Here is a 72,089-nt window from a genome sequence, read left to right as displayed (position 1 = left end):
GACTATAAGGAACTAGATCCCTTGCACCATCTAAAAGGAGTCAAAGTCAATTTAAAGAGAACTAGAAAAAAACGTTTAAAAGACCAGATCCTGCCTACAAGGATATCACATTTGCAAATGAATATTTATGTGAAATATATGCAAGACTAAGCCTTACTAATATATGCTAAATATTGATGTGCTTCTATAATGCATGTGCTTAGTTGCCCAGGAAACAATGTTTGAGCTGATGTTACATTTACAGTGTCTACATCCAAATTAACGCTGGGTAAAAAAGAGTACTCTCCGAGGCCTGAGCTGAATTTCTACTCTGGTTTCCTCTAGTCAAGCAAACAAGCTGACAGCTTTTATTTTGCTGGGGAACTGTTGTCTACATCTGGAGTCTGCTGTGTTCTCAATGGATGGGTCTCTTCATCCATGCAATGAACTCCTATGCTTCCAAAGTAGGTGGATTCTCAGGGTTCTTAAAGGACAAAAATTGAGGGCTCAGAAATGCTGCTGGAATGAAGGAGAGAAGAGCTTGTTTTTCTTGCTTCAGAGAGTATTCAGGGTGCTTAGTCACTAGGGTAAAGATATAGATTTTCAGAAACATAAATTGGAAAAACAGTGTCATTGCTCCAGGCTCTTTTGAATTCTAGATAAAAAATGGCCTCCAACTGGGTTAAGTTACAGGGCTGGGAAGCACCATCTCCCAACCTTACAGTGGTAGAATCAGACAGTTGTATCAGAAACAAGAAGCCATATAGCCCATGAGAGTATTTTCCATTTAGACCACTTTGTCTGTGTCCTGAAAGGGACTGGCCAAGCAAGGCTGGTGCATATGCCTAAAATCCCAGCACTCTAGGAGTCTGACAAAAGAGAACTGCAATTCTGAGTACAGACTGGGAAACTTAGTGATTTAGCAAAAGCCTGTCTCAAAATTTTTAAAAAGTGGGGAGGGCTGGGTATACAGCATAATGTGAAGGCCCTGAGTTCAATCCCCAGTACCACAAATCAAGCAAGCAAGCAAACAAACAAAATAAACAAACCAAATTAGCAAGAGTCCTTAGAAATAGAAAAAATAAAAGCAAAATTTTGAAAAGCCCCAAATTTTGCAAAATATTTTAGAAAAGAAAAATCTATATCCTGAATTTTCCTGATGTCCATGTAAAAAATTAAATTAAAAAGTGGACAAATTAACAAGAATTCTTGGAAATAGAAAAAAAAAATCCCCAAACTTTGGAAAATATTTTTAGGAAAAAAGTCCCTAAACTTTTCTGATTTTCATGTTGTCCTCCTTATCCTTCTAGTTCATTCAAGGAACTCGACTGTAAATCAGAGAAAATTAGCGAAAGAGCAGGCAGGCCACACTCAGCTACAGCTTGTCTGCTCCAGTTGGGGATGAACTGAAGTTGCTGCTTTTCCCCCCGTGGTTGTGTAGCTCTGCTTGCTGGCCTCCAAAGACTTTAAAGATACCAAAGACTAAAAAAATACTGTATAGTAGAACAATCTCCTTATGTTTTCTGTTAAAGAAGTTAAAAAAAAGGAGAGAGCATCAGCATATGCAAAGCATAATAAAAATAACATCCGATGTGACCACTTCTGAGCATTTAATAGAATAATGAACACACGTTTATTCTATAAGCACAACCAATTCAGATGACATAGCATCTACTTATGGCTCTTAGACTTTGAAAGACTAGTTACTATTATGGCGGGGGGGAGCACCTGAAGACAACTCATTAAGGCAGATATTATCTTCATGATGGTAGTGAAGAAACTGAGATATAGAGATGGAATAAGTTATTCAGTCAAAATAGCTAGCAAGAGCCCAAACTGGTAACTAAACCCGATGCTTTCAACTTTCCACTTGGAGATTCCTTAGCCTCACATGTGTGAGGGAAGTGTTTTTATCCCCTCAAGAGGCCCAGACATGCTCCACTGTGCACAAACAGGAAGCACTGATCTTAGCAGTTACTATCACTTGACCTCACTGAGTTTGCACACAAGGTTTCCTGAGTTTCCCTTTGAGAAACAAACAACTGTTACATACAAATAAAGCTCGTGAAAATCTCCAAATCAGATCACCCCTCCCCATATCTAGTCTCTGTGTTCTTTCAGTAAAGTAACTGATGATTGGTATTTACGCAAGTGGAGATTTTTCTGGCTTTAGAAAGGGCAAGAGAAAGAAAAGGGTGCAGATAAAAGGGTGCAGATATACTTGTGAGCACGTTCATTGTGGCTGTATATCAGCATGGCTGTCCTTGAGGGACAGTGACGAAGGGTTTGCCTAAGTACTTGGGGATAATAAGTGTTGGTGACTGGCAATATGTGGAGTGGCTGTGTTCTGGTGACAGGATTTCCGCGGGGCAGAAGAGTACAGGACTCAGGTAGGATTGTCCAGCTTTACACAGTCAGCTCTTTCTTACCCAGATCTTGACCATGACAGTGAGAGCTATGCTGTCAATTCTGGTTTAATTTCTCACCTCTTCTCTTAACTTATTCTCATGTGGCCAAGGTAACACACTGGACATTCTCTTTTGTCCTCTCTCTGTGGCCCAGCCTATCTGACCTCTTCTGTTCAGAGTCTCCCAGAATTCCCCCACGGCACTGACACTTTAAATTACCATCTAACCGACCCTGAAAAGTTGGGGATGCTAAAACAGTCCAAAAAGTGCAACTCTTTTTCATCAACATGATTAATCAATTAGGAGAAGCTATTAATTTCAAGATTTCAATGGGAGGGAAAAATACTGCAAAACAGGTGGTTAGATTCAGGGTTAAAATACACACTGAAATAAAATTTCAGGAAAATTGAGCACAGCTTTTGTCTCAGAGGATAAACGAAACAAGGGTTACTTGCCTCTCCCCATATAATTTTAATTGATAGAGCTTATAAAAATACTAAAAGGAAAATGTGTATTTAAATGTTTCTAAATTGAAGATGTAAATACACATTAATATTATAATATATGATTTAAAGTTTAACCATGGCCTCTTCCTGTAGCAGTCACCTGCCAACCCTTTCAGTTCACTTCTAAATCCTCAAGGCTCCTGGTTATTCTCTTAAACCCTGTCCCTGTCATAACCACTGTAGTCTCCATAGCCACACTGGAGACCCTTCTTAGGCCCTAGACTCTTGGTTCCTTGGCTTCCTTTCTCTAACAGTCTTGCGCTTCACCCTTCCTCAGCCACTTACTTCACAGTCTCAGTTGTAAGGCTTCTGCTCCCTGCTAGCATCTCCTCTCTTTACAGTTTGGTTCCTTAAGTGTCCCCAGTCCACAGTTTTTGACTCAGTAGTACCCAGCATCCTTCATACCTTATGTCTTCATTCAAACCACTATGGGGTAGAAGGAAGAGAAAGGGACAGTGATGTGGGTGTGAACCACCTGTTTGGGGATCATGATAAGGAGCTGAGAACTCTGTGACAGCTTGTGTGAAGGAAAAATGAGGGAAAGGAAGGATCCAAGGATAATTTTCAGGATGTTTTGTTTGTGCGTCTGGGTGGTGTCATTTACATAGTTATGACAACTGAGAGACGAACCAATAATAGGGAGTTGGGCACTGGATCAAGAGTAAGTTTTAGGCATGTTAAGTTAGACATCCAAGAGGTAATATTAGCTAGCAGTTAGGCTGATGACACGGGAATTCAAAGAGGGAGTTTAGGCAGAAAACAGAAAGTTTGGCATTGTTAGGAATTTAGGAAGAGCTTTAAGAAAGGGAATGAAAAAGGAATTAAACTGTTTTATGTACCAACTCCACACAAGGAATGTATACATTATATACTGCAAACATGTACTAATAAAAAACAGAAAAGAAAAGATGAGCTCAGAGATTAGGACAAACACTAACACTGAAATCTTAAATGCGGGAAGAGAAAACAATCATGGACACAGAAAGAACGACAAAGAACACTGCAGGATTTGCTTGAGTTACTGGAAACAGCGCGTGATGTTCAGGCTTCTGTTTGTGAAGAACAATAAGACAGTTTTTGCCTACTCAAGCCCTGGCCTTCTCATTTTATATCCTCTCATTTTTCTGCACCCCTTAGGCCTGACTCCAAAGTAAACTGAGAGATAAGCTTTTAGGTGTCTAGGGTAGGAAAGAAAGGGCTGAGTTGGTGGGTCATAGGGGTGGGGAACAACAATTTAAAATGATCCAAAAGATCATAAGGATTATGGATACCTTCTGTTATTTCTCTGTGCCCTAATTCCCTATTTCATCTTTCAGAAAAAGATAACTTCTAAGTCTCTTTTTAATCTTGATTCATAAAGGGGAGAGAAAGAGAGAGAGAGAGAGGGCAAAAATTAAGATAAATGATGTTGCTTTCCTGATTGGATGAACTATACTTTAAATATAATTCATAATCAAATTGAAGCAATTGTCTTTACTACTCTCATTATTTCATTGATTGTTATTAGTACATGGTATATGAGAATCATTCTGGGACCTATGGAATTCTTAGATAAAATTACAAAAACCAGCCTCTGGGGAACTCATGAAAGTGTGGGAAGAACATGTATACCTCAGCCACATAAACCCAACTCAGTATAATGAGGAATACTGATGAGCTCAACAAATAGGCAAGTAGCCTCTGTTTTTTAATGACCTTTTCCCTCTATTTCCCCTACATCTTCCTAGAATGATATATGATAAAATGATGAGTAACTAGAGATTTCTTAGGGCCTGGGAATCCAGCCAGTAGTTTCCTATCCAAGATTGTCATTAAGATAGTCTGGGATCTAAGAATTAAGAAGAGAGGAGTAAGTGAAAGAACAGAGAATCAATGGCCTGGTGTCTATTGGGAATTTCCTAAGTGCTCTTGTTCTCATTTTGTTTATGTGCTGGATTTTTGTGTAGTTTCAGCACAGGAATCTAATATAAAGGAATCAGGAATAGCTTGAAGAGAAATATGTGTGTCTGTGTGTGTTGCTTTTTCATTGTTGTTGTTTGTTACAGAACACTTACTTCCATTTCAGACTTGTAGTGGGGCATAACAATCCTCACCTGATATTCATTCCCTTGAACGTTCCCCTCCCTGACCCCACAGGCTTGGTCTGTGTGACCACTGGAATGCAGCAGGATTGTAGGTATATGATTTCCAAAGTTAGGGCCATAAAAACTATTGGACTCCTACGTTGGTCTCTTTTGGACTGCTTACTCTGATGGGAACTAGCAGCCATGTTGTGGAGATTCTCAGACAGCTCTGTGAAGAGATCTCTGTGGAGGGGACTGAGATCTCTAGAGAGGGACTGTGTGGATGAGGCCTCTGGGAAGTAGATCCTCCAGCCCTTGCAGTCTCAGCCACCAAATTGACTGTAATCACATGAAAAGACTCTGAGTCCAACCAGCTTGATAAGCTGTTCCTAGAGTCCTGATTCTTAGAAAATATGTGAGATAATAAATGTGTGCTGTTTTAAGCCATTAAGTTTTGGGGTACCTTGTAAGCACCAACAGATAACTTGCAATAGGTGTGTGTGTGTGTATGTGATAGCTGAAAATAAGATTTGGCATCTTCTGGCCTCTATACGCTTGGCCCTGAGGAAACATGTAGCAAATGATGAAAATGTAAGTTGACAATTTCTGGAGTTAGTTAGTGTGTTAGTTACTTTTCTTCCATTGCTAAGACAAAACACCTGACCCTCAAAGTTAGAGGGGAAGGCGTTTATTTGGCTTACAGTTCATAGAGGTTTCAGTCCATAGTCGTCTGGTTCCAAGATAGGGATGGCAAACAGACATCACAGAGGAGAAACAACAGGGAGCGCACAAGGCAGCAAAGGTAACACAAGAGTTTAACAGCATCTTTCTGCCCCTCTTGTCTTATTCAGACTACTAGGAATAAGGTGGTGCCAAACTAATCACTCCTGTGTAGTGGATTAGTAATCACATACCCTTAACCCCAGCATCATAATTCCAGATTCAAGTACCTCTTAAAAAGAAAGTAGCACCTCATCAGCATGAGGCTTTGGGGGGGACATTGAAACACAAACCATAAAACATAGACACTTAGTGATAAATCAACTGTAGTTAATAAGAAAAGCTTATTTAATCAAACAGAGTTTCAAGAACAGAAAATTTGAATAGGTAGCTGGTGGCATCCATGCAGCAGGCTGCACTGGGCTAGACCGTCAGGAGCAGCACTCTCAGATCCAGGCAGGCAGCACCTGGGAAGACTTTCAGCTGGGAAAGACTCAGGCTTTGGAGCTCCTTGAGACAAAATGGGCACAAGGGAAAGGATTGAGTATAGAGTCGTCAAGATGAGACTGGGGTGCAGGGAAGAATAGAAGGACTAAGGGATCATAACTGATCTACAAAGTAGGGTCTGAATTTGGGAACAAATGCAGCTGTTAGAAAAGGCCTATGAGCTCAGAGTTAAATTAACGGAGAAACTGACTTGCTGAAATTGTTGGCCGTTAACTGGCACTCCCATGAAAGTGATTAGTCCATCTGCCTAATGCCATTAGTGGTCACTGTGTCTAAGCTGGAGAGAGAGGTGGAGTCCAGGCTGTAAAGGGAGTCAAGGTTGGAGGAACAGAACTTTAGGCAGACCTGGATTTGCGGGGGGGTGGGGGGTGGGGGGGTGTCATTCGTGTTGTTGACAACAGCTGGACCTTCCATTATTATTTCATCCATAGGATCTAAGAATAGAACCTTAAATTTATTGCTTTACTCCAAAGTAGAATTGCTTCCATTTCAATATTTGCTGGAAATTTTTATATGTTATTATCCTATCTATATGGGGGAAATGAAATGGGTTAGTAAGACCTATAACAAATGCTGGTGGGGGTGTGGGGAGAAAGGAATCCTTCTCCATTGTTGGTGGGAGTGCAGATTGATGCAACCACTGTGGAAATCAGAATGGAGATACCTCAAAGAACTAGGGCTAGAGGTCCCATTTGACCCAGCTATTCCCCTGCTGGGTGTCTTCACAAAAAAATTAAAAGAATCATACCATTATTATATATGTGCACCCATATTTATAGCGGCACAATTTGTAATAGCTAAAGCTTGGAAACGGCCCAAATGCCCATCAACTGGAAACTGGATAAAAAAGATGTGGGTTTTTTTTTTTTTATAAAATGAAGTACTACTCAGCCATAAAGAACGAGAAACTAGAGACATTTATAGCTAAATGGATGCATATTGAGGCCACACTCTTAAGTGAAATAAATAGGACACACATGTAAATACCAAATAGTTTCTCTAGTGTGAGAAACTGAAAGTGTAAATAAGGATTAAAATGATTAAAATGAATAATTGATAATTTGAAATAGGAAAAGGTCCACAGGTGTAGGGGTGGTGGGAGGGGAAGGGGAAAGGAAAGAAGGGAAAGGAAAAATTATGAGAAAAGAAAAAAAATGGAAATGAAATCTATGTAAATAGGGAAGGGTGGAGGGGCTGAAGGGTGCACAGGTAATGGGGAAAAAAATAAGAACCAAGATACATCATGTACAGGTACAAGCATCCAATGATAAATGTAAACATATTGTACACCTAAAATGTACCAATAAAAGAATTTTTAAAAAAGACCTATGGAAATAGAAATATCCTCAAAGAATATGAATCTAACCAATGTGAAATATGTAGATCCATGCTGACTGCAATGCTGAGTAATATTCATAACACTCCCATGTAATACCAGGAATCATTTCTAATGAACATCTAATCTAACACTCCTGTGTAATACCAGCATCTAATTATGCACTGATAATAAGCATCTAATTATGCACTGATACATTTGATGATTTCCCAGAGGAAACTGAGAGACTCAATAACTTGCTCATAGCAATACTTGAAGTAATACCTGTTCCAGTTTCCATAGCACAATTTATTGTATATTTAGTAATCATACTATAGTTGTTTGGAGAAATTAGAAGTTCTTTCCAGGCTCTATCTATTGATTTCTTGAAATTTTAAAATTTTGTTTAAAATATATGTAGCAGAAAATTTACCATTTTATCCAGTTTTAAGTGTACAATTTATTGGCGTTAGTATATTCACATTGTTGTCCTTCCATTACCCAATAGCTATCTCCATTACTCTTTTATGATTTCATACCAAAATTCTTTGCCAATTAAACTTATCACTCTTTCCTTCCTGCAGCCCCTAGTAACCAGTAATGTCTTTTTGCTTTTATAAATTTGACTACTCTAGGTACCTTGTATACATGGAATTGTAGTGTATTTACCTTTTGTCTCTGGCTTATCTCATTTAACATGTTTCTAAGATTTATTCATGTTGTAGCTTGCGTTAGGATTTTACTTAGGATTGAATAGTAGTATATTGTATGCACATATCCATTTGTTTACATTGAAATGCTGATGTACAATTTGTGTTATTTGCACCTTTTAGACATTGTGAATAAAGCTCTTACCTCCTACATACACTGGAATACAAATATCTGTTCTACTCTCTGCTTGAAATTCTTTTGTATATATACAGACAATTGGGATTACTGGATCAAATGATAACTCTATGTTTATTTTTTGAGGAACCACTTATCTGTTTTCTGTAGTGATTGCACCATTCTGCATTCCTTGGTAGGCTACATGGGGATTCCAGTCTCCTCACATCCTTGCCAAAGCTTGTTATTTTGTATTTTTTGATAATAGCTGTCCTAATGCATGTAAAGTTGTATCTCATTGTTGTTTTGATTTGCATTTCCCTAATGATTAGTGATGTTGATCATCATTTCATGTATGTATTGGCCATTTGTATACTTTCTATGGAGAAATGCCATTCAAGTCCTTTCCCATTTCTGAACTAGGTTGTTTTTTGTCATTGCTGAGTTTTAGGAATTCTCTCTGAAGTCTGGATATTAATCTCTTATCAGATATGTTATTTGCAAATATTCTATGGCTTGCCTTTTTACCCTGTTGATAGTGTCCTTTTATACACAAAACGTTTTAATTTTCATGAAGAATAGTTTATCTATTTTTTGTTTTTATAGCCTGTGACTTTAGTTTCATATCCAAGAAATCATTGCTAAATCCAACATAATGAAGGTTTCTACTTATTTCTGCCTAAGAGTTTCATAGTTTTAGCTCTTATCTTTAAGCATTTTGATCCACTTTGAATTACTTTTCATATGTGGTGTCAGTGGTGGGTTCAACTTTATTCTTTTACATGTGATATCCAATTTTCTCAACACCATTTATTTAAAAGACTATACTTTCCTTGTTGAATGGCCTTGACATCCTTGTTGAAAATCATTTCACTTTTCATTTGAAGGTTTCCTTCTGGGCTCTATATTCTGTTGTACTGATTTACATGTTTGTCTTTATTCTAGACCATGCTGTTTTGATTACTGTTGCTTTATAGTAAATTTTTAAATCCACATGTATACAACTTCCAATTATGTTCCTTTTCAAGATTGCTTTGGCTATAGGGGTCCCTTGAAATTCCATGCAAATTTTAGAATGGATTTTTTTTTCCTGCAAGAACATGATTGGGATTTTGATAGGGATTGCTTTGAATCTGTAGATCACTTTAGGCAGTATTGATGTACAATTAATGATTGTGTAATAGCCACCACAAAAATATTTACTAAATGTGCACTATGTGTTGGAAACTCATTATTTTACATAGATTGTCTAATATAATTTTTGTAAACCTTTTTTTTTTTGGTACCAGGGATCGAACTCAGGACCTCGTGCTTGCCAGGCAGGCACCGTCCCCTCTAATATAATTTTTGTGACACCATGAGGTAGGACCAAAGCTTAGTGAGATACAGATTCCCATGCCTGTGTGGTAAGCAGTTGTATAGCATCTCTGCAGGGTGGGGGTGTCTTAGCTGTTCCTAAATGATTTACCACAGATCCTGCAGCTTGTTCAGGGGCACAGGGACTAGAGTCCAGGGCAGCTGTACAGATCCAGGTATGAATTCTTGCAAAATTATTACCTGTATCTCATTAGTGTGGGGCTCTTCTCCTAGCCAGGGGCACTTGCTCCCTGTCAGTAGGCACAGCATTACCCCAGGAGGAGACAGTGGTAGCTGTACACACATGTCTCACTTCTAGGAGTAGTTGCTTTTATGGTCAAGGAAAAATTTAGATGAACCTTCCTTTTAGCTCTCACACCACCTCCTCCACCTCTAGTAGAGACTTGTCCTATCCTAATTTTTTTGCCTTATGTGTCTTTGCCCTAACAGGTGTTGAGTACATTGAATGTAAGGATCTTTTCTTTAGCATTTTTCAACCTCCTCTATTGAGCATAGTACCTGATGGGATTATGATAAAATTTCAGTGAGTATTTGCTGCTTTTCACATATGCACACCCTCGCATAAACATAAACACATATATACGTATATACATATATATCACATAATTTATATTGAATACATGCACACATATGCACTCAACTATAGTTCTATTACTCTAGAGGAAGAAGAAAATCATTCTTGTGGTCAGCAATCTGTCTCTGCTATACTTTGTGTAGTTATAATTGCAGTTATAATCTCCATCTGTACTCTAATTCTGATCACTAGAACCCAGCTTTGATTCCTGTACCTGACAACTATTTTGTCATGTAAACTCCACTGTCTTCTGCTCAGTCCTGAGTCCCAGTGTCCTTCTTGTAATCACCTCATGGGGCTTAGAGTTCAGTGCCCAGGCTCTGCTGTCAGCTGTGAGGTGAACAGACTTCGCTGATGCTGTTCTCCTGTCAGGTCTTTAACATAACTCCTGGTCCTGGTTTCTTTCTCACTGTGTCCTCTGGGCTTCTAGGCAATTCCATAGCTTTCAGTGAACTTTCTAAATATTTCTTGTAGCTATGAACTATCGCCACATACCACACCAGCTTCCAGACCTATCACCTCTCTGTTCTACCTGGAACTGTCCTTCTAGTGCCCATATAGACACATCCTGAGGCCCAGATGGTCTCATGCCCTAGCAAGTATGGTAGCTTTTAAATATTTGAGGGAGTCATAAATTCACTTAAGCAGCTGATGAGAACTGTTTGAAGGCCTCACTGAAGAAAATCAAAGTGTATGCAAGTCTAAATAAAAGTTAGCATATAATTTGAAGCATTTAAAGGACTTCTAAACAAGATGTAGTTACCTGGCAGAATTTAGGGATGAGAGGTCAGGCACAAGAGAGGAGGGCAGTCATTAAAGCTGCCACCATGGTGGGCACCGACTGCAGTCTCAGTCATTGTTCCTACCAGACAGGAAAGGGACAAAGACCACTTAGTGAGAAAGGACTGCTAATTCTGGGTGGCAATTTAGAGTATGCCAGGGCTCCTTTTACAGGTGATTTAAAAAAATATGTATAAAACACATTTTCAAAAATCACAGGCTCTTAAAGTCATTTTATGAATAGGCTGCCATGTTGTGATTACTGAACAAGAAAAAGGAGTACATTCTATCTGTCAGCAGGGGAAAATTGCCACCTTCTGCGTAATGACTTCAGTTTGAAAAGAAGCGTGGGCAACTTGAAAAAACCCAGTCTGAGACTGTAAGTGTGTATCAATAATCATGAGTTAATGGGGAGGGGAAAGAGGAGAATTTGAGTTATCTTGAGCAGAAACTGCTTCATATTTTTTTTAATGTCAGTTTTGCAAGTGACTCTGAAAGTTGAACCAGAAGGAAAAGCAAAATCAGGGAGAATATTTGAATTTCACTGTTGTTAAAAGGAAAAGAAGAATCTTGTGGAAGTTTGAGGTGAACTTTTCAAGTGATTCTTTCACAAGGCGGTAAGTCAGTCCTGAATGAGCAATTTTGAGTTGAAATTCATGAAGGCTTTTGATATTTTGTGGATAAGTATTGAAGATTAAGTTCATAGAGGATATGTAATTTGCATATATTATTACCATACATTTACATTTTTCAAACTATTGTCTTTATAGTCAGGTGATACTAGTTAGATCCCAGGACTAGATGACCTATTCTGTGAAACAAAGTATTGCCAGTGGTTAAGACAGCACTGAAAATTGAATTTCCCTAGTAAATTCAAATAAAGAAGCTGGACATAGTAGTGCATGCCTTTAATTCCAGAACTCTGGGAGGCTGAAGCAGGGAGGTCATTGGGAGTTTGAGCCCAGCCCAGGAAACTTAGCAATTTAGTAAAACCCTGTCTCAAAAACTAAAAGAATAAAAAAGGACTGAGGATGTAGCTCAGTGCAAAGGGCCTGGATTCAATTTCTACTATTGACAAAAAAACCCCACAAAAACATTTTATTTCAAATAATGAAGAAAAATCTGATTAGTTTCATAAGATATTTAATCTTGAAGAAAAATATGTGTAATATAAAGTGAGAATTAATAGATCATTTATATTTTCTGTTGATAAGCAGGGAAAAATCTATTTCTTGTGTGGTTTTTGAAATATTCCTATTTTGATTTACATAAAATCATTATCTTAAAGTAATTCCTCTCCCAAACTTTTCATGAATAACAAAAATCTAGAGCTCAGTTACAATTAAGTCTTTCTTTAATGATATGGCAATAAGGAAATAAATAAATGCCCTCTCCTTCCACATTTCAGCCTTCTTTAAGAATGCCCATCTTTCATTTTTGAGAAAGAAATAATCCTCTTCCCTTCACCTCCTCGCCAAGATTTCTTTCTGTTTTTCTTGATATTGTTGTTGTTGTTGTTGTTGTTTATTCCAGAAGAAGTTCTTAAAGTAGGTAGTTGGAGAATGTAGTTGACCCCTTGTAAGGATTCTGCAGTAGTACATGCTCCCCTTCCACACCAGGCTGTGCAGGGCCTTCCACTTCCCAGTCCTTCTCTGTTTTGGGGTGAGACTCTGTCACTGGCTCCAGCCAGTGGGTCAGTTCCAGACCTCAGAATTTAATTTCCAATGCAGACCCTTTGGAGAATTCTTCTGCACGCAAAGGAATGGATTCACCTTCACTGTGGGGCGTGCAGAGACCGTGGTGAGTAAAGACATGAGTAGACCTCCTGATAATCCTCATTGATCATCTGGCCTAAACTAAGAAGTCGTTGTTGTTTTAAACTATTGAAAATTTGGAATTGTTATCAAAGTGTAACCCAAGCTATCCTAAGAATACAGAAAGAACCATTAACACTAGTTCTTGTAAAACTACCGATAGTAATTCTAACACAAGCTGATACAGAGTGGAGGCATATTACAAACATAACATAACTACTATATAAGTTAGTTATTAGTATTATTCCTATTTTAAAGGTGATAAAACTGAGGCACTGAGAGATTAAAATAAAAACACTAGTCAAGAAAGAGTTGTTAGAATAGAAATTTGAATATTAATAGATTTATTCTCCAGTTTAACTGTCAACCAGAGTGACCTGCTAACAACTCTCCAAATGTACCTTTCAAGAGTTATCAATGTGTCCTAGGGAAACTGTTCTCAGCAATGACTTCAGTTCCATATTGCAGTCAATAATTATTGATGAGAAACAGAGAACTGTAATTTGGTTTTCTATTTCCTAATGAAACCATACACAAAGCTTTCAAAATTGAATAGACATTTAGGGAATGTCTGCTATGAACCCAGCTTCTACCAGCTACATTCTGCCTATGCTTTTCACTCTTTGCAGTCCTTTCCTTTATGACATTGTCTTTCTCACTTTGTAAATAAAATCATTAAGGCCCAGAGTAGATACAGAAGTTCAAGTCTGGTTCTTCTTGACTCAAAACCCCATGTTTTTTTTTTATTAAGAAAGAACTTATGCAAATAAACATAGCAAATGAAGCAAAATTCTGTGAATTGAACTTTTTTAGATGGCATGGGCCTTGAACAAAGTTGGCAGAGGGGACTGCGAGAATTTCTGCCAGCTCTGGGCTGCTGGCAGTCGCAGCAAATCTCATCATCTTGTTCAAAGCCTACACCATGTGCAAGCCAGCAACCCAGATTCTGAACTGTGAAATGACTCTCCTGCTAACCCTGGAGTGAAGCTTCAGAATGGTTTCCCAGCTATGTTCAAGAAGACACTGCAAAAGCAACACATGCACACCAACCGTCACAGCTTTGGGTTACTCGAAAGGCTTTATCTTGAAGAACCTACAAGAGAACTCAGAAGCTCTCTGGAAATTTGAAAGAGAACTCAGAATAATGACAGAGATTTGGTCAGCTACAATTTCCTGGGTTTCATGTTTCAGTCACAATCCGATGTTAGTCTTTCGTTGAGTTTTTTACTATAGGCCTTCCCCTGCCTTTGCATTTCCAAACCCTAATTTTACAAAAGCATAAAGTTAACATTCTCATATGTTGCCATTTAATAGTATTACTGACTTGTCTGTAAAGCTGGTATCATACCAACTATCCCCTACAATTCAAATAATTCAAATTCAATGTGAACACAAGATAGCCACGAGAGCAGTAGTAAAACAGGGAGGACTTGTTTCCTGTTATATCCAGTCTTAAACATATTTTATTTGTCTGTATAATTCCTCAGCAAGCTGGAAGTGCCTTGCCCAGATTTGATAAGACTGCATTTTATCATAATTCAAATAAGCAAAAAGCCCTGCCCTGTGCTCCACTTTCAGCTTCTTTATGGAAGGTTCTGAGTTCCTGACACCTCTCTGTGTGTGTAAAAGCTTACCCCAGCTTCTCACATAGTTCTTGTCAAAGATCAAGACTAATTATAACCTTGGTTCTACTTTTGAAAGTAAATCAAATTTTAAAATGTCAGTGTGTTTAAGATTCTTGCCATAAGTGGCCTTTGGAGTCTTCTTGAGTATTCAGAAGAGCTGAAATGTCCTGGTGGCAGAGTTGGAGCAATTTTGACAAAAAAGATAAATGTCCAGGATCCTTCTCTGATTCCTTCCTTCAGGTGAAGGATCACTGGAAGGCATATTTTCTTGTCAGACTTGCCACTAGGAAGGTGCTTAGACCACTTAGTCATTTTCATTTCAAAGCAGTCTGTAATACAGGACTCAATGATATCTTTTAGAAATGATCAGATGCAGTGTAGAATATCATAAAGGAAACAAGAAAAGAAAAGGCTTTAGAATTTTACCACCTTGGCCACAGAGAATGAACTGTACCTGGGAGACATAACTGAATTTTGGGAGGCTATAATTTCTTCAACTTACACACCTCATGCTTGAGCCTATTTTAATTTTTTTATTCTTATATTGCTTCTTTCTTCCTTTCTCCCTTCCCTACCCACTGCTCCTTGGGCAATAAAGTAAGGAAAGAATTTAGTTATAAAATGGAAAAACTTTTCACAATAATAAAAACTTTACTGTCTTCAGTATTTCATTTAAAATTCAACTGGCTGTTTTCACAGTGAAAAAATGTGAATGCTGAAAAGATGACAAAAACAAAGTCTTATACACAGAAACTTTGTCTCAAATTAAAATACAAATGTTATATTTGATTTTCTTGTTCAGCATTTTACATTTTTTTCGTAGAGCATTTTAGTATGTCCTGAAATTGTAGCAAATAACTCTCTCCCTCCCTCCAGACATACACACACACACTTGGAGAGTTTCGTGGTAAATGAATTCAGGAAACTGTCAGCTATCTGCTCCACTTGGTGTTTCATGATGTGTTAAGTACATTAAAGCCTCTATAAAATTCTGAGTTAAGAGGACTCTGACATTGTTTAACAGAGCATCAGTCCCCCACTTTCGGTAATCACAGTTTCAGAAATGCTGGACTGGAGCTATAAAATTAAGGTCCAAATTTGCAACACCTTAAGTGTGTGCCAATTGGAGCCTTGTGTGGGCGGTCCAGAATTGTTGCAAAGGTGGACCTGTGCTACTTGCTCAAGACATAGGCCTGGTTATCAGAAAGACTTCAGCTTGGATCCAGCTCAGTCACCTCGTATGATCATGAGCAGATTATATCTGCAGCTCTGACTCCTCACTTATAAAACTACACATGTTACTAGATACTTCATGGTGCTATTAGAAAGGGCTGACATATTTTGAGGGCCAGAAAGAACATCAAAACAGCACTTCTCCAGAAATAATCATTGAAAATGTGGATGTCTCATCAAATAATATTTTTCTTTAAAGAATCCGTGAATGGTCATACAAATGTCAGCCAAATCAATTTCCTCCTTATTTATTGGTAGTCATAGGTTTGGGAGGGTCTCCTTTCTTTTAGATTAAAGCAGGCAACTCCCCCACACTTAGTACTGGGATGATTTCATGGCTCAATGCAAATGTAAAGAAGGAATGAGTCATCTTTTCTCCTTCCCTCAGTCTGTGGGAATTAGTGACACAACTACAATTCTGAAGGCATCAAAAAAAAGTATTTTTGTCATGTCTTTCTTTATCCCTTGACTTTTGTATTAATGTTGCCTGTGATATTTACTATCTTTCTTTCTTCATTGCCAACACCTCCCAAATTCATATCACATACTAATCAGGAAATAAAAATGTGCTATTTGTCCTTTTCATGTATCTTTTTGCTATTTACAGATACTTTTCAAATGTGCTCTTTTCCATTTTGTATATTACCATGCTGATGCATAGAAATACACCATAAAGTATGGTTTAGAAAGGAGGAAGATTGGTGGAAAAAAGATAAAAAGTCTGTAAAGTGACAGATATCTTGGAGGGATAGAGAATAGAATGCTGGTGACTGCCACTGAGGGACTTTGGTAACTTTGTCCCTGCATGGAACTGTCAGATATTTGATGACAGGAGCCACAAGGGAGACAGAGGCTTGATGCAGATGACAATGCAAACACCCTGCCTGATATTTGATATGAATTTCACATAGCGTTTTTGTCCCTGAGATTTCTTCAGGTAGCTTTTTCACGAGTGCTTGTTTAGCATTTCAGATACTTTAAAAAGTGGTGGGCCGAGACAGGATATAAGTTTGAGTGACGCCATTGGTTGGCGTTAAATAAAAATAATCTGGGAAAATTAATGTATAGTTTTGCTGATCTGTCTCTCACATGTTTTTACACTAAAAGCCCTTTCATAGCAGTATACCCTTTTTGCAAGTAGGAATAGTCTTAAAACCATAAATTGTTGGGTTTTCCCAAAGTTATAAAGATAAGAACAATTTATTTTACTCAGTTATTAAAATACCATCCCTGCCCCCCCCCCCAGATCAGATATTTATTGCAGTCCTTCTACATACCAAGTATTGTGCTGGGCTGAAGTGTTGCATTGGGCAAATTGAGCATGTACACATCATTAATTCAATAAATATTAATTTATTGAGTGTCAACTATCTGCCAGTCCCTGTAGGAGGTTATGAGATACTGCACATTCTGAACAAAAAGACAAAACAAAAACAAACAAATCCATACTACTATGGAGCTTGTATTTCAGTAGGTTAAATGGGGAAGACCATGAGCAAAAGAAGTCTGTTGTAGGTAAATCAGAGAGTAATAAAGAATACATGCTAAGGACAAAAAATAAAGCAGGATAATAAAGGAGGAAGGAGATGAAATTGTAGACAGGATGACCAGGAAAGGCCTTTTTAGAAAGTGACTTTTTAAAGAAGATTTTTATTGGTATATGTTTGTAGTACATAATGATCACATTCATTGTGGGGAGTTGGTCCATGTGAATGACATTTCTTAATTCCTTTTTGAGCCCCTCCCCCTCCCTCCCCTCCTGACATCTCTTGGACTTCTTCTTTTATATGTATAAGATATTATGTATAATATATATTATATATAATATTTTATACATGTTTGTAGTACTTGATGATCACATTCCTCATAAGGACTTGCTGCATGTACAAGGCACTTCATAAAAATTAAGTAATAACAAATGATGAAGAGGCTGAATGAAAAAAGAAACCTTTCTTCATTGATGGTGAGAGTGTAAACTGGTATAAAAACTATGAATATCAGAATGGACATTCCCCAAAAAACAAAATAGAAATTCCATTAGACCCAACTATTTCCCTTCTACGTATCTTCCTCAAAGAATTAAAGACAACATATTACAGTGACATGTGCATACTCATGCTTATAGTGACATAATTCACAATGGCTAAATCTTGGAAGCAACCTATATATCTGTCAATAGATGAATTGATAAAGAAAATGTATTTGTGCACAGTGGAGTACTACTGTGCCATAAAGAAGGATAAACTTGAGTCATTTGTAGGAAAATGGATGAGCCTTGAGACCATAGTGCTAAGTGAAGTAAATCAGACACACAAGCTTAAATACTCCATGGTTTCTCAAATAAGAGAAACCACGTAATAATAAATATTGTGCAAAATAAAATATAGGCAATAGGAAATAGTGAGATGAATCTTTGACATATAGCAGGAGAAAAAACAGAAGGATGGAGGAGGAAGAGGGAAGGGAGGAAAAGGAGATTTTTTTAAAAGGAAGTGACTTTTGATAAAGACCTGAGGAATTGAGGAAATGAACCGTGTGGATATGGGCCAGGCACTGACCACCACAGGCAGAAGAAACCACCAGTGCAAAGGCCCTAAGCAGAAAGTGTGCCTGGCACAGAGGAGACAATCGGGGAGACTGAATGGCTTGGGACAGATGGGGTGCATGAGGGGAGAAGAGCAGGAGGTGAGATCCCTGAGACAATGAAGAGCCAGTTTATGTGGGGTCTCGTGAGTCTTAGAGAGACTCCACCTTTCATTCTGAGACAGAAGGTTTTTAAAGGGACGTTGGTTTGCTTGGTTTTTCTTATTTATTGATTGGTTTTTGTGGATGAAAAGCATGTGATTTCCACCTTAGCACCCCCACTTTGGCTACTGTATGGTAACTGAAGAAGAGAAGGAGGAGGAAGTTCAGAGCGGGAGGACTGGTTTAGAAGGCTACTGCAATAATCCAGCTGAAGTACGAAGGTGGCTTAGAGGAGAGTCAAGGTGCTTAAGAAGTCATCAGTCCTGGCTACGCTTCACAAGTATGTCTAGAACAATATCCCAATAGAGTAAATGTGGACAAGAGAAATGTCAAAGGCTCTGATGTTTGCAGTCTGAGCAAAGGAGCAGCTGAGGGAGACAGGTGGGTTTAGTTTATTCTTTGTCATAGCAGCAGAGCCAGTTAGGGAGGTGAGTGGCTGTGGGCAGTGGAGATTAGAGGATCCCGGCATTGAGGGGAAGGGTTGGAGGTACAAATTTGGAAGGTGTCAGCACAGACATATTGTTTAAAGCAGTGAAATTGAATAGAATCGTCTAGGGAGTAAGTTTTGATACAAAATGGAAGAGATATCAGGAATGAGCCCTGGCTCTCTTTCCAAGCTAAAGGTCTAGAAAAACTGGAGCAAAGGGGATTGAGAAGGAGGAATTTATGAGGTGGTAGGAAAATCAAAACAGGCATGGAGCCAAGTATAACAGCACAAGGCAGGGAGAACTATGTCTTGGAAACCCTGTCAGATGCAACTTGTAGGTCAGAGAGATGAGAAAGTAGAATTGATTGCTACACTTAGCAACATGCAGGTCATTAGCTGATCTGGAGAAGTACATATAAAAAGGAATTAATGGAGCAGAGCTCAGTACTCAATGTGTGCAGTAAACTTTGCAAATAAGAACAACCTGAAGGATCTTTAAAGAGCACAGCTTTCTTGATGCTTTTCTTCAAGAACTGGACCCTAAAAATAAAACAAAACAAAACAAAAAAGAACTGGACCCTAGAAATCTGCAGTGGGGCTTGGGAGAACTTTGCCTTGTGTGTATTAAGAGTACATCAGAGCTACCAATGGCATTCCTCAAACTATGGCTAAAAGGCCAACCAGACAAATAATGCAGGAAAAGAAGATGCTTTCAGAGACACTGTGAAATAGGGGGACCCTTTAGTAGAGTTTGTGCATTGTGATTTCTTGGGTTGTATACATCTATTTTGAGAATTGCATTTTATGTGCCTGGGGTGTATCATTGCGATAAGGGTTATAATCTCCCTGAAAGTGCTATTGAAAATTCTGGTATTTGGAAATGTTCAGTGAACACAAAAGAATAAATATAAATAACATGGAAAGTATCTGAAGGCTTAGTAAGAATAGTTAATGCTGGCTAAAGCCTTCCATGTACTTCACGGAAACTCCCTGGGTTACATCTCTTCTGTCTTCAAGTATCCTCTGACTCTTCTAACATGAATGAGAAAATGTCAGCATGACCCTGACAATGTCTCTATGTACCTGTTCTTTCAGCAATGACCATGATTGCTGAATCTACTCAAGTACCTTCAATCCATACTCTTTGGTGACCTGATGGGATTTTACACCATTGATCTTTCCTCTGGAAACTCTTTAGATATTTCCATTTCTTTCTAATTAAACCTTCTAGAACTACTCCACTGGTGCTTTTTGCTCCTTCTCCAAAGCTGTTGGTATTGTTCATGGATAATTCTGTGCTATTCTTGATATTCATCTTACACTGGAACTTTCAGTATCAACTATCCCAATGAGCCCAAATCATACTCTGATCTTTCTCTCTCTTTCTCTCTCTCTTCCTCCCTCCCTCCTTCCCCTCCCTCCCTCTCTTTTCTTCCTATCACTGAATTTTCCACTGTACTTCAATTTCAGCTTATTCCAAGCAAACTTATCATATGTCTTTCAGACTATTCCCCCCATCTGCCTTCCTCGCATTGTTCTATTAAAAGGGTTGACTGATGGATACTTTGTGACAGAAGAGCACAGGCTTTCACACACTCACGCTATCCTTCCAACACTTAACAGCGATACTTGCAGGACATTTGCCATCTTATAATTCTGCTTCGGGAATCCCAGTAGCACCGATCAGTTCATATCATCTTATTCCTAAAGCCAGGGCAATGCAAAACTTGAGGATGTTCTCTACTTAGGAGCAAAGACTCTATAAAGCTGGAGATATAGGACTGCTAAAAAATTCAGTGTGTTTAAAATTTTAAAATTTATTGCAGTGAAAGACACATTGGCATGAATCACCTTCAAAATACTCCCCCTTGACTTGAACATGCATATCTCATCCTTCTTGCCTTTCTTTTCTTTTCCTCCCTTTCTTTCTTTCTTTCTCTTTCTTTTCCTTCTTTGCTTCCTTCCTTCCTCCCTCTGTCTCTGTCTGTTTCCCCCCCCAGCCCCCCCCCCCTTTCCTTTTCTTTTTTCCACAGGGTCTCACTATGTAGTTTAGGCTGGCCTTAAACTCACTCTGTAGCCCAGGTTGACCTTGAATTTGCAGGGATCCTTCTGCCTCAGCCTCCCAATTACAGGAATGTGGCACCATACCCAGCTGTTCTTGCCACTTTCTAAAGCAGTTCTGGAAGTCCTCTTTCATGAGTGTCTTTTGTTGCTGTGATCAAAAATACCAAGAAAGCTGCTGCCAAATCCCATCCAGCAGAAAGGCAGGCTCATAAAAATTTATGGTGTGTCCTCATACACCATATTCACTGGATCTGGCACTCAGTGACTTCTGGCTTTTACCCAAAGTCAAAATGCCCATCCATGAAAGGTAAATGTTTTAAGTCAATTCAGGACATAGAGTCAACTATAACAGCACAACTGAAGACACCCATGAAAGAGGACTTCTAGAGCTGCCTCAGAAAGTGGCAAGAATGATGAAATAAGTGCATTCAAGGCAAGGGGGAGCATTTAAAGGAGGATTCATGGTAATAGATTTTCTATTGTAATAAATGTTTAAAAATAAACACTCACTGTAGTTTTTGATCGTATATCATAGAGTTTCTGAACAGAATGTATGATTCATGTGGGCAGCCTGTACCCCAGAGAAAGAGGAGAACATGAGACTTGACTTGTTTAGCTTTTCTGCTAAATCTCATGGGTCAGAGCTAACAGGAGGGTTATGTAGTGGCCATTTCATTCACATGAAAAAAAATATGGCAGAATTGAAAAAGTGTTTTGTTCCAATAGTCACAATTTTAATTTTTAAAAAATTCAGTGGGCAAATAGTTGGAAACAATGATTAAATCAAGCACATAATCCAACAGTAAAATGATAGTAATAATGTTTTCCATATGTGAATAGAAGATCCCATCTCAGATTGTCAGGGAAAATAAAGATCCAAAGGCTAAAATCTAATGTAATCTAAATCCATAATCCCCAAACCTCAAATCCAAGTAGTTTGGCCCTATATTGAAATCTTCTTTTCCATGTGAGCTAATTACACAGGAATTATAGTCTAAAACTTATCAGCCACCCTGACTTTTTGTTGTGCTCAGTCCCTGGGCAGCATTGTGATTCAGCAGTAGCAACCAAGTCTGCTTCAAGCCATGTATCTCTTGCCTCAGTTAAAAGTTCCAAAATACTATCTGAGAACTAGCTCCCCTTCCTTGATTTGAAAAACAAGCCAGTCTCTAGGCTTCCAAACCAGTAATTATAATTTTTATTAATACACCTTAGTTGTATAGAAAGTGCATTGTATTCTGACATTTTCATACGTGCAGATAGAATACTTTGATTATACTTCTCCCTCCTTCCTTGCTACCAGTTCCCGTCCTCTTAATAATTGCTTTCCCTGGGGCAGTTATTTCAGGGTAAGATGTGTTTGCAGAACCTAGTGGAAACCCACCACACTCAGCCTTACCAAAGACCTTAGAAAATGCTCATGGTATCAGAATGATGGTGGCCAGAGGATGGAAAAAAATGGTTATCATCTTGCCATGGTGCTACCACTCTAAGCCAGGGACTCAAACTCATTTCAACTCATTTGGGTGAATGATGCTCAGCACAAGGTTAATTTTGACTCCATGATTTACTGTGTCTTGAGTATAAATGAAGTATTCTTTATTGTCTTCTGGAGACATATTAGCTGTTACTGCTTTCTTTCAAATTAAAAAAAAAATGCAGTGATGGCAGCATCAGTCACTCGACCTTATTGAAGAATGTCTTTTTCTTATATGGTCCACTAAAATCCTCCTAATTTTCCTTTGGAAACTATGGTTCTGAAACCCTTCCTCTGAATTGAGTGTGGGAATCACCCTACTGGTTGGGTATTAAACTCTTGAGCCAGCAGATATTCCCAGGACTGATCTATGATGGCTGCTATCCCCACTTCTTGTAGACTTGCTTCAGTTTACAACTCTGTCTCCAAGAATCCACTGCTCTTTCATATGTGCTGTGGTTTCAATATGGTGCTTCTCTGAAACCCATGTTGAAATTTGATTGCCGCAGCGTTGGTGTTGTTGAGAGGTGGACCCTTTAAGAGGAGATTAAGTTTTTAAGAGTGGTTAGCATTCTTCCCATAGGAGTGGGTTTGCCCTTCCCCAAGCAGGTTGTTATAATGGAAGGCCACTAAGGATATTTGGTCTCTTTAACATTTTCCTGCTTGGCCTTCAGTGCTCCTCTCTGTAATGACACAGCACAAGGCCCTGGCCAGATCAGCTGTCTAATCTTGGATTTCTAGCTCTGGAATCATGTTTTTATCTTATAAATGACCTAGTCTCAGGAATTCTTTCATAACAACAAAAAACAGACTAAGACAATATATAACCAACCAATTGAGAGCAAACTTGAAACCTCATACCTGAATGTGGGCAAGCTTCATTAACTCAAGAATCATTCTGTAGGACAAAAAACTAAAATAAAATCTAGGGCAGCTAATCCAGGGCTGTCCATCTAGTTTTATCTGGATCTGAAGTCAGCAAATTATGGCCCACCCTGGCCTTTGTAAAGTTTTACTAGAACACAACTATGCTGTTTATTCAGGGTTTGTGACTGCTTTCATGATACAATACAGAGTGTGATACTTGAAAAACATCAAATAGTTCATGAAGCCTACACTATTTATTATCTATCCCTTTACATAGTGTTTGTCTACTTTGGAGCTAGAACATGTCTAGTGCTCTAGCAAATGAGAAACTCATTGTCTTCCAGTTAGAAATAGTGCATGGAATTCTTCCTCCAAATATCTGAATCTAATCCTATTCTGCACACCTGGCAGCAGTAGGGCAAGTGTTCAAAGCTAAGGTGCACCAAGCTCACTAGGCTCCATGCAGCCAATCTTTGCTGAGGTCAGTTGTATGATCAGCATGTGGCTAAGTCTCCATGGTCTGAGTCTTTTCTGAGATCTAGATGACATTTTTGTTGGGTTTGGCAGGGACTTGCCTTGTAAAGAGTCACTCACCTCATAAAGAGTCCCTCACCCATCCTATTGTTAAAGTCTCACGGTCTCATCTCAGTCCTAATACTGCTTCATGGCTGCCATAGCTAAAAGCACACCTATTAAAAAACAAAAACAAAAACTAGCTTCTTGTCCTTGAGAATACTTTATAAACCACCAAGGTCAACATTACCTATACTAACATTCAAGTCCAAAGCCACAAATCATGTGCTCTGGCTCAGTAAAACCTTACCAGGTGCTCTTTGGCCTCTCAAAGCTCCTGGACAGTGAATACAGCATTGATGTACTTGAGGAATGCCGATGGGATGACTATCACCCTGTACTTGGTGTGAGTTAGGAATAAATTAAGAGATAAATAAGTAGTAAAACCCATGAATTAAAATATGACCTTTATTTCTGATAAAACTGTGGCCTGTACTGTAGGAAAATGAGTGTTCTAACGCTGCACCCAGACCTAAACGGTGTGCCCACCTGGTCACCAGAGCTCTGACTCAGGGAACACTGCTTCTTAAACTTATTAGATGAAGGAAGAGAGAGTAGCTACTTCCATGTGGAGCTTACAGAAAAGAAGAGGGCTGGGCTTCTGCCCGTTTTCTTCAGAACTCACCAACCTGATCAAGTCACTTCTCCCCAGGTGAGAAATGAAAAAGACCAGCAATAGAAGAGGGGTATTATCATCATCATCATTATTATTATTATTTGCACCACTAAGGATTGAATGCAGCACCTTTGCATTGTGCTACATCTCTAGCCTTTTTTTATTTTTCATTTTGAGCCAGTGCTTCCCTAAATCACTAAGTTGCCCAGATTGGGCTCAAACTTGTAATTTTCCTACCTCAGCCTCCCTGAGTGCTGTGCTTACTAGTATGTGTCACTACTCTGGGCTAGGACATAGATATTATCCTAGTTGAATTCTTTCCACATGGAAGGAGACATCAAGGGTGAGGGGAAAATATCCCTCTAACCAACATAGCATAATACAATTCTGTGTAGCACCAACCTCTTTTATAATTATTTTTTGTCCCCTTTTAAGGAACAGAGTATTTTGGGAACTAAATTATTAATGTTTTTGTTATAGCTGTCAGATACAATCCACATATACAAATTTGATATTTAACATCTTTATTTCTAGCTTCTCTTTCATGGGAAAAGTAATGAGAAACTCATGTGATATTTGAACACAAGAGAAAATGCCTATTGTTTCCAAACTACAGAAGTAATTTTCAAGTTGGGGGCAATATTTATTTGATCATTAGCTTCTCTCTGGTGAGTATACAGTACTTCCTGAGGCCATGTTCCAATCCACAAATTGTTTCTGAAGAGAAGCTAGTCCCTTTGAGCTTTTGAATTGAACCTCAGTTACTTCAACAAAAAATAGATCATGTGACTGTTCTGTAGTAGGGTTGGCAACTTTTCTCTGTAAAGGATCAGATAGTAAATATTTTCAGGCTTTCAGGCCTGAATTTCTTTTGTTTTTTACCTGGAATCAAACTCAGGACCTCTCGTTTGCCAGGCAGACACTATGCTGCTGAGCTAAATCCCTGGGGAATCGGCCTGAATTTCTTTTGCAATTGGTGTACTATATTTGTAGCAGAAAAAAATCACATATAATAAGTAAATAAATGAATATGACTATGTACCAATAAAATTTTATTTAGAGTTAGGTGATTTGACCCATCTGTTCTAATTTGCTGGACTCTGTTCTATGCAGTTGTTTGAGAATTCGGTGAGATTATGTGCCTAATAAAAGGCTTAACAAATGCTAGGCATTCCACAGATCCTAATATAAAGTCTTTCTCTTCATTAGAAAACACTAGATATTCTTCCAGAACCTTAGAAACATTTTAGCCATAAATGTTCATAAGCCAGGAAAGCTTACAGAGAACAATTATCATCAAAGATTTGGATTATCATCAAGGGTTATTACTTAGTTACTGTTGCAAGAAGACAACGGTATTTGGACCCTGGCTACCAAGTGTGAAATTCGGCCAGTATTACAAATAAATTAATTTGCTTTTATTAAATAGATCTTGAATATAAATCAGAATGCTATTTCATTCTCTATGACACAAAACCAGTGCAATATTTGTTTTCCCAGAATGAAACATTTACAAATTTTTTGAGAATAAGCTAGCCTTTTGAAACTTTTTAAACTAAAATTAATTTTAATTCTTTAACTCTTAAATCAATGATTTTATTCTGTCTTTTAAATCAGTGGAATGAGAACCTACACAAGCCAAGCATGGTGGGGCAAGCCTGTAATCCCAGAATTCGGGAGGCTGAGGCAGGAGAATTGTCTGCAGTTTGAGGTCAACCTGGACTACATAGTGAGTTCAAGGATAGCCTGAACTACATACTGAGACTGTCTCAAAAAAAAAAAAAAAAAAAAAAAAAAAACTATGCAAAACTTGTCATAGAGAAGTTGATTGGGCCCTTAGTGCAGTGTATATACTATATACTATAAATTATATATATATATTACTAGGACGTGAACTGAGGGTTTTCTCACTGTGCTACATTTCTGATGCTTTTTAAAAAAATTTTAATTTGAGTCAAGGTCTTGCTAAATCGCTAAGTTGTGAAGCTGGATAATAACTTGCAGTCCTTTTGCCTCAGCTTCTAAGAGCACTGGGATTACAGGGGTATGTCACCACTCTTGCTATATTTCTGCTTTATATGTATAATTTCTTCCATGTATGTCATAAGCTATTGCAATATGTTAGTTTTCATGTGAAGAACTTCTCAACCTAAAGTAACTGTTTTCAATTTTGCCTACACATTTGAATCATCCAGAAACTTGAAAATCACCAATCAGGGCCCCATCTTTTCAGATTCTGATCTCATTTGGCCAGGGTAGGGCCCTGAATTCATATTTTTAAAATGCATCTTAGCTGTTTCTCTATATTGACAGCCTTGGTTGCTGGATCTGACTTTCCATACCAAAGAAAGCCAAAAAAAACAAAACAAACAAACAAACAAAAATTAATTAGTTGAATTACTGATTTGGAGACTGATCACCAAGTGACCTATAACTAATTTTATATAATAACTACAAAGGTGTGTTAAATAAAAACATGAAAGTTTTAAGAAAGTTCCTGAGTCATACACATCCCAGCTCTTTCATCTTTCTTTGTTGTCCGTCTCAGCTGATGCCAGGTTTTTGATAAATAGAGAAGCTACAGGAATATTCAGCTAGTTCTGGGGGCTTCCTGCAGGTTTGGTGATTACATGTCAACTTATAAAGATAAACATATTCTTTAAGTGAGTAAATAATTGTAATGTGTTTGCACTTGAATTTTTAAAAACAATTCATTTTTCCTGGCTAAAAATTAGCCTCGAATAGAGGGTTGGCTGCCTAGCATAGAATGAATTTTAATACTTATTGGCATTCCACCTTACTATCACTTTTAATTGCTGTTTAATGGCCAGATTTTTAAATGGTGGAAACCTAGGAAGTTGGGCCAGACTGGCAACGAGGAGGTGAAGGAAGTGCAAAGAATAATGCCAATGGTTGGAACTGCTTCCGGTGTAATTCAGTTTTTTGGCAGCAGGGCCATCTTGCTCTGATCACGCTCCAGACAACATCTGCTGGAGCTCCTAAAACCTGACAGTGTGATGCCTGAATATCTCACCTTTGGTGGGGATTTAGCTTTGTATTACACTCTCTAGTTGTGGCTGCCTGTGAAGCAATTTGAACTTTATCCTCAGGCACTCTGATTGGATCTTTTGATAACATTCCCTTTATCATCTGGCTCAGGATTTTAATTGGAATATGCCTTTCACTTTTGAGTCCCATTTCAATGTGAGCTTGAGGTTTTGGGTAAGCAAACTGTTCATGCTCTGTTCTCATGGAATTGTCTAAGAGTAATACACTTGTGCTGTCCTCTTGACACAGGGTGGCAGATGGTTAGTGTGGTGATCATTGTTTTATTTTTAAAACTAAGTGCCCAGTCTCATTTCATAGCTTTGTTCCAGTAGAGGCAGATTAAAGGATGTTCACACAATCCTCCCTGAGCCTTTGCAGCATCAGGCCTGGTACTTGGGCGCTACACACACAGATTCCCCTGTGCATGCAATTCCCAAGCCGGCAGGAATTTAAACCGCATCTGAAAGGACTTGAAGATGTGCTGCTATTTCTATGCAGAAGACCCTGCAGGAGGCCAGGACACAAGACAAAATGAAACCATGTGTGACTTAAACTCTCCTGGCTTACTCCTTTGGACTTCTTTATTCCTTATCCAATAAATAGTAATGTGGAAGACAAGATAGGCTGGCCCTGACTCCTACTTCTCCTTCACCAGTTTTATTACCTTGAGCTTGTTTATTTTCATCTTTGAATTTCTAGATTCTCATCCAAAAATGGAAATAACAATGCATTTACATTATTGGATTAGTAGGAAAATAATGTGAGATAATGTTTGTAAGACACTACAAACAAACAAAACAATGCCTTCTCCATAGTAGACACTCAAGCAATAGTTATTGAAAGAATGACACAGGCCAGCTGTTACTGTATTATGCTACGCTTAAACAAAGATGGCTTTGGTCTCTGCTGTTCATGGGGTTGTTCTTCATCCAAAAACAAATTATAAAATTTTCATCAAGAACAAAAACTTTGGTTTCCTTTTTTTTCTTTTTCTTTTTTTTAATCTTGAGGTTTTAAATACAGAAAGTAAGTGCTATGTGCTTTCAAATGTCTCAATCTAAAATTTATGAGTCCTGTAGAGCAAATGGATTTTCTTTTTTGGTACAATATTAGCAAAAGATACTCTATTTCCATTTTGTTTTTTGCTCTGCTTTGTGTAGAAAGATTATTCATCTTTTGTGGTCAGGGCATTAAATAATCTTGAATTATTAAGTGTGAACATTCTTCCTTTCATTCTTTCCGATTATGCCACGGAAAGTGTCCCGATTCCAGATTATTAAGACTACTATCTGAATGATATTGTGTGATAACAGAGAAGACAGGAACTAGATTATAGCTTGTTTAGTATGAGTTAAATAATACTATATTGCATTTATTGTGTATATCTTATGTTTTACATTTATTTTGATAAATTAAACAGGTTAGGAACATACTATTTACTTTTATTCAAATTTCATTTGAATAAAAATTGAGATATTTGAGCTGGGGATGGTGGCACATGCCTGTAATTCCAGTACTCTGAGACTGAGACAAGAGGATTGGGAGTTCCAGGCCTACCTGAGTACTTTAGTAACTTGGCAAAACTCTGTCTCAAAATTTAAAAATCACTGGAGGTAGGCTGGGAATGTAGTTGAGTAGAAAAGCTCTGGGTCCAGTCCCCACTACTGCAAAAAACAAAAACAAAAACTATCTATCTATCTATCTATCTATCTATCTATCTATCTATCTATCTATCTCTATGATTTATCTGTCATCTATCTGTCTATCTTTAAAGAAAAATATTACTGAGCAATAGTGCAATTGATTTCCCTATATGGAAAGAATGGAGCAGCTGCACTTAAGAACTTTATGTTGGGAGGCTAGAATAGATGACCTGCTCTTTTCCTACAGGTGTCAGTGCTTCTGAGTGGTGAAGTAAGGACCTGGCTCACTCCACCGGTGTTCAGAGGAGTTCCTCTGCAGGATGATGGCGCGGAAAGCCTTTCTGGATGAGTATTCTTCTACTGCCTACTCTGCCTGCCTTACTCCTGTGGGCTGCAAAGAACAGGAAGGAACTAAACAAGAAAACAACACTGGAGGAGGAGTAGGAAGAACATTCATTCTCAGACTGCATAGTGAAAATGAAAGACATGTGTAATCTGAACAGAAGTCTTATACCATTTTAACCTAGCAACCAAGCTATTTCAGTGTCAAAACTATTGGCTTTTTCATGGGTTTTTTTTCTTTCTGATGAATTAGATTCTTTCTGTTTTCCACAATAGACATATTTCACTTTGTGGATTCCTCCATTTGTCTGTTTATCTTTTTTTTTTTTTTGGTGTCGGGGATCGAACTCAGATCCTTCTGCTTGCGCAGCAGGCTGTGAAACCACTGAGCCAAATCCCCAGCCCCTATCTGTCTATCTTATTCTGGCATAATCAGAAAGAATGAAAGATAACTGAAAAAGAAGAATGTTCTCACTTAATAATTCAAGATTATTTAATGCCCTGACCACAAAAGATGAATAATCTTTCTATACAAAGCAGAGCAAAAACCAAAATGGAAATAGAGTACCTTTTGCTAATATTGTATGAATCATCATATAGCTCTTTCTTTTGCTTCTTTAGACTGTTCTGAGGTGTTTTTCTATTACCTCAATAATGTTTGGCTAGAGAATCTGAAATAATCACTGAAAGTAATAAAACATTTGATAAGCAAAAGAATTGTCAAATTAAAAGCATTAATGTAAAAGTGTTAATTAGAGCATTTTAGTTTGAAAAATATTTTTCCTAAATAATATACAATTATGTAGTGTTCATGCCAATACTAAAAGTTGATCCAAAATCCATTCTTTATGCTTTTTATATGTTCTGAATCCCAATAATGCCCACTGAATAAACATGCCTAAGAGTCCTATTTAATTCTTATTATTTTTCTTCAGAAAAGAAAGAATGTTTCTATCAGGGCTAAGAATTTATGTGTGTGTCCTGAAGTGTGAGTATTTAATTTTCAGGAGCAATGGAACAGGTCATTGTAGACAGAAGAAATCTCAGAGATTATCTACTTTTTCCTGTGCATTTTATGAGCAGGTAGATGGAGGCCAAGAGGACTAAATGAACTTGGCCAAGGTGACAACTCTAGTGGTTTGTACAGCTGGGGGTGGAACGAGCTCTTAGACCCCCATGTGAGGGCTCCTCTATGTTGTTCACCTCCAGGCATATGAGGCTAGAAATCATTTGTTTTAATTTCCTGTGACATGTCAATATTCACAAATGCTTCATGAAAAAAGGGGTATCTCTTTCAACTTAATTCTACAAAGCCATTATCACAATTGACTCAACCTTTTAATTAAACATTTCATAGTATATCCTCCAGAAGCTTTTGAATCCTTATTTATTACTAGATGTTAACATGCACTTTCTGGTCATCACTCCCCATAATTGAGATCAAAGCTAGCATTAAAGCTGTCTCAAGAATTGACTTTCTTTCTTTTCCTTTTTTGGGCATTTGAGGTGAGGAAACAGTACACTCAAGTTGCAGTTTGCCAGGTGATCTATCATCTTCTCTTCAAAGCAGTGTCTTTTCTTTCATATTGGTTCCTTAAGTAAACAATGTTGCACATTTATTGCTGAAGGAAAAGTAGAAAAAGAAGTTATTATCTAAGCATGCAATTGTTTCTTGAGAAATATTGAGTCATCTCAAGAAATGTTTTAGCCTGATGGATTGTTTCATATATAGAAATGGAAATCCTTTTCCAAGATAATTTATGTCTGCAAATGGTTGGGCAAGTGCTGTATCCATTATATATTATCATAAGTATATTTTCATGTGTGGTATAATGACGTTTCAGTTAATGACAGATTGCATATATAGCAGTGACCACGTAAGATTATGAAGGAGCTGTAAAATTCCTATCCCCTACTGACTTTGCAGTCAGTGTAAAAGTACAACTCACATGTTGTGGTGATGCTAATGCAAGCAAACCTACATACTGTGCTACTAATTTGTACAATTATGTGTAGTACATAACAATTGATAATAATAGTAAATGATTCACTGATTTATGTTTACTGTGCTATGCTTTTAATCATTATTTTAAAGTGAATTCTTTATACTTATAAAAAAGGTTTTGTTTTGTTTCATTTTTTATGGTAAAACAGTATGCCACATTATACTAGCAGGAGTCTCATACATCTCACTTGACTACATCTCTTGGTTGCATTAGGAGGCCACATGGAGCAATTGCCCTAATCCACCTGGGTTTGTCTGAGTACCTCTGTGATGTTTGCCTGGCAGTGAAATCCTATAACACATTTCTCAAAACATGTCCTCATCATTAGACTATGCATGACTATATATAATTTATATACATACATGCACATATAAATATATACATGCACTCAATATCACATTTGTGAAGTATCTCTAAAGTATATTCCTGACCCATGGTTGTAAGAAGTAATCCTGGAGTCAGTGATCTGAATTAATGATCAAATTGAACAGTCAGTCCAGTGTGTGAGGTGGTGGACATACTAATTACTCTGACCATTCCACCAAATATATGTAGCAGAACATCATTTTGTAACCCATAGGTATATACCACTATTCATTTTTCAATTAAAAATAAAACTAAAATAATAATTGTCTAAAAAAATATTTAGATAGTATCATTCATCAATGTAAGACTGCACATGATAATTCATCTACTAAAATCAATGTAAGTATTAGATTAGAAGTTCGATTTCCTATGGGCTTTATTTTTTAAAATAAGAACAAATTCTGAGTAAGAAAAAAAATTTCATGAAAACTTAGAATTTTTGAAATTCAATATTAATTCAAGGCTGGCTTCTATGTTAAAAATCAAAACAAGAATGCCTTCTCAAAGTACATACAAAAAAACTAAGTACAGAAATAAAAACAACTAAAAGACAACCTTTCAGGAAAAAATAGATGAAAGTTACATTGCATAACATGTTTGCCAGGATGGAAGAGGGAAAAATCTACTGAAAAGTAGAAGTTTTTTGGTCCGCATTCCAAAATATGAATGTACCATTTGGCAGAGTCTCAGGTTGCTCTTACCTTTTCTACCTTTGAAGTGATCACTACTCTCAACCTGATCATGTATTTGACAGCTACAAAAACTTTAGAGTGAAGTGAATTCTTTGCTCTGAACTCCCTGAAGCTATATGCAACATTTTATGGAAATACACACTAGTACATTATTTTTTTAAAAAGGAAGATGTCTCAAAGAATCATTCAGATTCTCAAGAGGATTTGCAGCTTAACCAAGGTTAGGAACCACCTCAGGGGGTAATGCATGAAAGTCTTTTGCAAATGGAAAGGAGATTGAGAGGTGGAGTGAGGGGGGAGAGAGGGGAAGGTGAGGGGATGTTAAAAGAATTGAGATGTGTTATGTGCACATACTAACTCCGCATAGTGAATATAATCACTGTCTACTGCAAACATGTGCTAATAAAAACTAAAATTTGAAAGAAAAAATTTAAAAATCAAATATACCAAATAAAAAATGAAAGTAGAATTTCAAGCATCTCTCAGTGATTGAGGAAAGACTTGAGGTGAGCCTCCGTTTTTCCCTGAAAAGGGTACATACTGTATGATCCCTTTTAAATGAAATTCTGGAAAATGCAAACTAATGACAGGTAGCAGATAGCTGTTTGGCTGGGGATTGAGGGCAAGGGAATGGCAGGACAGATGGTACATGTAAAACTTTCACATTTTTCTCTTAAATTCTTGGATGAATTCTTATTTTAGAGGACAAATCATTCCCTGATTCCTAGGGATCCCATTTTCTAGGGATAGGTAGTGAGAGAAAAAGATTGCCAGGTTTTTGAACCTTCTTTTTAGCTGTGTCTATTTCATGTATATCTTTCCGTACAATTTCCTTTACTTACTAACAGTTCTAGGCACTTTTTCTCAAGGCTGATGTCCAGGCCCAGCTACCTAGCTCTGCTTCTGCAGCAACTTGGGAAAGAACCTTATTATTTCACTCATTATTAAGGGCTGTTGCAGACTAACATACTTGTCATGCAAAGCCACCTGTGAATACTACATAGAGCTGTTCATGGAACAACTTTCAATTGCCAGTGAACATCATAGTGAGCATTAAAATAATAAAAATAATGGCAATGATATACACTTATTATGTTTTGATTATGCACCAGGGATTGTACTTTTACAATGTTATCTAAATTAATTCACACAAAATTCTATAATAGGCCTTACTCTCATGTTATCAGATGAACCAAATGAATACATAGAAAAATTAGCAAATAGCCCAAGGTTCTGCAATTATCAAGCAAGAAGGAAGAACTGGAACAAGCAGATCTCACTCCACAGAGAAAGAACTTCTTTCTCTCAGTTTACTGATTCTTCAAATAACAACCAAGTACTGGAAACTCTTATTAATTGCCAATTGGTTTCTCACCAACTTACATCTTGGGTTGATTTGAATTTCTTCTCATATTTCCTCCTATGAAAGAATCAAATCGCCAAGGAGATAAAGAAAGACAACAAAGCTGGAATAATCCATCACCCCAGGCAGCATATAGATTATTTTATTAATACTCACCAAGATGAAGACAAGTTAAAAACTAATTCTTCAAAGAGCACGACTGCTATATTTTTCTGCTAAGAGGCACCATTATTGAAAATCATTTTAAAACATTATATAAGCATCATTTTCACATCTTGCTCGGACATTTTACTCAATGAAAAGTATTACTTGGTGGTGATGGGTGGAAGAGAGATCGTTTTATGAAAACAAGAAGCCATAATATTTCTCAATTGTTGGGCCGGGGATTTAGCTCAGTGGTTTCACTGCCTGGTGCACAAGCACAAGGACCCAAGTTCAATCCCCAGTACCAAAAAAAAAAAAAAAAAAATTTCTCAATTGTTTTAATCATATAATTCTGTCATAGGTTTACAGTACTGTAGACTATTATTATAAATATAATATAGAATTTCTTCATCTTTACATATGCAAGGACTGAATGATTTGATATTTTTTAATAAAATCATTTGTACTCCCAACTAGTTTTCTTTTTTTTGGTTATTTGAAACAAGGTCTCACTTTGTAGTCTAGGCTGGCCTTGAGCTCACTATGTAACTCAGGGTGTGCTGAATTTACAGTAATCCTCCTGCATCAGCTTCCTGAGTGCTGGAATTACAGGCATGTGCCACCATCGCTGGCCTCCCTACCAGTTTTATAGACTCAAAGTTGGTATTGTATTATATTTAACCTCTGGGACTCTGACTATCAAGGAAGGACCAATCTGAAATTATTGCCTCCTGAAAGACCCACCCTGCCCATAATCACAGCCCTAAATCTGCCCAAATGCCAGTACTCCCCACTGAAAGCCTCTAAGTCCTGGCATTGCCACAGAGATCTACTCCTCAGCTTTCCCTGAGCTCCCCTCAGCAAATGGGGCCTCAATGTGTCCTCACATGGAGTTTGACAAAGTGTGGCCTTAAAAGTTTGCAAACTTTTTAGAATAAAATATACATTGTCATCTGCGATTTCTTTTTGTATTTTAAATCATATGCTATACATTATTTTTATTTATATACAATGTATATATTTGTGTGTGGGTGGGTATAAAATCAGAAACAAGTGTTTCCCCGCCCCCATATTCTCATTTTTTCCTATTTTATTTTTGTTTCCTGTTCAGCCTCAAACTTCAAACAAGAGATTTATTAACTGTTTACATGTATACTCCCCCTTAGTGACACTGGGTTATCCGGTGTTTGGTTTACAATGTTCAGAAATTCAAAAGGATAGAGAAGACCGGCAATAGCAATTATTTTTAAACTAATGTCTTTTCCTGTTAGAATAACAACTAATTTATGTATTCTTTTTCCTGGCCAGTTCTTCCTGAGTCTATCTAAAAGAACTTGGGGAAATTAATTCAGAAGAGAGGAAGGTTAAGAATTTACCTGATCTTTCCACCAAAAAATCAAGAAGTCAACAATTCAGAAAAATTTAAGAAGAATTTTTCTTCCCACAACTGTAAGATGGCCAATATATTTGGAAGCTGGGAGTAAGTATGGAAAGATTTAAATAAAGTGCTCACTATATGTTATATCTGTTTTTAGTGACAAGATTATCTCATAATCCACAGGCTTTGACTTCTGTCTGGTATTTTTCACCTAAATGTAGCAAGAAACCAATTTTACAGTTTCCTGGATATATAGCATTTGCAGCTATAATTTTCTGTCTATACTCACCAACTTGATAAGTGATCAATTTAGTATTTGACTAATCATTTAGTAGGATTACCTAATTTGACTGATCAACTGATCATTTAGCATTATTACCCTTTCATCAAAGTTTCTTCAATATGTTCTACTTCTGAAAAGATATTAGAATGATTTAAGGACTTGATTGAAGCACTAAACTAATCTTTCCTGAAGTGCTATCCCTTCAGTGTTATGTGTCCATTCTGTTGTCTCATTGTATTAGTATGACTTTATACGCACCTACATATATATCTGCAGATTTACTGATGTATAATCAATAGACAATAAGTTATATGTTTAATGTCCACAGTAGAATAAAATTTAACCTATTTTTGCACCTATTAAACTATATTATTGCATCAATGTAGATCTTTTGGTATAGTAGTTTTTTTTATCAAAGAAATTTCTAATATGAGAAAAATTTTAAATAAAATTACAATTTAGATAGTTAATTCTGAAAATTTGCTTCATTTTCTTTACCCTATTTAACACCCTGGTAATGTATTTTAGGTGGTGGATAGACTGAAATAAACTTTATAGCTATTCTAAAATAATTCATATCTTTATTTACTTGTTTTAACTTAACTTTTTCTTTATGCTATTTTAGTAACAACCTATATATCTGTGTAGTCCAAACTTTGCAGGACTTATTTTTGTAAATTGTGATGCATTTATTTGATTGTGCACACTCTTAGAGCTAGTATTCATTTGACTTTATTACCACATATATAAATTTAAAGGCGAACAAGACTATTTGATCAGCTCTCATACTAAAAGCACTTATGATCTGAAGATGTATGTCTTTCTCATATTAGCCTGTATGCTAGTTAATACATTGAAAACGTTGTGTCCTGAGAAACCCTGCACTGTCTGCTCCGCCTGTCCAGAAGGTGTCGTAGCCTTGTGAGCAATCTGTGATGTAGCCTGAGGTCTGCAGGAGGAACCGTGATGTGGTCTCACAAGTCTGTGTTGAGACCTGTTTCCCTCCTGGATCCCCACAAAAGCACGTGGGGAGAACAAATTACAACTTTCCTAATGTATTTTTCTGAGTTCTCAAGTGAGATTTGTGTGTGTGTGGAATCTCAGTGCCAAGTGCCTGGTTTTTCTGAGCTCATAATTAATCTATTTCTGAGCTGTAAACCTTGTCTTATGTCCCTAATAGATACTGATTTTTTAAAATATCTCTATTTCTTCTGGCACTAATTCTTTTAAAGATGGTCATGCTATTTTCAGGCTTCTGACATCCAGATAATGTAAGGGGAATGAAGTATTGTTTTCTATTGTATCTTCCCCTCGTGGCCTTAATATAAACATTTACACTTAAAAAAAGCTTTCCAGGGCCAGGGATTTAGTTCAGTGGTTCTGCCAACTGCCTTGCAAGCCCAAGGTCCCAAGTTCAATCCCCGGTACCAAAAAAATAAAAAAGAACCTTTCTGTGTCATTGCTCCCAAACAACTGTCATGTTCTCAGGAGGTGAGTGGGCCCATACATATATGGTATATAGTATATGGTATATAATATATAGTATTTAGATAGTATTTGTACTATACATAGTATTTGAAACATATTTTGCAATTTATATATAATTACAGTCTAATAGATAAATAGATATACATAGATGATAGATAGATAGATAGATAGATAGATAGATAGATAGATAGACAGATAGGCAGTGTAATTCTCTTGAAGGTAATTTGGTTTTGAGCCAACCAGACCTCAAACAACTGAGCCAACAGAGTGCCCATGTGTAGCCAGTGCTTAGCAACTATTTAGAAAATTAATCTCTATCTGACCCAAAGGCGGGTAAAGCACAATACCTTATTATGTCAGGATAGAGGCAACATTAAAAGAAATGCAGAAATTAGCTGACAATTAATAACAGGTTCCACAATTTATTCGAGGTACATTTAATCCGACAGTTTTAAAGGTGAGCCATTATTGTTCAGAGACATGGAAAATGAGTGTTTAATGCTATCTCTGCCTAATGAGTTATTTGCACACTGTGCTTCGTTGAGGGACAGCAGATCAGGTGGTCCTGTGAATTCAGTGAGCATCAATCCCTCTGCGCCATGGAGAAATGCCTGAGAATGAGACCTCGCTAAGACAAAAGCAAGCTGCGAGGAAGACTATGCTCTGCAGTGGCTCACTAAGCTTTCTTTTTGTTGTTTTTTGCTTCCAACTGAGTTAGTCTTTTTATTCTTTTGGTAATCTCTTCCAGGGTTAACTACTTCCGCTGTAGGTGATGAAATGTATTAGGCTCCACTTCAAATGTTGGCAATGCTATGAGTATAGTCTTTACCCCTTCACTGCAACTCAGAATTAAAACTGATTCTTGTCTTATATTCCAGTCCCAGTAGTTCCCACTGCAGAAGTTATCTGAAGGCAGTCTTACGCTTTCTAGCAGTGGTCTGTGACCAGCCTCTGTCTTCTCCACGAACACTACGATGGATTTAGTTTATACACGTATTAAACTAAGAGGCATTCTGTCAAATGAGTTTAAATGCACTTTATTTCTAGACAACCTACATGACATGCCCCCCCCCCCAACACAATGCCTCCACTCCAAATAAATCAGGGTCAAAATAAACGAAGCATTCAAGATGACATCAGTCCCGTCTGTCTAAAGTCCCGGTGTTGTGTGGATGACAAGCATCAGCCAGTTATGACAAGTGATTGATCCAAGGTAACCACCAAATCCATTAACATTTTTCCATTTCTAAACCATCCTTAAAGAAAATCATAAATGGGGTCACACCATCCTCACGGTAGTCCAGGAGAGCAACCACACCATCTGGATCCATGTTTGCACCGATAAAGAACTGATAGTTTTTGAAATTAGCAAGGATGTGCTTGATTTGTTCTGCAGCCCCTGTCAGAAAGGGTTTTACTCTTTCTGGTCTTTTTCTTCGAGTTTGCCTTTGATTGATTTCATATAATCTTTGATGGACTTCTTGTAGGCCTCTTTAGTGAAGCTGGTTTTCTGCAAGTGATGGTTCATGACAATATCAACACCAGCGACTCCTGTGCTTTCGCTACCTTCGCCCTCCCGGCCTTCAGCGGAGGCGTTTCCACCAGTGAGCGAGTCATCTGTGTTACCTTCTGTTCTACTGACCATCTTGCCCTCCACCTCCAGGCACAGCCCGCCCGCGATCTTCCGAATCTTGTAAATGTCGGAGAACATCTCATCGTGGCTGATGAGGTCCCGATAGATAATCATGATGGTGGCTGAAGGGAGACACGGCCGAGCTAGCTTAGCAGGAGCCCTGAGCTCAGAGCAAGCGCGGTGCAAGGAAGCGGAGCGGCTCTCGGCGGTGGGGTGGGGGTGGGGTGGAGTGGAGGGGTGGCAGAGCGGGCGGAAAAGCTCGCTAAACTTTCTCTGTGCACTTTAGCCTGCGTGGTTCCCACACCAGTCCCTCCTCACGGTTTCTCCACTGCAACCAGCTGTTGCTGTCATCGGCTCTCAGCTGGAATAGCTGTCGGGCCAGCAGAAGAGATTAAATCAAATTCCCAACTAAAATAGGGTAGGAAATGGCCTGCCCTTTACCCCTTGGCTGACCACACACCAACCTTGTGTTTATAAAGCCTTCAGCACATCACAGAGGAGGCGTGGGACAGAAAAATTGGATGACATATCAAGTTTCCCCATTTTAGGTTCAGAAGTCAGTTATCTATTTTAGAACTCTTTCTCTCCCTGAATAGCTCCCTACCTCTGATTCTGTTGAAACTAGGCTGAAATCTTCCTTTTGCTTTAAAAGGGTATTGTCAACTGAATTTTTTAAAAGTACCATTACTTAAAAGTTAGTCCTTATAAAAGTCTACTTCCAAAAAAAGAGGAATAATCAGAACCATGCATGAGTTTAAGATTTTGTAGATTTGCCATTCTATTTTGAGGCCAAAGGCTAACATTTAAAAAATAATTCTTCCTTACCAGTATTCTATTTAATTGAGTTCATATAACTTCTAATCATTTTGCTAGATTTGGGGGCCCCGGCTTGCTCTTTTACTGTTTCTTTCTCTCCCTCCATCCCTCTCCCTTTCCTTCCCTCCCTTTCTCTCTTTCTTTCTCCTTCTCCTCTGTCTCCCTCCCTCCCTTCCTATATAATTCAAAGTGCTCTGTTTATATTTTTTAAAAAGCTTTGCTTAAATTCTGGGGAAGTATAGATTTGGGGACCTCAATATCTTCTCTCCAAAATATCTTTGGAGACCTTATATGGATGCTCAGGGGTCTAAGAAGTTATTCAGTGTCCCACAAGTGGTTTTGAAAGCATATAACACACACAGATGAAGCCGCGGGAGAAAAAAGAGGCTCTAGGACCTTGTAGCCAAATATGTCAGGGGTGTAAATTTTTCCCAGGACCCTAAGGTGTCTTTAGAAAGATTTCACTGCTCTTTTCTTTAGCATCTCAAAGAAATCACTGGTGGGCAGGTGGCTAAAAAATTCTGGCTTAGGCCTTACCACTGCTTGGAATGAAATCAGTCTTGTTTTGCCAGAAGGTTAGTAGCCAGTTAACAGGGGGCAGTGGGTGCCCTGTGTTTGTGTTTATGTTTATGTATAAGAAGGTCAGCAGTCTTGACCACAAAAGCAAGGCCTCCTTTCAATATGTGTCCCTTTCCAAGGTCAGTCACTGACTCCTGGGTTGTGGGATCTCTTTGGTTCTTAAGCCTTGAGTGCAGTACAGCTGTTTTCATGAGCCAGGAGCTCCACAGTGCTGATGTCCCACATCCTTCCTGGGTAAATCTGGCTCCTCATGGTGCCATGAGACTCTGCCACCCCAACCATGACTCAGGAGAGCTAAAAACAGTTCGGAGAAAAACAGATTAATGGGAGAACTTTATTCCTCAAATATGTTATTACTAGTTTGAACAAGTTAAATATTAAATGAAGCAGCTGTGTTTAATGATGAAATCATTATTTCTATTTTATTTTACTTATTTTAGTATCTCACGGGAATAGCATTACTAGAATAACACTTTGGAAAATGCTACTGAAAGAAGAAAGCAAAAATTAGGATTCAATCCTAACTGATAGTCTTTCATATACATCAGGTACTTGTGGACTAGTTTAACTTGTAATCTTCATTATGGGGATCACCAGCCTTACCTTCAGAACTTTACTAGAAAACTTGGTTTTGGAAAGGAATTATTCACCTCCATGGTACTGAAATAAAATTCAGTAAATTTTTATGGGGTCCTTACCAGGTATAAGTTCTTAGGAATCAAGGAAAGACAAAAATAAGATAATTTTAGTTTTCACAAACCAAAATTTTGTGGAGTTCAAAGGCTCATGTAATTTCTGTGCATAACACAATGTCCCTATTTTAACCTGGTGAACTGTACTGCACTGTGATCACGTCATCCTTGGAGAGAGGCACAAATAACCTGCACTGGGAGGAAGGCTTCACGAATGAGATGACTTGGGGTCAAGGAAGATGAGGTAGCAGGTAACGTCTGTGGGGTGTTTGTTTCCCCCTGAATAGAAAAACAGAAGAAGACAAGAGCAAAACAAGGCAGGCTTACCATGCAGGAGTTGTTCTGAGAGTGGTGAGCCATCCAGATGGCAGGCGGTGGAGGGCACAGGACGCTCAGCGGCAAGGGAAGCCAGGAAGATCATCTGTGAACAGAAGGTGACTGGCCCCAAGTGACACAAGAAGGCCTAGACTGTTGGCTACCAAGTTGCCTTGGTATAGAGATTTATTGCCTGCAGGAAAAATGTATTAGGGACCCTTTACAGGTTGAGGGGAGGGGATTTTTGGAGTTTTTTGCTTTTGGGGTTTTTTTTGTTTTTGTTTTTTGTTTTTTTGAAACAGGGTCTTGCTATGTAGTTCAGGCCAATCTTGAACTCACTATGTAGCCCAGGCTGGACTTGAACCCGAAGTAATCCTCCTGCGTCATCTTCCCGAGTGCTGGGATTACAGACATGCACGACCAGGCGCAGCTAGAGTTTATTTTTTTGTATCTTTCCTCTTAAATATCTATTTTTAAATGTTCTTTTTAAAATGTAGCTATTAGTGGAAGAGTGCATGGATATCTTATGCCAATTAATATATATTAATTGGGAATCTATGCTTGATGTTTCCCTGATGGAGAATGTAGTCTAAAAAGGTGAAATAACAGGGCAGGGGCTATGTGACTGTGGTAGAAAGCTTGCCTAGCATGTGTGACACCCTGGGTTCCATCCCAGCCAAAATTAATAATAATAATAATAATAATAATAATAATAACAACAACAACAACAGCATGGGGCCACTGCAATGGATACAAAATTTCATTTAGAAGGAATAAGTTCGGGAGATCTATTACACAATATGGTGATTACAGTTAATAATATATTATATATGAGCCAGGTGTGGTAGCTCAGGCCCGTGATCCTAGCACTCAGAAGGCTGAGGGAAAAGGATTGCTGTGAGTTTGAGGCCAGCCTGGGCTACATAGTGAGTTCAGGGCCAGCCTGAACTACAAAGGGAGACCCTGCCTCAAAAAACAAAAGAGAAATATATATATATATATATATATATATATATGTATAAAATACTTGAAAATTAATGAGTTGACTTTAAATGTTCTTATAAAAAGTAAGTATATGATGTAATGGCTATGTTAATTAGCCTGACTTACCATTTCCACAATATATATACAAAATAATATCTTGTATACCATCAGATATATAAATTTTAATTTTGCAGTTAAATAATTAATAAAAGTAAAATTAAATTACTCTGAAAAATATGAGATTAGTGTTATAAATGACTACTCTTATCCAGCTTCAAGTAGAAAGTGGAAAAAATATTACTTCTGAATTAGATAATGGAGGTTATTAGATCTACAAGGATCTTGGAGATGATGTAATTTAATTCAGTCTTTCTAAAGATAACACTAGAATCCAGACGCTTACACAGTGGTGACGAAATGAAGGAGTTAGGTCAGGCTAATCTATCAAATTTCTATTATGATGCCACATATTTATTCTTCACCAATGGCATTTCACCTTTTACAATAGTCTTTCAGCCAATTGCACATGTGTCCTGTGTTCATGGCAGTGAGAGAAAAATAACCCAGGTAACTAAGCATGATGAAAAGATGTATAACATACAGCATAACGACAGGAGGCACTATGTTAGAAAAAATCATAAGCACTCATGGGCCATTGAAGAGCGAAGTTTATTATTTGCGAAAGTGATCTGGTATAACTCCTTACTCTTCAAACCACCAGAGGAAACAATGCCCCTGCTGTGTAATAAAGGGAAGCAACTGGACAGGAGGCTCATATGGAGCACAGGTCCTCGCTCCAGTCATGGACTCAGAGCTGAACTTCTTACAACAGTGCATTGTTTTCCAATTTCCTCTTTATAACCTCTTTCAAAATATTAGAAAGGAATCATATCTAGGCAATAGCACATAAAATCAGCCTTGAGATGAAAAGAGTTTTTATTTTTATTGACTCTGGTTTCATTGCAAATGCGTGGGGATGGTTTATTTATGTGTTTGTTTCAGGAAAGGCAAGTCCTATTTTATTCAAGTCATATTTTAAATTAGAGGCCATAGCAGGGGATTTAGCTCAGTGGCTTCACCACCTGCTGTGCAAGCGCAAGAACTGGAGTTTGATCCCCGGTACCAATAAATAAATAAATAAATAAATAAATAAATAAATAAACAAATAAGAGGGCACAAACTGGAAGCCCATGGGTAGAAGTTGACTTACAGATTACTTTTGTCTGCTCTTCCATCTTAGTTTCTTCCAAAATTTAAACAAAGAACACCTACATATGCTTTATCTAGACTCACTAATTTTAACATATTTAACCACATTTGCTTTATTGTTTTGTCTTACACACCCCCACAGGTTTTCAAAATGATTTAATATTAGATTTTATATATTATTTCCCTTTATGCCACAGCTCTTCAAAGGTGACAGCTGGTCTGAGAAATACAAATTCTTCTCAAGTATGGTTAAGGGGTGACTCCTGACCACAAGCTCCATGGGGTTAATTATTAAATATGCATTTTCTCAAAACAATAATAACGGCACAACTTCAATATAATACTCATTTTAGAAAATTTAATATTTATTTTTTCTTAATTATTTTTTACATTCCACTTTCATCCCCTCATTTAGTAAAACTTGTTAAAGCAATTTCCTCCCAGACAGAATGCCGCCCAGGATCAATCATTTAGCAACTATAATTATTTAGTTCTTTTGATCCAGGACAATCTTTTAGTCTTGTTCTTTATTTAAGACATACACTGTCAATATATGTGAAGCATTTGGGCCAGTTATTTTAGTGGATGTAGCCGTTTGGATTTTTCAAATGTTTCCTCTTGATCAGCTGTGAGCTGTGCATTTTTGGCTGGAATACCATGTAACATTCTTTAATTTCTTTTAGCAGTGGTTTTTGTTCTCATTATATGATGATCTTCTTTGTTTCTCCTTTCTCAGTTACTCAGTCTATCAACAATACTTAGAATAGTTTCAGGGTTACTATACACATTCCTCTACAAGATGTTTATTAGGCAAAATAAACCTGCTCAAAAGAGATTAAGATTTATTTACAGTTCTTACTTTTGTAATGATTTAAGAGTGAAATCTTCATAGAGCTTTACAATTTTCTTTTTCTCATGATTTTATCTCATTGTTATTGTAAGTAGAATTTTATCTTTCATAATATTGTTGAACTTTTACTTTATGCCTACACAATATTCTTTTTAATAAAGTAACTATGAATGTGTTTAGTTGGAAATGTATTACTTCAGAGTCTTCAACAGTACTACTTCATTATCTTACATCTAGCCCATTATTTGGCTAGTAATTAAAGACATTTGTTTTTTAAACCATTGAAAACATGTTTCAAACTGAAAGTGTAAATAAGGACTAAAAGGTGTAATAGATAATGTGAAATAGGAAGAAAAGGGCCAAAGGGGAAGGAAGTGGGAGGGGTAGGGGAAAGGAAAGAAGGGAATGGAATTAATATGAGAAAATGAAAAAAAGGAAACAAAGTCTTAGTAAATTGGGAGGGATGGAGGGGTTGAAGGGAGCATAGGGGAAGAGGGAAAAAGTAAGAACCAAGAGAGATTATGTAAAGGTGCAGATTTCCAATGATGAATGTCATTATATTGTATACCTAAAATGTATCAATATAAGGATATACAGTTTAAAAAAAAAGAAAACATGTTTCAAATTATTTTATGAAATAATAAAATGCAAATACTTTTGGTATGTGAAAAAATCATCCATAATGAAAATATCAACTTATTGTAGGTGTTTTACAAATTTTATTTTGTATTATTTGAACAAATGCACATAATTAATTTATTTTTATCTAAGACATATATTTTGCCACCTGGTGCTGCCCACAAGTAAAATGATGGGCTTGGTAATTTGAAAAAATTCCTTCAGCTGAAGTAATAATAAATACATATTGAATGTGTATAAAATAATAACTGATGGGGCCGGGGATTTAGCTCAGTGGTTCCACCTCCTGCCTCGCAAGTGCAAGGACCTGAGTTCAAACCCCGGTACTAAAAAAAATAAATAAATAAATAAATAAAATAATAACTGTTATAATAGACTTCGCATAATATGTTTTCATATTGCTTGGCATTTACAAATCCAGTGGCTTTTAAGGAAGAAAATTATGTCAGAATTTTCTCCCCGTCTCACTTTTAAGCCATTTTGAAGTGAGCAAAAATTTGTATTTTGGAATACAAAATTCAATTATAGCCTTTGCTTACTTTATAGTAAGCAATAACATAATTATTTCAAGCAGCTATTTAATCAGTTGTTAATTTAGAAGCATCTGTCATGTGTTTTCTGACATCATCCCACCTTCCAATTCTCCAGCACCGATGAGTGTCTAGCAATTTGGCTCATTTCAGTCCTGACCCAATCTACTTGGTGTTACAGTCAGATCCCACAGGCTGCCTCTCCCTTGGACACCAGTCTCAAGTCCAGGCCCTCTGTACTTCTTGAAGAAATAAAAGGTAGAAGAAATAAAGATAGATAGAAGGGAGCCAGGGAAAAGAATAAATTTTAAATTGTGCTTTTAAGAAAAACTGCAGCTTCGGGACATAAAAATTATTCAAATTTTTCCTTCCAGGAAACTCATTCAAAAGAGAAAAAAAAGATACTAAGGCTTTTGAAGATGCAAGAAGCCTGGGCTCTTGCTTTTTATCTCTAAGTCATGCTTCTCACCTGAAGAATGGGCATTACCTTTCCACCTGGAGGCCTAGCTCCTTTCTGCTGTAAAATGGGCCATCACCCACCCTTCAGCTATAGGAAAAGCCATCATCTTCTGTGTATAAATTGAACCTTGAACCTCGCTTTCTATAGAATTTCACCTCAAAACCACATAAATATACCCAACTTGAAGCCACAATGCACCTCTCTCCCTCCTCTGTTTCTTTCTCGCCCATACTCTATTCTCTTTGAATGTGTACTTTAAAAATTCTGCCTAACTGCTATCAAGAAATCAACCAATAACAAATGCTGGTGGGGTGTGGGGAGAAAGCAACCCTTCTCCATTGTTGGTGGGAGTGCAGACTGGTGCAACCATTGTGGAAATCAGTATGGAGATACCTCAAAGAACTAGGACTACAGGTCCCATTTGACCCAGCTATTCCCCTACTGGGAATCTTCCCCAAAGAATTAAAAGAATCATATCACAGTGATATATGTGCACCTATGTTTATAGTGGCACAGTTTGTAATAGCTAAAGCTTGGAAACAGTCCAAGTGCCCATCAGCTGGAAACTGGATAAAGAAGACGTGGGTTTTTTTTATAAAATGGAGTACTACTCAGTCATAAAGAGTGAGAAACTAGAGACATTTATAACTAAATGGATGCATATTGAGGCCATAGTCTTAAGTGAAATAAATAGGACACACATGTGTAAATACCGAATAGTTTCTCTAGTGTGAGAAATTGAAAGTGTAAATAAGGATGAAAATGATTAAAATGAATAATTGATAATTTGAAATAAGAAAAGATCCAAGGGTTTGGGGATGGTGGAAGGGAAAGGGGAAAGGGAAGAATGGAAAGAAAAAATTATGAGAAAAAAAAAATGAAATCAAACTCTGTGTAAATAGGGAAGGGTGGAGGGGGTGAAGGGTGCACAGGTAATGGGAGAAAAAATAAAAACTAAGATACATCATGTTCTGGTACAAACACTCAATGATAAATGTAAATGTAGTTTATACCTAAAACCAATAAATATATATATTAAAAAAATTCTGCCTAATAAACCTCTTAATACTTCTTTTTCTGTGATGAATGTCAGCAAACCTGCATCCTGCCCCATTGGTGAAGTGAGTAGAGGTCCCTTCTTTACTTTGGGGATCCTCCTCAGACCCTGTCCAATGACATTTTTGACAGATTGTGCATAAATTGGGAGTTCCTATGACCCTCTCCTCTGATCTGATACTTGTCATGCCTGGCCTAAACAAACGGGACAAAGCAAACAGGCTGCTTTCAGCAAACAACAGCAGCTTCTCAGTAAATAGAACAAATGGACTGAAAATAAAATGTACAATCCCCCTGATGCCGAGAAGTCCAGTGATTGTGTACACACCTGAGCAGACCATCCTCGGGCATCCAAGTCAGAAACATTCCCTATGATTATAGCCCCTGCCCCAAAATCTATATAAGTGTAATTTTCCTTCCCTGCTAACTGCTAATATTTCTCTCCTGGTGTTAGCCTGTCCACCCACGGATGAAATCTCTTTCAGCTGACTGCTGCCATTTCTCTCTCCCAATGTCAGCCCATCCTAACACAGATGTAATAAACTCCACTTTTCCCAGGTAGCTGCTAGAATCTCCCTGATTCTAGTCCCTGATTTTAGTCTCTGGAATAAACTTTTCTTCCAAAGCCTATTTAAATGAGTGGATTCATGCGCCATCTATAACAATACTTTGTTAGAATCATTATCTGACCTCAGGAAATAATTTTATATGTATTACCAGTTTATTACAAAGGATACAACTGAACTGTAGAACAGTGTAGGTCAAGGTATGGTGGTTGGGTGTGGAGCTCCCCGTCCTCCCCAGGTGCACCTCCTTCCCAGAACTGGAGTATGTTTCCAGCCTGGAACCTCTCTGAACGCCATTGTTTAAAAGTTTTTATGGAGCTCCATCTCCAGCATTCTCCCTTTCCCTCGTCATCAGTGAGTGGGCTGAAAAAGTTCTAGTTCTCTGATCAATTTATCTTTAGGCATCCAGCCCCATCCAGAGGCTACCAGGGGCCCCACCTAGTGTTGCCTCATTATAAACTCAGGTGTGATTGTACGAGGCTCCTCATGAATAACCACGACACTCCTCACCTTCAGCAATGCCAACGGCACTAGGAGCTCAGTGGCAGGAACTGCGGACAAAAAGTAACCATATATTCTGTTATATAGACATTCCTTCTTTGACAATCTAGTTCCATTCCTACAACTAGGTGGTTAAAGGAATTGGTTGCTAAATGAGGAGCTGTATATAGTATTATGTTACAATGCAGTAAGTCTCTGACTTACAAACATTTGAGTTGTGACCTTCACAAGTGTACTGTGCAATACTCACTTTGTCAGACATAGGAACAAATCCGAATCAGCAACATTCTCCCAGAACAGAACTCCTGTATAAATCAGGGACTACTGTATTCGGAACAAAGAAATGGTCAAAAGAACCTCCAACTTGATAACTTTGCTTTTATTTGCACAACTCTTAGATGTAGTACTGTAATTTATAACAATATAAAACTACAGTACTGTGCTGTACAGTACAATCAGCAAAATTACAGAACTGTTTAAAGAAAGTGTACACAAAGAAGACACTGAGGCTGTATGAACAAGATGGACAGAACTCTACCAAAAAAAGAGACTAGTTGTAAGTCTAAGAAGAATGTCCAAAGTCTGAAGAGTAATTAAACAGGTCATTAAACGAGGAATATCTGTACTGTGAGTAGATATTTCAGCTATGAACTATGGCTTTTCTTTGGTTTTCCATTAGGAAAGGTGGAGAGAAAGAACAACAGAAAAGAAAAACATGAATGAATAAATTGAAAGGGAGAAAATAAGAGGAGGAAGCTTGTAGAGATAAAGGAGTAAAAGGACAAAATGAGGAAGAGCAGATGTGTGCTTTCAATACCATAACCCCACAGATTTTCACAGAATTAATACAAAGTTAGAATTAGTATTAATGATGGTAAATTTCTAGTTCTTTCTATTGTTATTTTTCTTTCTTTTAATAATGATGGTAATGGCAATGATCATGATGATGATGATGGCAATAATAATGATGATAAATTATACTACTGAAAGATAATGTCTTAGTAAGTTTCTATATTGTGTAGTTATAATTAGTCTTACTATGAACTTTAATGATTAAGTATTATCATGAATGTGTAGTTCACTTTTTTATCTGTAGAAAAAGTCCTGTGTAGCCTTGAATACTATAAGAAAACATGACCAAATGAATCTTCTTGAGATTTAATGACTCAAGAACCACTGTAATACAGGCAATTATTACAGGAAAGTTAAGCTAATTGTAGAATGGTTGAATTATGGGTTCTATCAGAAATATGTATCCACTAGAGTCACGTTACTAGGTGACAAAATCTTGCCAAATTTGCTTTGTGCTTGTTTGTCAAGGACTTAGTTCAATAAAGAAATATCACTTTAAAGTTTCTAAAGTAGCTCCCAGTGGTAAATTCAAGGAGACAGAAATAATGAAAATGAGAACAGCTTGTCCTATTTAAAGAAAATAAATTGTTTCTTCTCAGCTAGAGTCTATAGTGGATAAGTGAATAAAGTCCAGTGTCTCATGGGCAGAATATCACTAGGAAAATCATGTGATTTCTATAGTAATAAATGTTATTCTTACTGGCTAAGTAATTTCATTCATCTACTTTTTTACTATATAGTTCTATATATGTATAAAATAGTTAATTGAAGAAGCCTGAAATTCATTTCACATTTGTTCCCTAATCAGTAGATTACTTAATGAGAAGGGTCTGAGAAGTAACATCTAAGTGGAAAAATAACCACCACAACAAAAGCAACTGTAGCCACTGTGCATTGAGTGGATTTTAGGTGTCAGACACAGTGTGTTTCTTACATTAACTTTCTTATCTTCTTTTTCCCCAGTCTTTTTAGATAGAGCTGTAGAATGTATAAGTAGAATGTAGAAGTTTATATTTAATGTTCCCATTCCATTTTATAAAACTGAATTTATAAAATTTACTCTTGTTTATAAATACCTCGGCTCACGAATTTAATTCGTTCCACAATTCTGGGAAGGATGGCCGCTCATGCAGGAAGATGGCCATGGTCTTGTTCCTCATCTAATGTGGAGTTCATGAATAGAAGCAAAATTTTGCCCAATGCTTCTGTTAGCAAACTGAATTGTTTGTGAAAAGAACCATTCATGAACCTAGGTATTACTGTAAAGGAATTTATCCAATCCTTTGTATTTATGAATCTATGGTCTTTAAGAAAGTCTCTCAAACATATATTTTTTTCCTAAAAAATATTTGTATTTCATACCAGTCTACTTTTTGAGTTTTTTTTTTTTTTTTTTTGTCTTCTTACTACTAAAGTTTGCCAAACATCTCTGTAAAAGTATCTCTTAGAAATGTGCATATTAATCCAGTAGTCTTCTAGATTGTGAAAATAAAAAATCAATTTCCTTGTTCTGGACTCTAAAATTTCATGTGTGCATCTTAACTATTAATTATTGACCCAGACTCATCACATTATTCATATTCACTAAGTTTTGGTGGCAAGTATAAAATCAAATTGATTTTCACATGAAAATTGCTTAAACCTTACCATGTATTCTGAACCTGTGATTATTATGGAGAGATTGTATATTTATGTATTTAAATTTTAAGTATGCTTTATTATAAAATTTGTTATTTATATATTATTTTATCAATGTATAACATTTGAATATTATTTATAAATTATATAACCATATGGTATGAAATATATTTTGTAATTTGCTTACATTTATTTATTTATTTATAGATATTTATCTCATTAAATTGTCTTGTTAGAACTGTGTATCATAACCTAAAAGTTACCTTTTCCAACATACTTTCTTTCTTTCTGCATTAATGCCATCACAGTGATTACTTGCTCAATAAATTTGCTAAATACAGTATTTATGTCCTCTTTAAAGTCACTCACCAAATGTTTTATGCACACAGAGTGCTTTGGATAAAACATTATTACTATACTATTATAAAAGCTCACTGAAATTTACATTAGTTCATTAACCAGTTTTCTTTGTATTATCATGGGGTTGGGGAGGGGTGTGTTGTACCAGGGATCGAACTCAGGACCTTGTGTTTGCAAGGCAGGCGCAGTGCCACTGAGCTAAATCCCACTGAGCTAAATCCCTGACCCTGTATTATCACGTTTGTAACAGTATACTTTCCAGACACCTTGCTAAGACCTCCATCAAAAATGGAAACAAGCTTTCTTAGTTAACTTCCTATTAACATTAATGATCCTTTACTCTCTAAACATTCTAAACATAATATTTATACACCGGTTTTATGTGAGAAACTGATTTCACAGTCACCAGGGTATGGTTTAAGTATTTACCTTCTTCTTTCTCAAATACAGAACAACAACAACCTTTCTCTTTTCTGTAACTTTTATGACATTAACATTTCCTTAAAGAGCTTGGCAACAGCCCAATGATTCTGCAGCAATTTCTCACTGTATCCTCGGAGAGAATTTATTCAGGAAACCTAAGATCATTTAGAATAAAAGAGTTGCTCTCTAACAATTTTCTGTACTTACTTCAAAAATTATGTATATATATATATATATTTTTGGTGCCGACGATCAAACTCGGGTCCTTGTGCTTGCCAAGCAGGTGGCGGAACCACTGAGCTAAATCCCTAGCCCCTATATTTTTGTTCTTAATGTTTTTTCCAATTTTTGGTTCTTAACCTTAGGTATACTATTCTTACAGCAGCTGATTTTCATGCATTGTCCACTGTAACTATGCATCATGTTTAAGCTAACATTTATTGATCATTTTATATACCTTAACTTATTTGATACTTTCATTACCCTGGAAGGTAAGTATTATTAACCCATTTTATAGGTAGGAAAGTAGCTAATTTGACAAAGTCAAGCACCTAGTATGTGAAAGAGCTGGTGAAATATAAGCAATCTTATTTTAGAATCTGCACTTTCAACTACTTTGGTATATTGATTTTTTTTTTCTATTTTTAACAAACTTTTTGAAATCTGTCAAGCTCCTTTTGTAACCACATCAAAGAGTTCTTTCTTCTTGGATAAAGGTGTTAAGTGCAAAACAATTTCTTGGCTTCTCTGTCCTCTTGAGTCATTCTTCCCATTTAAAGTAGATCTATGTCTGACAATCTTTGGACTTTTGGTACTTAACTCCTTGAATTCTAGAAAGCGTGTCACATTGCCTATGACTAGGAGTTCTCTCCACTATCCTGAGGTTAAAGAATATGTTTCACCAAAGTTCTTGTAGAATACCTTTATCAGCATGTTTATTCTTGAAATGTATAATTGTGGTATACTTTCACAGTTTTCTTCACTTTCAAAGACTATTACAAGACATGTACAGACTTGTCAAATATACTGTATATAGCCAAAGGGTATTTTCAATGATTGTATTATATATTTAAATCTGGACATAAAAGAAAAGTGTATGGCACTTTTCACATAAATCATAGTTTGAAATGTACTTGATATATAGACTGCAGCATTTGAAACAACATGTAGTGTCCAATCCTTAATGTAAAGAAACACAAAGTTACCTCAGGGCACATCAACAGGTGAAACCTGAGGGAATCACCTGCCAGAGAGGTAGCTGGTGTTCCTGGTAATATTAAACATTTATAACTTTTCAGGCACACTACCGGGGCTTACTTCTCTCAGATGCTAACTTTCTTCCTAACACATACTGATTTTGTCCTCTATTTATCCTCATAAATAATTTTGTTGGCAGGAGTGATTTAATTCTCTCTTCCATGTAGATGTTCTCAACAGGCACACCTGCTAGTGACTGTATATTAAAACAAAAATGAATGAACCATTTTCTTAGCTCCATTCTTTTGGCTGTTCCCTGGTTAGTTCTGTTGGCATAGAACTCTTGACCTGCAACTCATTTTGATTTCAAGGTTAAAAAAATGCTCTCTTCCTCCATGAAGGAAGGAGAATGGGGAACACACTATTTTAGTATACAGATTAAGTGAAGGGAGAGCTGCTGAGTCATAGGCACTAATTAAAGTCAATAGTCCAAACAGTGAAAGACCAGGCTCACCTGTGAATATGAGAAGCTTGCCATATGTACTATTACAAGATATCCAAGAAAAGCTAAATTTCACCCTAAAACACATGGGAGAAAAAAACAGCCTTGAATTTGTTAAAACCTAACGAACTTTTTTTGCCCAGAAAACTGATTCTAAATCTTCAATTTTGGCTACAAGTAGAAATAATAAATAAATCTTATCTTTATTCTAGTTAATCTAATCCACATATTCAGATTAAGAAAAAGGACCAATTAAATGTCTCAAAAACTCCTAAAGCATCACTGGCTAAATTCTCCTACATCACTCAGAAATACATGTAGCGTTCATTTGAGTTTGAAAATAAATTTCAGAATGGCTAAGCCACTGGTAATACTCTGTCAGAAAATCTACTATTAGATAAGTGGAGAATTTAAAATTTCAGTTTGTGAACCACTTAATCACTCTGCCTTCTCCCAAGAGTGTACAGTGGTTTGCAAGAGAATCTTTGAGCAAATCTGGGTCATCCAATGAGAACTCACTGCTTGGTCTCCAGTGACATCCAACAGGGGTTCATTTCTGATTCTCTGAAATCTTTAAATTTAAATCCCAAATCAGAACTCTGAAATCATGAAAACTTTTAACATTTTCTTGACATAATTCTCACTAATAGAAATATTATAAAAGGCCTTTGCAATATTCTCAGGAAAAATGTCCTTTTCAGCAAGTAGCCTCTGTATAATTGCTCTGTAAACATTTAAACACTATGATTACAGTTTTTTTAAATGACCAGAAGTCATTATTCAAATGCCTCCTTACCACACAATTACTGGGTCATGTGCTTTTTTTATGCTCCTGAGCTACTCCAGCATGATTCAACTTTTGTTTGGGAAAAAAATAGATGCTGTTTGTGTCAGCAACAACAAAAAAAAATCACTGTCTTTTTTGGCAATCTAAAAAAGCTAAAGGTTGCATTCTTCTTATGAAATCAAGCATGTAAAATATATGTATTAGGAATATTATATTTCTATTATGTGACTGAATATTTATTAAGTGTTAGGTTTAACATTTTTATTGCGATTATGTCATATATTTTAATCTGGGGATCACTTCTTTGAGGGAGTTAACTCCAGTTTGAAGAGAAATAAACTAATAGTAATTTCTGGGTCTCATTCACACAGTAAGTGCACAGGTATGTTAAAGTAATTATTGGGAAGGACCATGAATGCTCTAATAGTAGTTGTGAGAATGGAGGGAAAGATGCTGATGATGTGAGATAGAGAAAGAACTGAGAGGAAAATTGGGAAGCCCCTTGGCAGGTGTACCTGGCCAGGAACCATAGAATCAAATGAGCCATTTCTGAACTTCCACGAAGCCAATTTGTGCTCATCAAAAGTCAGGCTCTACCAGTTCTCTGGATATGGCTTTAAACTTCTCTTTGGGGCTCAAAGGCACTATAATAGGTTTAAGGCTAGATCTCTAGCAAATCTCGTCAAATCTCCAACTGGATTCTAAGGTCATCTGGGGCTTGGATATATAAGGTTCCTGTTGCTCATCTCCACCAAGTGAACATTTAACTACCAACTAACCCGAAGAGCAGGGTGGTAGGGAGCAGAAGGACACACAAGATTAGGGATTACCAAACTGGAGATCCATCACCTGTAACTTGTGTGTATCACATAGGCTCCACTCTACAAGTAAAATTCTTCTTTGTCCGATAAAATGGGGACATAAACAGAGACATATAGTTTTTTGTTTTTGTTTTTACTTTAAATCCTAAGCTTAGTAAGGAATAGATTGTAGTAAATTACCATTTTGTATTGTGTTCCCCAAATGGGAAATCATAATAGATCTGTTGTCTTTTGTTCTTTGTTAGTGTTGGCAGACTCCAGTCTCTACACAATTGTTAATCTTCATGATCACTACATTTTCCATATCTGGTTACAAAGGCTGCAGGCTGCGTTATGTACAAACCAAACAATAGCTAGAAAAGGACAAAAGACAATGTTAGGGGTTCCAGTGGAATATAAAAACTCTTTTTTTCCTTTTATGTGAGAATGAAACACACAGAACAGATTACTCTCATTGTCTGTGCTGTCACAGGAACAGACAGTGATATCTGCAACTCAAAATTCATTCCTTCATTCTTGCTAATAGATATCCTCTCAGATCTGTCATAGGGGAAGAGATAGGAAAGATTTTATATAAACACGAATGTTATAGAGAGGGTCAACCATTTCTCACTAGATTTTGGGATGAGTTCCACTTGAAACACATCCTCTCTGAGCTGCTGTTTAATATTTAGTATGAATGTTTAATTAAATTAATATTAAAGTTGTATTTAAATAATGTTAATATTTTATACTGTTACTATTATATCATAATTTTAATAACAAGAAAAAAGAGATTCTGGGCAAGATGTAATGGGTAAAATAGTTCAAAATCTCTTTCTTGTTTTATTAGACTTGATAATTGGTAACAGTCATGGATTTAGGTGCATAAAGGAGAATATCTGATAGAAATCTTTCACATTAAGGTATAAAGCCAGAACTGCCTGTCTCAAATTTAATTGACCTATCTCACTGCATCATTTTACCATCATTTCACCTCTGTAAACCTTTCTCTCCTTCTCCCTCTCTCTTTTTTGCACACACACACACACACACACACACACACACACGCACCATATAGCCTTTATTTATCCATCCATTTATTTACAAAACACCTATGTGCCAGTTACCATGCTAGAAACTGGAGAACAGAGATGAATAAATTATTCTCTCTAGTCTGAAGGAGATCAAAATATTGCTGAAAGATCGATGTTAGAGATAATCATAGTAGTAGTAGCCAACGTGCATGAACTGAGTGTTTACTGTGCCAGGCAGATTTATAAGAACTTTACATATATAATCTCTTTAAATATAAAACAATATCCTTTTGGAGCTAGTATATTTTTATTCCTATTTCACAGAAATTGCAAAAATTAAGGCACTGGGGGATTAAGTGATTTGACCAAAGTTATAGAGAACAATAAGGGATGCAAGTAGGATTCTAATTCAGGCAATCTAACCTGGAAAACATAAAGCACTATGTAGTTATGTAAAGTTGAGCTATGGGAACCACAGGGATGGTGAAGGCTGATCTTGGAGGCAATGTAGGCCAGACTTTTAGCATTAAACAAGGATGAGGAGAAACCTTGAAGAATGAGTTAGGCAGCAAAGATACAAAGAAGAAAGGACAAAGATATACAAAGATGGACAGTGTGGGTCAAGCCAGTGCAGGAGAGTGACATGCAGCATCCTGAAGAGGAATGAAGGGTTATCTGCACTGCTACTGCTGGTGAGTGAGTCTCAGGAACTCAGTGTAAAGAGGGAGAGAGATCCTGATTAGCAGTGAGGCTAGAGAAAGTCCGTAGGGTTCCCGTAGGGTACTCCTGAGGGCTCCATTGGAAAATTTTCATCTCATCCTATTTTTTACACTCTATGGTTTTGTGAATATTGTTTTACTTAACTGTTTATTTACATTGCTTTGATCTACAGTTCATGAACTTAGTAAATACTAAGTTACTTTACTGGAGACAGGTTTCTTCATAGAAAGTTTATGGAGGACCAGGGATTTAGCTCAGTGGTTCCAGCGCTTGCCTTGCAAGTGCAAGGTCCCGAGTTCAATCCCCAGTACCAAAAAAAGAAAAAAAAGGAAGAAAGTTTATGGAGTTTGGGTTAGATAAGCTTTTAGATCCATTCTAGCATTAAGATTTATATTTGTCTACATAGGCCTTCTAGTTTCCTATTTGTGTGATTACATTTTTTCCAAATTTATATGTGTCTATCTCAGCTCAATATAGAAGCAAAGTCCAGTGAAACTCAAGGCATTTAAAGAAGTAATGTTTCCATGTAGGGGATCATCATGATGCTGAGAAATGACATAATATTGTAGATAGGTAAATTAATTAGATATCTTGTAGGCACTTAGACAGGGCCAGCCCAGGAGGAGCCAACCAGAAGGACAATCAAGACATATTCTCTGAAGGTCAGCATTGTAAAAGGAGAGAAACTACCACACTCAGGCAGGATGAATAGCAGTGATTGATATTCTAAATAGTTATCAATCACCTGGGTGGGGAACCAAGATCTTCCAAGAAAGATCCCTGACCCACCCCTTACCAACCGAAAATCCTTGCTTATTCCTTGTACGCTTGTTAAGTGACTTGTTTCCCCATTGGATCCCCATTTAATCAATATTATCTAAGCAACTATTCTTGTCATAATCTTATTGGTTGTTCATAGTTTTGTCCACCTTGTGATTTCTCATTGGATCAGTATTACCTAAGCAACTGTACTTGCAGTCTTATGAGTTGACTATAGTTTTTGTTTGGTTTGGTACCGGGGATCAACTTGGGACCTTGCGTTTTCGAGGCAGGCAGCAGAACCACTGAGCTAAGTCCCCAGCCCAGTTGACTATAGTTTTGTCTCATCTTGAACTCACCTGATGGCTTTATCCCCTAAAACACCTTTGAGAAGTTTGGTAAGCAGGCAACCCACTTTCCCAATCTGCCCCCCTTCTGTCTCTCTTAGACAGAAACTATCTTTCTCTCAATAAATTTTTCCTACTCTTAACCTCTGTTGTTCCTAAATTTATTCTTTGTTTTTAGAGAACATGAATTCACACTTTGGATATATAGCAGGTTTGGGAGTTACATCTATTCCTCCTGTATCAATGACAGGAGAATTATGAATTTACAAAGTGCACATGAGAGTTAATCCAAATTCTATTTTAGCTAGGTATGATTCACACAAAACATTATTTTTTTCTTAAATTCTTTTATTGGTACATTTTAGGTAAACAATACATTTACATTTATCATTGGGTGCTTGTACCTGTTGTACATTGTTGTGCCCAGGTTGCGAAGTCCCAATGACCACCAGGAAGCCGTTCCCGATGCAAACACACGAGGGTCGTTTATTCAAGCTCGAGCAGGGGCTCATAACCATCACCGGCGCAGTGGATCAGGATTGAGAGCCCCGAATTTCAAATTGGCAGGGTTTTTATAGAGGTTACAGCAAGGTTTGGAGATTTTCCATTTAGCAGTTACATGATTGGTCAGCATTTAGCAAGCATGAAGTGTACATTTTTGATTGGCTAGGTACATCGGGGGTTGAGGGGTGGCTACATGTAGGTTTTACGAGGGAAAAGAGGGACAAAGGTTAGTGGTCGACTGTCACGTACTGATGGTCAGCAGACACACTGACTAATGGTCACGACCACCTTGTACTGACAGTCAGCACATTGACAGATTGTTCTACAGATAGTGGGCCAGGAACGTTCATTTCCTGGGCAAACAGATGGCTGAGTAATTAACTTAGGAACTTTGGTTAGTTACAGATTGTATCTTCTGTCCCAGAGCAAACACATTTTAACCATTAATTTGAGAGGACAATAGGGACTAGTGCATTTTAGCAAAATGGAGTCACTTTGGTCTCACATACATGATGTATCTTGGATCTTATTTTTTTCCTCATTCCCTGTGCTTCCTTCACCCCCTCCACCCTTCCCTATTTACAAAGACTTTGTTTCCATTTTTTTTCTTTTCTCATAATTTTTTCTTTCCCTCCTTTCTTTTCCCTTTCCACTCCCACCACCCCTACCACTTTTGTGATATAGGGCACCAAGTAATTAAAATAAGCAAGATAATCCAAACAAGGGAAAAAATATTATAACTCCCAATCTGCTAGATATCTGAAACTCAAATTTGAGTTCTCTAAAATCAAACAGTGAATTCTAGGAACAACAGAGGTTAAGAGTAAGGAATATTTATTGAGGGAAAGATATCTCCTGCCTGAGAGGAACAGGAGCAGACACACCCAGAAAGTGGGTTGTCCACCCACCCTGCTTCTCAAAAGTTTTATTGAGCAAAATCAAGAGGTGAGTTCAAGGTGAGACAAAATTAAAGTCCACTAATAAGATTATAAGTATCATCTCTTAGGTAATATTGATCCAATGGGAAATCACGAGGTGGAACAAAACTATGATCAACTAATAAGATTACAAGTACAGTCACTTAGGTAATATTAATTAAATGGTGATTAAATGGGAGAGCAAGGTACAGGAACGAACAAGGATTTTCACTGAAGGAATGGGCTAGGGAGGGTTTGGTCCCGCCCAAGATGATTGATACCTATTTAGAATATCAGTCACTGCTATTCATCCCTAGGGGAAGCATGTGGGTGTAGTAGTTTCTCTCTTTTTATAAAGCTGACCTTCAATGAATGTGTCTCAGTTGTCTTGGTTCCAAATGCCCAGGCCTTCCTAATTGTTTTATAATATTTTCTAACTAATTTAGCTATCTGCAATATCTGCAGTGTATCATATTTTTGGTTCTTTGTTTTTCCTGATTGTAAAGAACAGAGATGTAGCTTTGCCCTTTCATCGTTTTTTTTTTATATTTCCCTTATTCTTATTTCTTGTTCTGCATATAAAACAGAACTTTTTCCTTCCTTTCCTCTTTCACCTACTACCTCTTCCATTTTCTCCCCCTTTTTCTTTCCAAAGAAAGAATGTAAAACACCTTCCAAGACAACTACGATGCAACATGACTAAGCTATAATCAAAGTAAAATTGCTCTGTTTCAGGGAATTCAGGGCATTTTGGGAAACCAGGGAGAAAAGTCAGGAATGAAGTTATTTTACAAATGAATGATATGAAGTCCATGCTCCAAGTTTACAAAAGGCAAGCCACAAACTTGGCTCTAGTCAGTTTAACTGTCAATGCTAGAGGAAGATCTGATTCACTGTTTCTAAAAGATAGAAACCAACAGGAGTAAGATAAAGCACATTTCTTGGGACTGAGAACTGAGAAAATTTTCCCATGAATTCTCTGAAAGAAAGCCCTTTGGTGTACAGCATTCTTGACAGTATCTTTAAAAAATTAGCATATTAAAAACTTTTTAATAGGTCTATACTTCATGTTATATTGAAAGAGGAATTTTTGCCTCCATAGTTTAAGCAAGACTTACTTCAGGAAATTTCCTACTTAAGATTTTCTTTGTTCAAAATGTCCGGGCCTGTCCCACCTCACATGCCTGAACCTGCCAGAGCCAACCTCTGCTTCTCAGGAATGTCTTTGTCTGTAAAGTAGTTTTGTCTTTCTGCCCAGATACAAATAAGGTATTAACCCCCATATTTTAAATTACCCAATGAACCTGCTGCCAGTATTATATGTGAGCCAATGCCATTGTTTGATTCTGTCTGTTAATGCATAATCAAATTCTATAACCAATGAATGTACACCGAGAGTACCTCATTTGTAACGTCCCCTCCCAAAGTGTATATCTACTTTGTTCAACCATTGGATGGGGCCAGTCTCCCTTGGCTGGCCCGCCAGTGTCAATAAATCTTTATTTTGTCTCCGAGGCTCCTGGTGTGCCTGCCATCCTCTCGGACTAGCGGTAAGGAGCTTTATCAACGAGACAGAAACCCTGCCCATTCAATATATCATGGCAAACCAATTCAGTATAAATAATTTAGGGCCCTAATAAATGGTTACAATGTGGCAACACTGCTGGTCTCTTAATTTGGGGGTAGACTTTAGTGGCTGGAGAGCAGCACTGTGTGCTCTGTGCTTCATTAGTCACAAGAAATGATCTAAGGAAAGAAGAGCTTACATGGACAAACTAGCTGGATATATAAGTTCTTTTTGTACATTCAAAGTGCACATTAGTTCTGAAAAGTCCTGCAGTAAAGAAATGGTCTTTTCTTTAACTCACTTTTCCACAAAGATATTTGAACATAAAGCTGGTTGCTATTGTTCCATTCTTGTTGTTTCCAGTTCATTACTTATACAATTTCACTATATTCAAGAAAGAGACTAGAAGTTGATGGAATTAATTGTGTTAAACAAATGCATTAGTAATTATACCAGCTGTTCAATTTTTTTACAAAGTTATGATGAAAATTATGTAAAATGAAATTAAATCTTGGAAAATATACCAATAAACATTTTTTTGTTTATTATAACCAAAAGCTGATCCTTTTGGAATTAGAAGAAATGTCCATTTTCACAGTTTTTAAAATGACCAAAATACTAGTGACATCAATTTAAATCATTTTTATTTGCAATTTTTCAAATATAGTGAGAACAGTTGAAAAAGAAACTGAGTATTGGAGGATGACATTTTTAGAAAAATTGAACTCATTCTTGATATCAGAGCACTATACCATGATTAAATTTATAAAACATTTCTTAGGCATGCATCAAAAAACTCAGTGAACCTTGTGTATTTAATCTCTAATTAGAAATGACCTTTTACAATAATTGTAAGTTTCTTTTTCAGCATAAAGAGACAGGAAATTAATGAAAGATACTTAAAAAAACAACTATGGCAAGTCTTCTGGTCCTACTACTTGATGAACAAAATTCTCACCAAAACTATTTTTTCCTAAGCAAAAAAACCAAATAAACACCAATGGATAAATTGCAGAAGAACCAGAAGTTCTTCCCAAAATGTTTTTTAAGCAGCACCTTTGCAGTAATTAGTTCTTTTCTAGTCTCAGTTCATTCTCTTCTCTTTAGTTATACAAACATGCATTTTGGAAATCACTATTTATTTGAGGTATAATGCTAATTCTAGCCTACCTTCATTTTTAGAACCCACATAACAATTAAACTCTCTACTTGAGAATATTATTAGATAGAAAAAGAAACCCTTCTTTATTACATTAGGTTCTGCTGGATTAAGAGTTTTGCATACTGGACATTTTAAAAGAATTATAAACTACTAGTTTAAACTTCCAAAGAGTGATATACTTCCCTTTTGAGAGTTATAGATAGTAAAAATTCTTCCAACTAGAATTTTATCCTATAATTTTTTTTTTTTTTTTTTTTTTTAGCAGTGATCGAACTCTGGATCTTGTGCTTGTGAGGCAGGGGGTGGACCCACTGAGCTAAATCCCCGGCCCCTTTATCCTATAATCTGATAGTTGCAGATACTAACAATTAGGGAGGGAAAAGGATTCTCTTATGATTGCGCAGAAATTAGTGGCAAAAAATTAGAATAAAGCCTAAATCCTCTTGTTCACAGACCAGTTATTTCATAGAAATCTCTATTGATAAGTCACTTTTTTTCTATAGATCAAATGAAAATCTGTACTGCTCTGGATCCTTTCCTCTCCCCCAGCCTTCACATTCAACCCCCACCTCCCACCCCTGGGGCTGTTATTTGTCAGTCTTGTGCAATGTTCTCCCCATTTTCCCTGCAGAGCCTTAGTTCCTGCCCCTGCCATTTCTGCTGCCTTGTAACATCCTGCTAGTGAATTTTCAGCATCTCCTTTCACTATTCTTCAGATTACTAGCCAAACTTCTCTGCTACTTGCACAATAAATTATATATTTACTTGTTAATCAGAACCCTTTCAAGTTCCTTGTTAACTAGTGGTCACCATGTGTCCTGCTCAGAATTCATGCCCATAGCCATGTTCCTTGGGTCAAACTGCTGTGTGAATTCCCTTCTATTACCATAATAGCCACATGTTCTGTTTCTTCTTTGTTTCATCAAATATTATGGGAGATTAGAAGGGAAGTATGGCAGGTTTATAGTCTGGCCTTTTGGGGCATAGAATTAAATGAGTTTTGATAGATTTTATGAATACCATTCATTTTTTATGAAAAACAAAAACAACATTCATCTTTTATGAGTAATTTACTTGGGAATATATATAGATAAATATAAATATAGAAATACAGAAATGACAGTGTGCTTCATCTTCCCTTTTTTAAAGTATTTATTCAGGTCTAAGAAAGTCAGGAAGTTAGCAGCGTACATAAATGTTGAGCAAATAAAGATTCACAAAGGATGATAGAGGTGAATTATTGGAAGCAATTCTAGAATTCATGAGTATCAATTGCAGAAAGTATAACTATGTGCATGAGTATGTGCTTGCATGTATGTGTGATTGTCTCACTTCTCTCATCCATTACCAAATGCAGTTTTGAATTGTGGCTTCCTGCTTCAGACTGAAGCTGGCAGCTCTGACTTTAAAAAATGTCATGTAGGGCTGGGGATTGAGCTCAGTGGTTCCGCCAGCTGCCTCGCGAGCACAAGGACCCCAGTTTGATTCCCGGTACCAACAACAACAACAACAAAAAAGTCATGTGTACTTTTTGGAGACCATTATGGGGGATTAGTTGTTTATTCTCTTAAATTTCCTCCCTGTAATATTCCTCACAAGCTTTTACATATGATCTGTTTTATAACTTCTCCTAGAACTATTTTTTGAAATTCATACCTTCCTTTTAGTGTAAAGAATTTAGAGTTTAATTAATGATACCAGCAACTTCCAGGCAGCCAAGGAGATGACATGTGTTCCATAACCTTACCCTGTGAGGCAAGCACATGGAACTACAATAGAGTATTGTGCTTCTGTCACTCTTTATATCTTTCAACTCAGTACTCTTTGCTTAAGTTGTATGATTCTTATTCAAAGTAGGAATTCTTTTTAAAAATCTATCAATAGTTTCTCTTTGAATATTTAGTTCCCCTACGTATCCCATAATTTGTGCCCTTCTTTTCATTCCACTCTATATATCTAGAGTGTTGCAAATGGTTAAAATACCTACAGAGATTTATTGAACTCATGTAAGACTAAGCATGAGAGAGAAAGCACAGCAGCAGATGAGGGACCACACAGTTGCCAACTGATCTACAAATTTATTCAGTTACAGAAGAGTGCATAATCCACTGTCCTCATTTTATAGATAAACGAAACTGATTTTTCCCCTGAGAAGCAAATCAGACTTAGGTCACAGAGCTACTAAATGACCAACTTGATATTAGTATTAAGTATTAGCATTAGTATTAAGCTACTAAATGACCAACTTGATATTAGTATTCTTTGAGAGGGCATTGGAGACAGGAAGGATGATGAGAGTGTTGCTTTAAGGTCACAGGTTGACACAGCCAAGTAAGGTCTATTCCCAAGTCCATGTCATCATATTATTTACAAGTTTAAGCAGGTTGGATCTGAGAAGAATGCTTCAATATAGGCCTGGCAGTGTGTGTGAATACAGTAGTTGACAATTATTTGAGGGGAACTGGGAAGGCTATCATTCCAAATTTCTTCCCCATTAGTCTATTTCAGTGTATTTCACTGTCCACAGAGGAATCATGCCACCTGGGAGGCTTGGTACAGTAAGCAGTCTGCTGATGGCTTCATACATTTGTATCAAATAATTAGAGGGATTATTATATTTCCTTGCCTCTTTCCTTTCTCCCTCTATTCCTTTCTTCTTCCTTTTTAAATTTCTTTCCTTTCTTTGTCCTTTCTCCCATATGTGTTTATCAAGTGTTACTATGTACCAGGCACTGTTATAGGTATTTCAATTAGAAAGATTAAAAACTTACAGCCTTTGTCCACAAAGAATTCAAAGTCCAGCGGAAAACACAGTTAAATAATAATGTGTTTCATAATTATAGTGCGGTGAAAAGATAAAGTTCTGCAGTCAATAGTATGAGAACCAGGAGGAAAAAGCCAACATAAAGATTGGATTGAAAGGTAGAGAGAAAGTAAAAATGGATAAGAAGGTCTTCTGTGTATGTAAAGAGAGATAAAATTGGAGTAAAGGGGATAGACAGAGAGACACAAATGCATATGAAAGAATAAGAAAGTCAGACTTAGAAGTGATTCAGAGAACTAGATCATAGGTAAGATATGATAAAGAATGAAATTCAGAAGAAAGCCTTTGCATGATTGCCAAAGAGTTTAAAATTTATTTTCTAATTAATGGGGATATTAAAGGGCATAAGAATTACATAATGATAATGTTATAATTAAAAGCATGTTGAGTACTTTACCATGTTGTTAACACTGTTCTTATTACCTTACAGTCACTGTTGTGTTTAATTTTCACAAAAACCTCATGAAGTAGGTACTAGTACGATTTCCCATGTTAGCGATGGGGAAACTGAGGCACTTCAGTTCTGTTGCTTAGAAGGCTAACCAGTCATCAAGATTTAATTAAGTGTTACCCATGTTTATAGTGGCACAGTTTGTAATAGCTAAAGCTTGGAAACAGCCCAAGGGCCCATCAACTGGAAACTGGATAAAGAAGATGTGGGTTTTTTTTATAAAATGAAGTACTACTGAGCCATAAAGAATGAGAAACTAGAGTCATTTATCGCTAAATGGATGCATATTGAGGCCATAATCTTAAGTGAAATAAATAGGACACACATGTGTAAATACCAAATAGTTTCTCTAGTGCGAGAAACAGAGTATAAATAAGGATTAAAAGGATTAATAACTAATAATTGATACATTGAAATAGGAAAAGGTCCAAAGGGGTAGGGGTGGTGGGAAGAGATGGGGAAAGGAAAGAAGGGAAAGGAAAAATTATGAGAAAAGAAAAAAAAATGGAAACGAAGTCTATGTAAATAGGGAAGGTGGAGGGGTGAAAGGCACACAGGTAATGGGGAAAATATAAGAACCAAGATACATCATGTACAGGTACAAGCACCCAATGATAAATGTAAATGTATTGTATACCTAAAAAGGACCAATAAAAGAATTTAAGTAAAAAAAAAAAATAAGAGCTACAGCTAGCATTCTGCTTAAGGACAATATGCCTCATTTTAAAAGGAGGTGCTGAGGACTGTTGTAGGCACTAGTGAGTAAGGCAATAAACCCTGCCAATCTGTCTAAGACTTGCCTGGTTTTAAACCTGGGCTCCCCCATTTTAGGACCCCTCAGTTCTGGGCAAACCAAGATGGCTGCTCACCCTAGTAGGATAGAGCAGCAGACAGTACAGACTGTCTCTGAACTCATGGACATTTCAGAGCAGCAGGAGAAACCCACTGAACACACAATTTTTATTTACCTACTTAGTTTTTTATTAAAGACAGGTCCTACTGCATCACCCAGTCTAGCCTCAAACTCCTGCACTCAAGCCATCTTCCTACCTTAGTGTCCTGAGTCTGGGACTATAAATGTGTGCCAGTGTGTACAGCTCTTGAGCACACAATTTTAAATACATTTTTGGACTGGGGACTTACCCCAACAGTAGGGTACTTGCCTAGCATAGATGAACTTCTGGGTTTGATCGCCAGCACCAATAATAACAATAATTTTATTACTTTACAGTAATTATTTAATATTTTACAATATTTTATTTAACTATAAATCCTATAAAGAAAGATGCTCTCATAGGTCAGAGGATGCTTCCTTAAAGTGGGTGTAGGCTGAGCCATTTAAGGGTAAGTAGATGCTAATCAAATAAGGAGGAACAGCAAGAGGAGAGAGCAGAGCATACATCATGCTCTTTAGATCTGGAAAAACCTAGATGACTCCTGGATTAGAGGGTCATGTTAGGAGTTTTTAACTTTATACTAAGCAAAAAGAAGTCATTGAGTGGTTCTTAGGAATGCTGGGACACAATCAGAATTTTTTTTAAAATGGTTTACACTGGTCACTGATTGGATCATGAATTGGAGAGCAGTGTATAAGGTGACTATGCAGAGCAGTAAGGAAGCCATTACCACAACTGGGGTAGCTTGAGTCAGATAGGCTAAGACACAAGTGCAAAGATAGGGCGTACTCAAGAGGTGCGAGGGAAACAGAACTAATGGGACTTTGTTGTTTGGCTGGATGTCTAGGGTAAATGAAGGGTGAGGTCCATATACTGAGATTCCTGCATCACTGAACACCAGGCGATTGAACCATCAATTCAATTTTGGCAATAATGTGTTTGGGTTGCTTGTAAGACCTGATGGGAGATGTCAAACAGGCAGTAACCGTGTGCGTGCTCAGAATGAAGAACGTGTGAAGTGGAGGTAGGAATTGGGGAAGTTGTAAATTTCAAGTCTCCTTTAAATATCACCAAAGGATGGCAAATGAGGCCATAATAGAGAACAGTGCATGGAAAGACTATGAAGAGTGATTGTTAGTTACTTTTTCTTTCATTGGTGAGACAAAATACCTAATACCCTAGGTTAAAAGGGAAGGGATTTATTTGGCTTACAGTTCATAGAGCTTTCAGTCCATAATCCACCGACTCCAAGGCAGGGATGACAAATAGGCATGGCAGAGCAGAAATAACATGGTGCACACAAGGTATCAAAGATAACAAGAGAGTTTATCAGCATCTTTCTGCCCCTTTTATCTTATTCAGACTACCGGGATTAGGGCAGTGCCAAACTAATCATTCACATGTAGTAGTTTAGTAATCACATGCCCTTAATTCCAGCATCACACATTCCAGATTCAACTACCTCTGAAAAAGAAAGTCCCATCTCATCTGCATGACACTTTGGAGGGACATCTCAACACAAACCATAACAGTGATATAAGAAAAAGGCTTGATCTGTGGTGTTCTTTTGTGTGTTTTTTTCCAGGTAAATACAATGGGAAAGTAAAAAGGTGTTTTTTAGAGAGTAATTGAATAGACTCACAGTGGAATCTGAGTCAGCTAAGTAAGGGCTAGAAGACTAAAGAGGATTGATGAGTAGGTAGAAGAGCAGGAAGTGGGGAAAAGGGGGTGATTATGGCATTAGCAAACACACTGATGCGAAGAAATGGTCACATCAATGGATGGTTGAATGAGTGAGCTCCATACAATGAATAAGACTGATTTTTAGTGATTTTGGAGGTTGTATGATTTCACTCTGGTGATGTTGGTGTGGCCAGAGAAAGTTATGTCTGTGGTAGATGTGGAAAAGGTAAATATCCATGCAAGAGATAAAATTTCCTGGGATGATAGTTGATGTTGGGTGGAGAGAAAAAGTTTCTGAGAGATAGAATCTTCCATAAATGACAGGAATATGCCTGGAAAGTGAGTGGATGATTACAATGAGGAGAGATAATGATTTACCTCAGCTAATGCAGATGCACTACTTTCTTATTAAAACAGTGGATTGGAAAGAAAGAGTGGCAGGGATATGGAACAATGGCCTAAAAGCAGAGAAGGAGTGAAAAGGATAAACTGACCATTGTTCTTTTTTTTTTTTGGTACCGGGGATCGAACTCAGGACCTTGCACTTTCGAGGCAGGCATGGTGCCACTGAGCTAAATCCCCAGCCCATTGTTCTTATTTTGAGTTATGATAGTGCCAAAGAAGAAAGCTTCCATTTAAGACTGTAGAGGGAAGTGTAGGTCCTTCTGAAGACAGCCAGGTTTCAGGTAAGGCAGGGAAGTTAAGAAAGGAAAGCAAAAAAAACTATTACTTTTCCAAAATCAATAGCCAGAGAACTTGGGAGGCAAGCAAGATATAGGACCATGGGTCCACACAGTCTGGAGGTGACAGGCTGGTATAACAGAAGAGCTTTTACTTGAGAAATAAGGAAATTAACAATGAGTAAAAGTATATTGATTCCCTATTGTATAGAGTTAGTGTTTGGTCTCGGTAGCAACAGCAGTGGTTGTGATGTGGAATCAGTGTTCCTTCTAGTGTTCTTTCTCTCTTTGAGACAGTTATAAGAAGTGTGGCAGGTGTGATTGGAAAAACACTGGGTGCAATTCTGAATGGGCAAGCTGGTGGGTCCCACAATCCCAGAGCTGAGCAGTCAGGGGAGCTCCAGAGCTGATTTTCTTCTCACATTCCTCTGGCCTTCTTATAAGATTGAGTGGATGTCTAATTAAAAGGTTTGTGAAGGTTGAGTGTGGTGGTGCACACCTATAATCGCAGCACTCAGGAAACTGAGGCAGGAGGATTACATAGTGAGTTCAAGGGCATCCTGGACTATGTAATGAGATCCTGTCTCCAAAAAAAGAAAAGTTCTGTGAAAAAATTCTGACTATCATAATGTTCTCTCTTAGTGTCCTTTGCAGTTGTTGATCTAAATCATAAAAGAAAAGTAAATGATCCATTGATTTTAGAACTTTTTTCCTATGTCTTTTAGCCTAATAATATTCACAGCTGTTTTTTTCTGGAGATCACAGCTTTGTTTTACACACCTAGCCTCTTCAATGCTTGTCTTAATATTGAGAAATACTTATTTCCTTAGATGAGTTTCTCAGGACAAGGATTATAAAACTTGACCCTGTGATGGTCATGGAAAGATGGTTTTCTTGCTGTAGATATTCTTTCCAGGCAACCTCTAAAAACCTCACTGCAATAAAAAAAAAAGTTGACTCTTAGGAAGTTTCCTGATGTAGAATCTGGGGGAAAAAGTAAACAAATTTACATGTCAAAGATTACTTTTGATCTTTCCATAAGCTACTTTCTTCCTCCTGTAAAATGACCTGTTCATAGGCTGCTCTTATTATTTGATAGCTATGGGTATGGAACCTTGAGAGTATGTCAGGTTTTAGCTATTGATAAAAACATTAAAATTATTAACAGCAGGTTATGAATTTGAACTTTCCTATGTTCTAGAGGCATACTCTGCATTGTCCTGTTTATCCCTGAGGGTAAAATTGCTCAGGCTGATCAGCCAGCACCCCGAATGTCAAAGACCGATTCATTCTGGGCTTTGATTTATGTAACATTCTCTCGTTGGCCTAATTACAGATAGGCCAGAGGGCTGCAGACCTTGCCTGGAAACTACAACTAAGAGTTTCTGCCTCAGTCGCTTGCCGCATTGATTTTAAGGTTGTTAGAGAAGCCAGACAGCCTTCTATTTAGAATTACTGTACCTATGGCTAATCCAAGCTGCTTCATTCCTTGCCCAAGGTACAATCCTGCTTCCTTTAGCAGAGAAAGTTTTGGGGAGAGTTTTCCAGGTACATAATGCAAACCTTATTCCTTTTTCCTGGATTGGGTCTGGATTTGTTTGGTTACATGTTGCATGTATTTGCTTAATTTAAAAAATATATTTGCATAATCATTAAACAGCAGATCCCAGATTCTCCTGTGAGCCTTATAAAGCGAACAAATGCAGTTAGTGCTATGAATGGCAGGGAAGAATAAATCCAGTATCTAAAACCAAGATTCCTGGGATTCACTGTGATCCCCTCTACTTCTTTCCCATATATCCTGCTTCTCCAAAACAGCCTCACATATTTCTTTTAGAGAAGTTGACACTGCTTACATGAACTTAGAATTAGTTTACCAAAATTATCTCAGAGTAACTTTATAAGTCACCCAGAAAATATTCCTTATTTTCTGAATGTTATTGGGGTGATTTTATTAAAAACAAAACAAACCTGTTGCTATTATCTAGTTTGCTTCCTTGCTTTATTTTTAATTAACCCTTGATGAATTTTTGAGACTTTCCAAAATACCAGACTACCCCCATAGTAATGACTTGCTACTGTTGGAGATATTTATTTATTAAAAGGGAAAAATAGGGGGCTGGGGATTTAGCTCAGTGGTTCCGCTGCCTGCCTTTCAAGTGCAAGGTCCCAAGTTCAATCCCCAGTACCAAAAAAAAAAAAGGGAAAAATAAACAAACCCTGGAATTCAAGGACATAGCTGAGAGTCTTTTTACAGGAAGGATCTTGGCTTTGTGAAAGTTGTTAACTTTTTCCAGTCTCTATTTCTTTATCTGTCAACAAGGTTAATATTCATCCTTCTAAGGATGTATTAAGCAGGGTCTTATTAGCAGTGTGTTCCCTGTACCTGTACTGTGATGACTCCTGGTTCTTATGAAAACTGGATGAGACAATGTTTGTGCACTGGCTCCAAGAATGAAAGGTGTTATATAAATAACACACTTCAGGCCCTGGAAACGAATGTAAAGAAGTTCTAGGAATGTTTTGATTATTGGACGCTTCATCAGAGTAAATATTTGGCTTATCAAAGTGCCTGAAACTCTGTGAATATTTATCAGATGGATAAATTTCTTGAGCACTAAGATTGCTGAAGGAAATCAATAGTCTTATTCATGGTCTGTTGGAATACATGAATAAATGAATGAATGGTGATACTTGCTGGTAAAATACACATTTTTATATGCTAAGTGAGGTAGCTAACATTGTACAACACTTGCACTTCATAATTTAAGGAAGCTTGTACATGAGTTTAAATTTCCTAGAGACAAAAGTTCTAATGTTCAATCTTCTAAAGAAACTAGAAAAATAAATCTTTTCTTTGATTCTCTTTCTTGGCCTTATTAAAGGCAGCTAAGTTAGATAAAAACTAATGTACAGTCAGAGACAGGTTGGACCCTCTAGGAAGTCAGCACACAAAAAAATCAGAGACATCGGAATTGTGGCTAGAGGTAAATCTAAAGAGAGCTAAACCTCAGGCTGGAGATGCAATAGCCAGGCCTGCGAGGTGAACAGCAACTTCTGATCATGCTGTAGTTAATACCACCTGGTCCAGCGGGCCCAGGTAGGCATCAGACACATAGGTGAGTGACCAGAACCTCTGGACCCATACTTCCCTCCCTTCTCAGAGATGCCTTCGTTCTTCCCGTGTAATGTTGCTACGTGACTTGTTTCCTTATTAAATCAATATTAGCTAAGCAGCTATACTGTACTTGTAATCCACAATGTTGTAAACACATTGTGATTTTGCTATATAAATTATCCTTGACAAAGGGCCTGGGTAGCCACCCATTCAGGACCTCTCCTGGAAGTCCAGGAGCTGTTCTTTCCCTTATTTCCAATAAAACTCTCCTAACTTCTGCTTAGGTTCGAAAATTCCTTCCTCGATACTGTAAGAGCACAAACTCAGCAAATTTGACATCTAACAGGTCGAGAGTTGTATTTTTTCTATATCAGCATGATCATTGACTCTTGGTTTCATCAGAGGATTAAAAAAAAGAACATTCTTTTATGTATTACTTCAATAATCACTTATCAAGCATCTTGGAGTAATGGTTGGTGGGGTATGTTACAAATGAGACAGTTTCCCAGCCTTCGTGAAACTCACGTTTCATTGCCAAATCCAAAGCTCCTAAGAGGGAGATAATCGTAGCCAACTGCAGTGCTGGACACCACATGTGTCAGTTAATTCTGCAATAATTGGATAATCTCACTGTTATATTGGCAGGAAAGGACCCTATAGGTAAAGCAGAGAGGGAGTGATCCCTTACCTGGATAACTGAAGCCAAGTCAGAATAGCTTTCCACCATAAATTTATAATCACCAGAGTTTAAGGTAACTCCCACTACCATTTCTCAGTTTTAATAATC

General features: G+C 37.3%; 1 pseudogene; it reads right to left on the bottom strand.

The window, feature by feature from the left end:
- Nucleotides 1-37,656: 37,656 nt before the first annotated feature.
- On the bottom strand, nucleotides 37,657-39,265 carry LOC106009193 (translationally-controlled tumor protein-like; annotated as a pseudogene).
- Between the last annotated feature and the right edge of the window lie 32,824 nt (nucleotides 39,266-72,089).

This window comes from Heterocephalus glaber, unplaced genomic scaffold, assembly GCF_053883595.1.
Source record: "Heterocephalus glaber isolate CG9 unplaced genomic scaffold, H.glaber_assembly_v1.0 deba00001553, whole genome shotgun sequence".
Lineage (NCBI taxonomy): Eukaryota > Metazoa > Chordata > Mammalia > Rodentia > Bathyergidae > Heterocephalus > Heterocephalus glaber.
Note: the sequence above shows the minus strand (reverse complement) of the source record. Positions and strands in the feature narration are given on the sequence as shown.